The sequence below is a fragment of the Rutidosis leptorrhynchoides genome, chromosome 2 (assembly GCF_046630445.1).
Source record: "Rutidosis leptorrhynchoides isolate AG116_Rl617_1_P2 chromosome 2, CSIRO_AGI_Rlap_v1, whole genome shotgun sequence".
In the NCBI taxonomy this organism is placed as follows: Eukaryota; Viridiplantae; Streptophyta; class Magnoliopsida; order Asterales; family Asteraceae; genus Rutidosis; species Rutidosis leptorrhynchoides.
Window position 1 is genome coordinate 685,119,524 of NC_092334.1, and position 72,089 is coordinate 685,191,612.

The 72,089-nt window shown below is 34.1% G+C and overlaps 3 protein-coding genes across 3 annotated transcripts; 1 reads left to right on the top strand and 2 right to left on the bottom strand.

The window, feature by feature from the left end:
* Positions 1-22,637: 22,637 nt before the first annotated feature.
* On the top strand, positions 22,638-24,806 carry LOC139894013 (uncharacterized). The gene is made up of 3 exons (XM_071877220.1): positions 22,638-23,131; positions 23,466-23,726; positions 24,547-24,806. The coding sequence occupies exons 1-3, from the start codon at positions 22,754-22,756 to the stop codon at positions 24,733-24,735; spliced, it is 828 nt and encodes a 275-aa protein (XP_071733321.1). The 5' UTR covers positions 22,638-22,753; the 3' UTR covers positions 24,736-24,806.
* A 463-nt stretch (positions 24,807-25,269) lies between these two features.
* LOC139890327 (11-beta-hydroxysteroid dehydrogenase B) lies at positions 25,270-42,990 on the bottom strand. Its single transcript, XM_071873216.1, has 6 exons — positions 42,796-42,990; positions 27,145-27,337; positions 26,751-26,836; positions 26,510-26,641; positions 26,273-26,437; positions 25,270-25,575 (listed from the first exon to the last, which is right to left on the bottom strand). Exons 1-6 carry the CDS (start codon positions 42,988-42,990, stop codon positions 25,270-25,272), a joined length of 1,077 nt encoding a protein of 358 aa, XP_071729317.1.
* Positions 42,991-44,429: 1,439 nt separating this feature from the next.
* LOC139894014 (uncharacterized) lies at positions 44,430-48,005 on the bottom strand. Its single transcript, XM_071877221.1, has 3 exons — positions 47,638-48,005; positions 45,468-45,610; positions 44,430-45,305 (listed from the first exon to the last, which is right to left on the bottom strand). Exons 1-3 carry the CDS (start codon positions 47,861-47,863, stop codon positions 44,649-44,651), a joined length of 1,026 nt encoding a protein of 341 aa, XP_071733322.1. The 5' UTR covers positions 47,864-48,005; the 3' UTR covers positions 44,430-44,648.
* Between the last annotated feature and the right edge of the window lie 24,084 nt (positions 48,006-72,089).

Below are 72,089 nucleotides of genomic sequence, written 5' to 3' on the forward strand. Positions count from 1 at the left end.
TAAAAGGGGCATATTCGATTTAATAATCCAGCCATAGAATGTAGTTTCGATTACTTGTGTCTATTTTTTAAAACATTTATAAAAGCAGCGCATGTATTCTCAGTCCCAAAAATATATATTGCAAAAGCATTTAAAAAGGGAGCAAATGAAACTCACAATAATGTATTTTGTAATAAAAATACATATGATGACATTGAACAACTGAACAATGCAGGGTTGGCCTAGGATTCACGAACCTATATCAGTTATATACATTAAAATATATAATAATATCTAAACAAGTTTATTTATTAAAAATATTACTATATCTTGTTATATTAGTACTTTATATGTTACAAATATATTAATTATAACTATTATATATATTTTCAGTAAATAATTAATATTTATATATCAATTTCTTTTTAATATATTTTATTTAGAATATATATATATATATATATATATATATATATATATATATATATATATATATATATATATATATATATATATATATATATATATATATATATATATATATAATATATGTTATTTATTATATTAAAAATTATATTTATATATATGATTATATTAAAATATGTTTTTATTTCACTAATACATTACTTGGTAAAATAATATTAATAATTGGAAGTTGTAATATTTTTATAATACTAATACTAATACTAATAATAAATGATAATAAAAATAATGAAAATAATATATAAAAACCTTGATAATGATAATAGTATAAATAAAAATAAGTTATTTTTTATAATAAAAATAATAATAATTATAATAATAATTATAATGATAATCATAATAAAATAATATTAATTATCTGTTTATCATAATTATAACTATATAATATATTTTTACCATTATCAAAATAAAAAGATTGAATTTTAGTTTATACCCTTCGAGAGAACGAGAGATCGAATGATCGAGTGTGATCGTGGTGTAATCGAACAGAGAACAAACAAGGTTATCATCATAATTCGTCATCACCTATATCATCATCGTACCATGTATCATTATCATAATTTAATTCTAACCCTATATCTCATCATCATCATCATATTAACGTTCATTATCCCATTATCATCATATGTATCATCACAATCATCTTATGATCATCATCATCATTTCACTCTTATCATCATCTTTTCGCTAACATGCATCGGATCTATCATCATCATCATTTACGTACTTCATTATTATCATGGATCATTATTATCATGACACGCTCATCATTTTAACCTTCATCATTATCATTCAATCACGGCACCATCATTTTTATTAATAACACTACATCATCTTGACATCATAACCATCTAACATCATCATCTATTATCTTAACCTAATCATATTTTACAAATAGTTGTTCGTGAATCGTCAGGGATAGTCAAAGTCAAATGAATATATAAATACATTTCGCAGTTTTTGAGACTTAAACACTACAGACTTTACTTATCGTGTCGAAATTATATAAAGACTAAGTTTAAATTTGGTCGAAAATTTCCGGGTCGTCACAGTTATTATTTATAACTTACCATTGTCTACTTTTATTTGTCAGTGTTGTCGATTAAAAAAATGCTTGTCACATTTATCGTATACAATATTTATACGTTCTATATCTATGATCTTAATATGATACTATGATTATTCGAATGAACGCATAGGGTCGTGGATTTTTTTGTCGCCCATTTTTCTTTTAACTAAACAATTTAAAAATATATTTAAATTTGGGTTCGAGTTTATTTAAGCTTGGTTCAAATCTAACTTTTAATAAGTTAATAAGTTAAGTTCGAGTGGCTAACGAATAACTTCAACTAAAAGCGTTCTATTTCAACTCTAAGCTAAGGAAGGTAAAGGCTCGAATATGGATTAGATTTAACCATATCCATATCCACTTATTTTTTTTAAACCTATATCGATATTCATATCCATTTAATTTCATGTTCATCCATCCATATCCATATCCGTGAATTCAGCGAGTTAATGGATATCATCAATATCAACAGCAAACGTCGATTTACTTTCCACATCCTCCACTTTTGTGAAATTAATTTTTTTTGTTGTTGTATCAATATCCATAAAGAGTTTACAAAAGTACATGCATACTTGTAAATTCATAAAAAAATGATATTACACAAAAAGCTATTAACAAGAGTGAGATCTCCCATTCTATTGGCTAAAAATTTTAAACTTCCCTTCTCATTCGTTCCATTACTGTTCACTCATACTTTCTTCTTTAATTTGTTAAAGCTATGTACAATCAATAGTCGGTATGTTTTGTACAACTAAAACTCTACTTTGTGCGATCAAAAGTCCTAAAAGTTGTAGTACAATCATTAAAATTTAAAAGTATAGTATAATATAAAACATATACTGAATTGGATGCGTGATCGGGAATGTTTATTTCAAAAAGAAAAGACACAAAACGAGATGATAAAGCAAAAATCAAGCTACAAATGGTCACTAGAAGGTGACGAAAATAGTAAGTTTTTCCACTCCGTCATTCGTAATAGGCCACATAAAAATAGTATTCATGGTGTTAATGTGGCAGGAATTTGGTCAACCAACCCCTCGGATATTTAAAAGGAAGCCCATGACTTTAAAAAAAAAAAAAGAAAATAACAATTTTGAACTAAATGATTGGAATGGTCCAAAACTTGAATGATGCAAAGTAGAAGGACTTAGAAGCAATGTTTAGTGAGAATGAGGTACTTGAGGCTATAAAGGGTTGTGGAAAAAATAAAGTACCGGGTCCGGATGACTTTAATTTTTTATTTTATTCAAAATTTTGGGACATTATCAAGGACGACCTCTTAAAGGCCATTAATTGGTTTTGGGATTCAGGCTCAATTTCAAACGGATGTAATGCATCTTTTATTACCCTTATCCCAAAAATTCATGACCCGCTAAATTTTTCGAATTATCGACCCATTAGTTTAATCAGAAGCTATTACAAAATCCTTTCCAAAATACTTGCAAATAGAATTAAAAAGAAATTGTCCCATGGCTCATAGGTGATGAACAAAGTGCCTTTATTAGTGATAGATACATCCTTGATGGCGTCCTTGTTGCATTAGAAACTACTGACGATTTAAAAGCAAAAAAACAAAAAAGTTTTATCTTTAAAGTCGACTTTAGCGTTTGATTGTATTGATTGGGATTTTCTCGCAAAAATCATGGGTTTTATGGGTTTCGGGGCTAAATGGATAAAATGGATCAATGCTTTTCTTAATTCCACCTCTATTTTCAAGAGGTGTAAGGCAAGGAGACCCACTCTCTCTTTTCCTTTTTAATATTGCAAGTGAAGGTCTAAACTATCTACTAAATATGGCAATAAAAAAGTGCTTAATAAGTGGTGTTAAAGTCGGTAAATATAAGGTTGTCGTTTCCCATTTACAATATGCCGATGACACAATTATTTTTGGCAAATGGAATAAAGTGCATGTTAGAAACACTCTAAAAATTATTAAATGTTTTGAGGATCTCTCGAGCCTAAAAATAACTCTAAGCAAAAGTCATTCTTACGGGATTGGTGTGATGACCCGAAAATTTCTGACCAAATTTAAACTTAATCTTTAACGTTTCCGACACGATAAGCAAAGTCTATGAAGTTGAATCTCAAAATTTTAAATTATTCAAATACCCTTCGATTTTTTCAACGATTCGCGAACAATTATATGTAAATAGATACATATATATACTATAACTTGAAAACGTAACAAAGTGTTATGAAAATGATACTGTGCATTAACCTTATTGGTTTGATTATCTGATTGATATTTAGATAAGTTAACTAAAACGTTTAAGATGAACCAGTAAAACACTAATTTGCTACAGTATTTTCGAATTGCTACAGTACCCGAAAAGCTAAAGTGTTTATATATATTTAATCAAATTGATATTTACATGATTAAGTGTTTCCAACATGTTAAGTAATCAAACTTTTTAAGACGTGATTAATTGAAATAGGTTTCATATAGACAATTGACCACCCAAGTTGACCGGTGATTCACGAACGTTAAAACTTGTAAAAACTATATGATGACATATATATGATTATATATATAGTTAACATGATATTATTATAAGTAAGTATCTCATTAGGTATTTTAACAATGAGTTATATACATAAAATTGAGACTATTGAATTAAGAAACACGAAAACGATATATATAACGATTATCGTTATAACAACGTCTTACTAAGTACATATGAATCATATTAAGATATTGATACACTTGGTTAATTATGTTAAATGATAAGTAAATATATCATTAAGTGTATTAACAATGAACTACATATATAAAAATAAGACTACTAACTTAAGGATTTCGAAACGAGACATATATGTAACGATTATCGTTGTAACGACATTTAAATGTATATATATCATATTAAGATATATTAATATATCATAATATCATGATAATATAATAATTTAACATCTCATTAGATATAATAAACATTGGGTTAACAACATTTAACAAGATCGTTAACTTAAAGGTTTCAAATCAACATTTACATGTAACGACTAACGATGACTTAACGACTCAGTTAAAATGTATATATATGTAGTGTTTTAATATGTATTCATGCACTTTTGAAAGACTTCAAGACACTTATCAAAATACTTCTACTTAACAAAAATGCTTACAATTACATCCTCGTTCAGTTTCATCAACAATTCTACTCGTATGCACCCGTATTCGTACTCGTACAATACACAGCTTTTAGATGTATGTACTATTGGTATATATACTCCAATTATCAGCTCTTAGCAGCCCATGTGAGTCACCTAACACATGTGGGAACTATCATTTGGCAACTAGCATGAAATATCTCATAAAATTACAAAAATATTAGTAATCATTCATGACTTATTTACATGTAAACAAAATTACACATCCTTTATATCTAATCCATATACCAATGACCAAAAACACCTACAAACACTTTCATTCTTCAATTTTCTTCATCTAATTGATCTCTCTCAAGTTATATCTTCAAGTTCTAAGTGTTCTTCATAAATTCTATAAGTTCTAGTTTCATAAAATCAAGAATACTTTCAAGTTTGCTAGCTTACTTCCAATCTTGTAAAGTGATCATCCAACCTCAAGAAATCTTTCTTATTTACAGTAAGATATATTTCTAATACAAGGTAATACTCATATTCAAACTTTGGTTCAATTTCTATAACTATAACAATCTTATTTCGAGTGATGATCTTACTTGAACTTGTTTTCGTGTCATGATTCTGCTTCAAGAACTTTCAAGCCATCCAAGGATCCTTTGAAGCTAGATCCATTTGTCTCTTTTCCAGTAGGTTTATCCACAAAACTTGAGGTAGTAATTATGTTCATAACATCATTCAATTCATACATATAAAGCTATCTTATTCGAAGGTTTAAACTTGAAATCACTAGAACATAGTTTAGTTAATTCTAAACTTGTTCGCAAACAACAGTTAATCCTTCTAACTTGATTTTTAAAATCAACTAAACACATTTTCTATATCTATATGATATGCTAACTTAATGATTTAAAACCGGAAAACACGAAAAACACCGTAAAACCGGATATACGCTGTCGTAGTAACACCGCGGGCTGTTCTGGGTTAGTTAATTAAAAACTATGATAAACTTTGATTTAAAAGTTTCTCTTCTGGGAAAATGATTTTTCTTATGAACATGAAATTATATCCAAAAATCATGATTAAACTCAAAGTGAAAGTATGTTTTCCAAAATGGTCATCTAGACGTCGTTCTTTCGACTAAAATGACTACCTTTACAAAAATGACTTGTAACCTGTATTTCCGACTATAAACTTATACTTTTTCTGTTTAGATTCATAAACTTAAGTTCAATATGAAACCATAGCAACTTGAAACACTCAAAACGGATTTAAAATAAAGAAGTTATGGGTAAAACAAGATTGGATATTTTTGCTTGTTGTAGCTACGTGAAAATTGGTGACAAATTTATATTAATCATATCCTAGCTAATTTATATTGTATTATACATGTATTCTAATATATTATGTAATCTTGGGATACCATAGACACGTATGTAAATGTTTTGACATATCATATCAACCCATCTATATATATTATTTGGAACAACCATAGACACTCTATATGCAGTAATGTTGGAGTTAGCTATACAGGGTTGAGGTTGATTCTAAAAATATATATACTTTGAGTTGTGATCTAGCCTGAGACGTGTATACACTGGGTCGTGGATTGATTCAAGATAATATATATCGATTTATTTCTGTACATCTAATTGTGGACAACTAGTTGTAGGTTACTAACGAGGACAGCTGACTTAATAAACTTAAAACATTAAAATGTATTAAAAATGTTGTAAATATATTTTGAACATACTTTGATATATATGTACATATTTGTTATAGGTTCGTGAATCGACCAGTGGCCAAGTCTTACTTCCCGACGAAGTAAAAATCTGTGAAAGTGAGTAATAGTCCCACTTTTAAAATCTAATATTTTGGGATGAGAATACATGCAGTTTTATAAATGTTTTACGAAATAGACACAAGTAAATGAAACTATATTATATGGGTGAATGATCGAAGCCGAATAAACCCCTTTTGCTTGGTAGCCTAAGAATTAGTAAACCGATCTACTAATTGACGTGAATCCTAAAGATAGATCTATTGGGCCTAACGAACCCCATCCAAAGTACCGGATGCTTTAGTACTTCGAATTCGTTTTTATCATGTCCGAAGGATTTCCCGGAATGATAGGGGATATTCTTATATGCATCTTGTTAATGTCGGTTACCAGGTGTTCACCATATGAATGAATTTTATCTCTATGTATGGGATGTATATTGAAATATGAAATCTTGTGGTCTATTATTATGATTTGATAATATATAGGTTAAACCTATAACTCACCAACATTTTTGTTGACGTTTTAAGCATGTTTATTCTCAGGTGATTATTAAGAGCTTCCGTTGTTGCATACTAAAATAAGGACAAGATTTGGAGTCCATGCTTGTATGATATTATGTAAAAACTGCATTCAAGAAACTTATTTTTGATGTAATATATTCTTATTGTAAACCATTATGTAATGGTCGTGTGTAAACGGTATATTTTAGATTATCATTATTTGATAATTGTGACGATCGCTCCAAATCCATATGGACGAACACGTCATTCATTGATTTCATTGCGAGGTATTTGACCTCTATGTGATACGTTTTGTAACATTGCATTCGTTTGAAAAGGTATTTCATAAATGAATATATAAATTCCAGGTTTTTTTTACATCTGATGATTCCTACGTATAGACATTCACCATTTAAATGGTTTACAATAATACATCTGTTGACAATACAGTCAAAATAAGATACATGGTAATGGTTTGATGAATGCAAGTTTCTTGTATATAGCATGTATGACTCCAAGCACATAACTTGTATCACGTATGAGCAAACAGCGGAAGACTTCTAGAAACCTGAGAATAAACATGCTAACAAGTGTCAACACAAAGGTTGGTGAGTTCATAGTTTTAATATTACACATAATCCGTATATCAATGTGGATTACAAAAGTTCAGTTGTTTTATTCAAAACGTTTATCAATAGGTTTTACATAAAAGGTGGATCACAAGATTTCAGTTGTTTCATTCGAAACGTTTATCAATCGGTTCTACAAAATTGAGCACCCTGGTAACTAAACTTTAATGTTTATATAATTTGTACCCTTTGTATAATCATCTTAATAATACACGCAAACCAACGTGTACGCTTCTCAAATAACATACGTCCGTTAAAAGGCTAGCGCTCTAGCTCGGACGGGGATATCAAGCCCTATGGATCCATATACTACTACTCGCGCCCACCAGTTCTTATAACTGGCAGTTAACAGTTACCAAAGCTAAGGGATTTTCGGTTCAAACTCAGTGTAGAATTTAGTATGTACTTGTATCCATTGCGTTTAAAATAAAGTGCATGTATTCTCAGCCCAAAAATATAGATTGCAAAAGCAATTAAAAAGGGAGCAATGAAACTCACGCATATAAATATTGTATATCGGTTAATAAAGCATTTGCATGTATTCTCAGCCCAAAAATGTAGAGAGTAAAAGGGATCTTATGAAACTCACGCATATAAATATTGTATATCGGTTAATAAAGCATTTGCATGTATTCGCAGTTAAAAATATATTTCAAAAGCATTTAATAAAGCAGTTGTAAAAATAGCGCATGTATTCTCAGTCCCAAAAATATAAAGAGTAAAAGGGAATCAAATGAACTCACAGTTTAATATTGATATACAATATTGCAGGAAAGCACGTAGACGCATCGGAGATGATAAACACGAGGTTTGATTCACAAAAATACCCCCGAACATTACCCATAATTTCCTTGGCAATAACTCATATTTTCCTTAGCTCTTTCCCGCTCGAAAACATATTTTGAAAATTACTTGGACAGCACTCCGTCGAAATATTTTTTTGTACATTATTATTTTTGTATCGCAAAAATAATAACACTAATAATAATAAAAAATAATAAGATTAATAATAATCTTATTAATAATAATAATAATAATAATAATAATAATAATAATAATAAATAATAAATAATATTACGGAGTATATATATATTTGTGTATGTGTGTGATTTAAATCGAGCGAAAACACTGAAATTTATAGATGTGGTCTGAAATCTGGAGTCATGCGACTCGCATGGAAATGGCCTTCTGGCCATGCGACTCGCATGAGGACCAGGGACAGCTCACATTGTTTTGGCTCCTAGCTTGTCGACATAATTAAATATTAATATAATATATATAATTTAAATAATTAATTATATATTATATTAAATTCACGTGCATAGTTGACTTGTAATTTTTGTTCCGATAAGTCGTACGTCATCACTCGACTTATGTCCCGGTTCTGGTTTTTCGAATGTCCTTTCGTACGCTGAGAAAACTTGCATTTTACGTTTCGTGACACGTACCTTTGTCAAGATATAGCCTTAAGTTATCCATAAACTATACCACTCATAGTATATCTTAAACTTTCAAGTATTTTGGTCATTTACTTCTATAAATCATCGTCTCGTTATTTGTTAAAAATACATTTTAAAATAGTGTTTTACTGTAGCAAATTTTACTGTAGCAATTCACTGTAGCAAAGTCAATTTCACTGTAGCAAATAGTGATTTTCGAAAACACTGTAGCATTTTGAGTAATGTGGCAATTTGAAAACACTGTAGAATTTTACTGTAGCAATTCACTGTAGCAAAGTCAATTTCACTGTAGCAAATAGTGATTTTCGAAAACACTGTAGCATTTTGAGTAATGTGGCAATTTGAAAACACTGTAGCAAATTAGTGTTTAACTGGTTCATCTTAAACGCTTTAGTTAACTTATCTAAATATCAATTGAATCAATAAACGAATGTTACTATCGTTTATTATATATATGTATATATCTTTTTAATATACATAAATCAGTTTTTAAATACACATTGGACGTTATTTATAAATAAATTTTAATAATAAATATTTCAACTTATCATATACATTCAAATAGATATTTAAACCAATAAGTTTAATGTACGGTATCAAACAATTAATACATTGTTACCTTTTCATGTTATAGTATATATGTATCTTTTTACATATAATTGTTCGCGAATCGTCGAAAACAACCGAAGGTATTTAAATATATAAAAGTAATTCAAAAATTTTGAGATTCAGTTTTACAGACTTTGCTTATCGTGTCGGAAATGTTAATCATACAAAGATTAAGTTTAAATTTAGTCGAAATTTCTGGGTCATTACAATAATCTACGTAATGCTTTTTATACCTTTATAGATAAAATAAAGGTTATGGTTGTTTTAAAAATGAATGCAGTCTTTGAAAAACGTATCATATAGAGGTCAAAACCTCGCGACGAAATCAATTAATATGGAACGTTTATAATCAATATGAACGGGACATTTCAGTTGGTATCCAAGTGTTGGTCTTAGAGAACCAGAAATTTGCATTAGTGTATCTTATCGAGTTTGTTAGGATACATTAGTGAGTCTGGACTTCGACCGTGTTTTCTTTAAAAACGATTGCTTAACACTTTTGTTAGAAACTATATATTATTAACATGTAAATATTATGTGATATATTAATCTCTTAACGTGTTTGATATTGTGTGATAGATGTCTACCTCTAGTACAAATTCCATTGATTCACCTAATAATAATGAAGAGTCGAATATATTTTGGGAAGATTCACAAATTCCCGAAGAGGAACCAGAAGAGGAGGAATCGGAAGAGGAGGAACCGGAAGAAGAGGAACCAGAAGAGGAGGAATCGGAAGAGGAGGAACCAGAAGAAGAGGTTCCGGAGGAAGAAATATTGATACCTATAGTAAATCGATTAAATAAAATAAAATCCTCAACCAACGGACCAAAGTTAATAATGGTCAATGGTGTTTCCGCCGAAGAAGCAAAATATTGGGAAGATTACCAATTTTCCGATGAATCGGATCCCGATGAGGATTTCGATGATGTTATAGAAATTACCTCGACCCAATTTAATAAAGCGAAAGAAAATAATAAGGGAAAAGGTATAAAAATAGAAAAACCCGATTCCAACCCCGATAAACTTTATATGTATCGACAACATCCGTATTTCTTAAAATGTAACAATGACACGGGAACCTCTAAACCACCAGATTTCTCTAAACCATTATGGAAAACGACGGCTCGTATTAGAGGAACACCATATATTCCTAGAAAATTAGGAAAACGAACCAAGTAGTAAGAAGAAGAAACCAGTGATTCAGATTAGAGGGTTGTAATCATGTTGTGTATTATATGTATTGTAGTGTGCTTGTACTTTTATGTTATATGTAAAAATTGCTTGTATTGTTTGTTAATTATCTTTTACGAATCTAATCCTTGTCTATATTACAGTATAAAAACAAAATGGACGTTAAGGATAGACAACCGAATATTTTAGAAGACCTACCAGAGGATATGATTGAGGAAATTTTGTCTAGAGTCGGTCAGAATTCATCAGCACATTTAGTTATGGCGAAATTAACTTGTCAAACATTTGAAAGACTTTTCAGAAATACCTTAGTTTATAAAAGGCTTTCCTTTGATAGGTGGGGTATATCACATTGGGGAGACCGTAAGTTACGCCGTGTTTTCTTTAAAGCGTTAAATGTGGGGAACCCAAATGCAATTTTACGCTATGGGTTAAGAACCTATTTTGACTCAACATATCCCAACATAGGATTTCGTGAGTTAGAAAAAGCTTCTAACATGCAACATAAAGAAGCATGTTATGCTTACGGGTTAATAATGTTCACTTCTCATCAAATTGAGAAAAAGAATATTGGGTTGCAACTTTTAAATAAAACGTTCCCACAAGTGACGGACTCGGTAGTTGAGATGAGAAACAAGGTTTTTAGATTTTTACGGGGCTATTGGGCATTACGAAACCCTCGTCCTTTTGACGACATTACAACATGCTGCCTAGCCAATGGTCATAATGGTTACTTTCCACAAAACCAAGGATGGAAAGTCGTCTTAGTAAAACCAGAATGCATGACTTGTTTCTGGACTTATAAATTACGTGTCTTTATTTCTTTTGCTGAATAACTTGCGTATTAACTAGGTTTATCTTCAAAACTGTCCTGTATCAAAGTGTACTATATTTCATGTTATATGTAATATAGCGAAGTTGTAAGTTTGAAGAATATTTGTATGTGATATATTATTATAATCAGTTTTTCATATGGAATTGTAGTAGTTGAATTGTATATTAGCTACTAAGTATAAACTTAACGGGTAGGTAGTACCCGAATTTAAACTTATAAAACGCTAATATGAAGAAAAAGCTTTTATAAATGAGTTCATATTATGCTACGAAATACTATTGACTACTCTTAATATTCTGTATGATTAACTCGATTCAGTTGGCTATTTTGAAGGAAATGGCACCGACTACTCTACACACCATGAATATGAGCGAAGAGGAATTTCGTACTTTTCTTGCTGCAAACATAGCCGCGGTACAGGCTGCGCTACATACCAACAATAACTCTGAATCTAGCAATGCAGCTAACGGCGCAAGAAATCGTGTAGGATGCTCCTACAAAGAATTCACTGTCTGCAAACCTTTGGAATTTGATGGAACTGAAGGACCAATAGGATTGAAACGGTGGACCGAGAAAGTCGAATCGGTGTTTGCCATAAGTAAGTATACTGAAGAGGACAAAGTTAAGTACGCTACGCATACCTTCACAGGTACTGCGTTAACGTGGTGGAACACCTATCTTGAACAGGTAGGACAAAATGCTGCTTACGCACTACCATGGTCGGCATTCAAGCAATTGATGAACGAGCAGTACCGTCCTAGAAACGAAGTCAATAAACTCAAGGCAGAACTTAGAGAGTTACGAACATAAGGGTTCGACGTTACCACATATGAACGACGATTCACAGAGTTGTGCCTATTATGTCTTGGAGCATTCGAAGATGAAGAAGAGAAGATCAACGCGTTTGTAAAAGGGTTACCAGTAAGGATTCAAGAAGATGTGAGTTCACACGAGCCCGCTTCTATACAGAAGGTAAGTCGAATGGCTCATAAACTCATAAATTAGATTGAGGGAAGAATTAAAGAGCAGGCGACTGAAGAAGCCAACACGAAACAACTCAAGAGGAAGTGGGAGAAAAACGGTGAAAAGAGTCACCAGTACAACAACAACAACAACAACAACAACAATTACAACCACAATCGCAATAACTATCCCAATAACCGCAACAACAATCGCAACAATAACCGCAATCCTAACAATAACTACAACAAACATCCCAACAACAACAACTACTACAACAACCATTTCAACAACAATAACAATCCCAACAACAACCTCAATAACAACAACGGCAACAAAAACCAAAAACAGTCATGTCATAGGTGTGAAGAAAATCATCAGGGGTTTTGCACGACATTTTACAATAGGTGTAAAAGAAATGGTCATAGCGCGACAAAGTGTGAGCTCTACAGACCAAAGTTTAACAGAACTAAAGGAACAAATAATGTCAGAACAAGTAACGCCGAAATGAATAGTGTCGGAGCAAGTAATACCAACGTTGTTTGTTATAAATGTGGAAAACCGGGCCACATTATTAGAAATTGCCCGAATCAGGGGAATACTAATGGGCAGGGCCGTGGAAGAGTTTTCAATATTAATGCGGCAGAAGCACAGGAGGACCCGGAGCTTGTTACGGGTACGTTTCTTATTGACGATAAATCTGCTTATGTTTTATTTGATTCGGGTGCGGATAGAAGCAATATGAGTAGAGAATTTTATGCTAAATTAAGTTGCCCATTGACGCCTTTGGATAGTAAATTTTTACTCGAATTAGCAAACGGTAAATTAATTTCAGCAGATAATATATGTCGGGAGAGAGAAATTAAACTGGGGGATGAATCGTTTAAAATTGATTTAATACCAGTCGAGTTAGGGAGTTTTGATGTAATAATTGGCATGGACTGGTTGAAAAAGGTGAGAGCAGAGGTCATTTGTTACAAAAATGCGATTCGCATTATGCGTGAAAAAGGAAAACCTTTAATGGTGTACGGAGAAAAGAACAACGTGAAATTAAATCTTATTAGTAGTTTGAAGGCGCAAAAACTAATAAGAAAAGGTTGTTACGTCATTCTAGCACACATTGAGGAAGTTAAACCTGAAGAAAAGAACATCAGTGATGTTCCCGTAGCAAAAGAATTTCCCGATGTATTTTCGAAAGAATTACCGGGATTACCCCCACATCGATCCGTTGAATTTCAAATAGACCTTGTACCAGGAGCTGCACCAATAGCTCGTGCTCCAAACAGACTCACACCCAGCGAAATGAAAGAATTACAAAGTCAGTTACAGGAACTTTTAGAGCGTGGTTTCATTCGACCAAGCACATCACCATGGGGAGCTCCTGTTTTGTTTGTCAAGAAGAAAGATGGTAAATTCAGGTTGTGTATCGACTACCGAGAGTTGAACAAACTTACCATCAAGAATCGCTACCCACTACCGAGAATCGACGACTTATTTGATCAACTACAAGGCTCGTCTGTTTATATGAAGATCGATTTACGTTCTGGATATCATCAAATGCGGGTGAAGGAGGATGATATTCCAAAGACTGCTTTTAGGACGCGTTACGGTCATTACGAGTTTATGGTTATGCCATTTGGATTGACTAACGCACTAGCTGTTTTCATGGACCTCATGAACCGAGTGTATGGGCCATATCTTGACAAGTTTGTCATTGTTTTCATCGATGACATACTTATTTACTCGAAGAATGATCAAGAGCACGAAGAATATTTGAGAAAAGTGCTAGAGTTACTGAGAAAAGAAAAACTGTACGCTAAGTTTTCAAAGTGTGCATTTTGATTGGAAGAAGTTCAATTCCTCGGTCACATAGTGAACAAAGAAGGTATTCAGATGGATCCAGCAAAGATTGAAACCGTTGAAAAGTGAGAAACCCCGAAAACTCCGAAACACATATGCCAGTTTTTAAGACTAGCTGGTTACTACAGAAGGTTCATCCAAGACTTTTCCAGAATAGCAAAACCCTTGACTGCATTAACGCATAAAGGGAAGAAATTTGAATGGAAGGATGAACAAGAAAATGCGTTTCAGTTATTGAAGAAAAAGTTAACTACGGCACCTATATTGTCATTACCTGAAGGTAATGATGATTTTGTGATATATTGTGACGCCTCAAAGCAAGGTCTCGATTGTGTATTAATGCAACGAACGAAAGTAATTGCTTATGCGTCTAGACAATTGAAGATTCACGAACAGAATTATACGACGCATGATTTGGAATTAGGCGCGGTTGTTTTTGCATTAAAGACTTGGAGGCACTACTTATATAGGGTCAAAATTATTATATATACCGACCACAAAAGTCTTCAACACATATTTAATCAGAAACAACTGAATATGAGGCAGCGTAGGTGGATTGAATTGTTGAATGATTACGACTTTGAGATTCGTTACCACCAGGGGAAGGCAAATGTGGTAGCCGACGCCTTGAGCAGAAAGGACAGAGAACCCATTCGTGTAAAATCTATGAATATAATGATTCACACTAACCTTACTACTCAAATAAAGGAGGCGCAACAAGGAGTTTTAAAAGAGGAAAATTTAAAGGATGAAATACCCAAAGGATCGGAGAAGCATCTTAATATTCGGGAAGAAGGAACCCGGTATAGGGCTAAAAGAATTTGGGTACCAAAATTTGGAGATATGAGAGAAATGGTACTTTGAGAAGCTCATAAAACCAGATACTCAATACATCCTGGAACGGGAAAGATGTACAAGGATCTTAAGAAACATTTTTGGTGGTCGGGTATGAAAGCCGATGTTGCTAAATATGTAGGAGAATGTTTGATGTGTTCTAAGGTCAAAGCTGAGCATCAGAAATCATCAGGTCTACTTCAGCAACCTGAAATTCCGGAATGGAAATGGGAAAACATTACCATGGATTTCATCACTAAATTGCCAAGGACTGCAAGTGGTTTTGATACTATTTGGGTAATAGTTGATCGTCTCACCAAATCAGCACACTTCCTGCCAATAAGAGAAGATGACAAGATGGAGAAGTTAGCACGACTGTATTTGAAGGAAGTCGTCTCCAGACATGGAATACCAATCTCTATTATCTCTGATAGGGATGGCAGATTTATTTCAAGATTCTGGCAGACATTACAGCAAGCATTAGGAACTCGTCTAGACATGAGTACTGCCTATCATCCACAAACTGATGGACAGAGCGAAAGGACGATACAAATGCTTGAAGACATGCTACGAGCATGTGTTATTGATTTCGGAAACAGTTGGGATCGACATCTACCGTTAGCAAAATTTTCCTACAACAACAGCTACCATTCAAGCATTGAAATGGCTCCGTTTGAAGCACTTTATGGTAGAAAGTGCAGGTCTCTGATTTGTTGGAGTGAAGTGGGGGATAGACAGATTACGGGTCCAGAGATAATACAAGAAACTACCAAGAAGATCATCCAAATTCAACAACGGTTGAAAACCGCCCAAAGTCGACAAAAGAGCTACGCCGACATTAAAAGAAAAGATATAGAATTTGAAATTGGAGAGATGGTCATGCTTAAGGTTGCACCTTGGAAAGGTGTTGTTCGATTTGGTAAACGAGGGAAATTAAATCCAAGGTATATTGGACCATTCAAGATTATTGATCGTGTCGGACCAGTAGTTTACCGACTTGAGTTACCTCAACAACTCACGGATGTACATAACACTTTCCACGTCTCGAATTTGAAGAAATGTTTTGCTAAAGAAGATCTCACTATTCCGTTAGACGAAATCCAAATCAACGAAAAACTTCAATTCATCGAAGAACCCGTCGAAATAATGGATCGTGAGATTAAAAGACTTAAGAAAAACAAGATACCAATTGTTAAGGTTCACTATTTGCTACAGTAACTTTGCTACAGTAAAACACTGTTTAAAAATGAAAATGTATATATGTATATGTATATAACGAGACGATGATTTATAGAAGTAAATGACCAAAATACTCGAAAGTTTAAGATATACTTTGAGTGGTATAGTTTATGGATAATTTAAGACTATATATTGACAAGAGTACGAGTCACGAAACGTAAAATGCAAGTTTTCTAAGTGTACGAAAGGACATTCGAAAAACCGGAACCGGGACATAAGTCGCGTGATGACGTACGACTTATCGGAACAAAAATTACAAATCAACTATACACGGGAATAAAATATAATATATAATTAATTAATTTAAATTATATATTATATATATACTATTTAATTATGTCGACAAGCATTAGGACAAAACATTGTGAGCTGGAATCCCTAGCCATGCGATCGCATGGCCACAAAGGGTTAACCCCATGCGATCGCATGGGGTACTATTTCAGGCCAAAGTACTATAAAAGCTCGATCTGGTTCTTTGTTTCCTCAATCATTTTACTCCGTATATATTTAAATTATATTATTATTATTATTATTATTATTATTATTATTATTATTATTATTAATATTAAGATTAATATTATATTATTATTAATCTTATCATTATTAGTAGTATTAGTATTATTATTATTTATACATAAAATACTACGACGAGGTCATGAGCGTGTCACTTTCAAAATGGGTTTTCAAATGGGATAGAGCTAAGGAAATTATGGGTTATAACTATGAAAGTTATGGGTAATATTCATGGGTATTGTTTGCAAATCAAACCTAGTGTTTATCTTCTCTGTTACGTCTACGTACTTTCCTGCAATATTGAATCACAATATTGATACGTGAGTATTCATATCTTATCTTTTATATATTAATTGTGTATCCATGTCTAGTGCTCGAGTATTTATATTTATGCATGCTTGTATGCTAAATTTTGTCGTTAAACAGTTTATAATGAATCTCGAATTAAATACATATATTACTGGTAAAAGGTATATGATATACATGTTTTTGGAAAGCTGGCGAAAAATCAATGACTTTTCATTTAGATATCGAATAGTTTCGATGAACGGATTAAAATATATGATCAACTGAATTATGATTGACGTTAATTGAAATTGCTTTTGAATCTTTAAGATTTAAAAAACTTGTTTACGAGATTGATAAATTGGATTTTTGAATATTACCAACCGAGTAAATGAATCCTTATATAAGGTACGTCTCGTTTTGTTAAACAACTGTCAAAATTGACTTTTTGAAACGACTTTGGATAACTTTTGTATGTCGATCTCGAGCATTAGGATTGTGATACACTATGACCTGACCTAGCTTGATAGACATTTATTGACCAACATATGTTCTCTAGGTTGAGATCTAATATTATTTGGTAATTCGAGTTTCGGTCACATTACGATGAACAACTTTATGTGCTGCTAAGGTGAGTTTCATTGCTCCCTTTTTAATTGCTTTTGCAATCTATATTTTTGGGCTGAGAATACATGCACTTTATTTTAAACGCAATGGATACAAGTACATACTAAATTCTACACTGAGTTTGAACCGAAAATCCCTTAGCTTTGGTAACTGTTAACTGCCAGTTATAAGAACTGGTGGGCGCGAGTAGTAGTATATGGATCCATAGGGCTTGACATCCCCGTCTGTTCCAGGTATAGAAACCTTAGCCTGAACTATAAAACAGACGTATGCTATTTGAGTGTATTGTACATGTTGGTTACATGTTAAACACAGGGGTACTTATTATATAGACGTTAAAGCTTAGTTACCAGGGTGCTCAATCTTATAGAATAATTTGACAAACGTTTCTGGATGAAACAACTGAAATCTTGTGATCCACCTTTACATACAGATTATACGAAACAATAAAACTATGAACTCACCAACCTTTGTGTTGACACTTGTTAGCATGTTTATTCTCAGGTTTCCTAGAAGTCTTCCGCTGTTTGCTTATATGTTAGACAAGCTATGTGCATGGAGTCTTACATGACATATTTTTCAAGGAAACGTTGCATTCACCAAATCATCACCATGTATCTTATTTTGACTGCATTGTCAACGGAAGTATCATTGTAAACTATTATATTACGGTGATTGTCTATATGTAGAAATCATCAGATGTCGAAAACCTTTGATTTAAATATTCATTTATGGTGTGCCTTTTCAAAAGAATACAATGTTTACAAAACATATCATATAGAGGTCAAATACCTCGCAATGAAATCGATGAATGACGTGTTCGTCCATATGGATTTGGAGCGATCGTCACAATTGGCCTTTCAAAAAATGAATCAATTTTATTAGCTTCATGGTTCGGATGTAAAGAGGGATCCTTCCCTTTTAACTATCTCTGACTACCAATTGGTGAAAACATTAAACTACAAAAAGTTGGAATCCCGTATATGAAAAATTCAAAAATCGATTAACGGATTGGAAAGCAAAATCAATTTCTTTTTGAGGTAGACTTACTTTAATCAAATCGGTTTTAAGTAGTCTCCCTTTATATTATTTTTCAATTTTCAAAGCCCCGGTTTGCGTTATCAACGATTTAGAAGGTTTTCGTCGAGATTTCTTTTGGGATGGGTCCCTTGAACAAAGGAAAATGGCTTGGGTTAAATGGAATCAAATCTTACTCCCTTATGAATATGGTGGCTTGAATGTTGGATCGTTAAAATAAAAAAACCTAGCCTTACTCACGAAGTGGTGGTGGCGTTTTCTTAACTTTAATAACTCATTTTGGGCCCGAATCATAAAAAGTATTTACAGAAATAACGGGGGTTTGGGTTACTTTTCTTACATCTCAAATACACAACTAAAAAAATTTTCGGAGCGAACGTGGTCTAACATTATTAATGTAGAACACACCCTAACCAAGTTAGGGTGTGACATATCTAACGCGTTTGTTAAAGTTATAGGTCAAGGATTTGAAACAAGCTTTTGGGATGATACTTGATGTGGCGAGAGCTAGCTTAGTACTGTTTTCCCACGCCTTTATAGACTCGAATCACAGAAGGATTGCTCAGTTGTTGATCAGGCTACATGGTTTGAAGGAGTTGTTGTTTTCTACTGGAATTGGTCGAACGTTCCTAAATGGGGGGCTGAATATGATCTAACTATTCTGTCAGAAAAATTAAACGCGTACACCCCCTGTAATAAAACGAATGATTACTGGATGTGGAAGTTTCAAACGATGGCAAATACTCTTCGAAATCACTTACAAACATCCTTGATGAACTTGCTGTCGTCTCACGAATTACTCCTGAACCGACCTGCACTAACCCTTTGATTCCCCAAAAAGTAGGTATTTTCATCTGGCGCGCTACCAAAAACAAACTACATGTCCGTACCGAGCTCGACAAAAGGGGCATTGATCTTCACTCAACTAGATGCCCGGTTTATGACGAGGATATCGAGACCTTACATCACACGATTCTCAAGTGCAAAATAGCCTCGAAAGTTTAGGAAAAGGTTCGTAAATGGTGGAAAATTGACCATCTTCGGATCGAAAATCTCCCCGACTTAGCAAAGGCCCTTAATCCATCTTTCTCTTCGCCTATAGACATTTCAATTTGGCAAGAGGTAATTTGGGTTTCGAGCTACTTTATTTGGGAAAACCGAAACGAACACGTTTTCGAAAACAACCCCAATAGTTCTCCAAAGATTATATCGGATATACAATTCAAATGGATTAATTGTCGTGGAAAGAAAATTCATCTCGAATGGCTACCTTGGCTAACCGACCCGAAATCATGCATACGCAATGCAATTACGAAAGATGGAATCGGCTAACTTTGTAGGTTTTTTTTGCTCGTCCCTCTTTATCCCCGTAACCATGGAACTAAGTGGGTGGGAACAACTTGCTTTGTAGCCGTATTTTCGGCACTGTTGGTTTGTATCCTTACCCGGCTTGAATTAAAAACTCAAGTGTTTTCTAATTATGGTGCGTTTCAAAGTATGGTACGTGTATTTTCCTACAACAAGCAAATCGTGTCTCGTCTATATAGCATTTTAAAGATTATACTCATGTAAATGGTTTGTCTCAATGTAAAATGTATTGTGTCCATAGCTAGCTAGTAATGTTCGGGTTCCTTGTTAGCTTACCCTTTTCGGGTTCCATTGTATATGTGCTCTCCTTTTATTATTATTAATAAAAGTTTGGCTTTTCAAAAAAAAAAAAAAAAAATGAAAGGAAAGAAAATATAAAACACATACTATAAGAACTTATGCAACCTATTCTTGTAATGGTAAATTGTAATAGTAAAGTAGTTCAAACATGTATGTATGTAGTTTAAATTAGAAAAATGTTCTTTATTTAAACTTTGTATTATAGCTCATGTGGTAGTGTCATGTCTCTTTTAGCGAGAGGTCAGGAGTTTGACTCCCGTAGGGTGCAACATTGAACAAAAGGTTGCTTCTTTACCCTTGAATTCCACCCAAGAGTGTCTTCTGCACATCGTTTTACGGGCAGTGAAGGGGAGTTTACCGCTCATGCCCTCGGATTGGGCCGAGTTTCCTCCTGAGCAGCAGTTGAGGGGCGAATTATGCAACTCTAGTTGATGAACCCATGAGTGATTAAGTCCTCCTAAGTGATTCCGTACTCCTGTTAAAAAAACAGTTTCATTTAAAACACTTTCATTTAGTTATCAACTAGTGGAGGAGCCCTCGCTCCGCGTCAGGACTCCGTTTCGAATATAATTTGTTGTGTTTTGTTCGTAAAATTATTTCGTGTTTACGGTTATGTCGGTTAAACCTATCCCAAGTCGTACAAAAAGTTAAAGGCGGTTAAAAATGTAGGTGGATTTGTTGGAGAGTTTTATGGAAAATAAAGAAGTTACGATTTGGCCCTTGAACTTTAACTTAGACCCCTATGGGGTTTAAATTTTGTACCCTAGGAATTTACATTTGGCGCCCTAAAGTTTATAATGATTCTCAATGTTTAGTGTTTTGTGGGTACAACCTTTTTGCACGAAGTATAAACGATTAAAGCACGTGGAAGAACTATTCATAAAGTCTTTGTTTTTTAGAGATGTATCGAATAATATATATATATATATATATATATATATATATATATATATATATATATATATATATATATATATATATATATATATATATATATATATATATATATATATATATATATATATATAATGAGTTACGTAGTTAATTTATAATAAGAAAAAAAAGTTAAACAATAATAAAGTGAAAAAATATGTGGTTGATTTAATAATAATAATAATAATAATAATAATAATAATAATAATAATAATAATAATAATAATAATAATAATAATAATAATAATAATAATAATGAATAGTTGTTAGTTAGTAAAAATTATGGGATCGATTTATAATAAATGAGAAGTGTAGTGGTTAAAGTATAAAATGTGAAAACTATGTGGTAAGTTTGTAAAAGCTATAAAGTTAAGTGTTATAAAGAGCGGGATTGAATTGCGAAAATATAAAAATTTTGAGGAGTGTTTGTGAAACTATTGAGGACTACTATTCATTTGGTCTATATCATTTAGATATGTAGAGTAATGTGCTAGCAAACATTTCCATAATCATATTTTAAACATGAATTCTAAATAAAATATGACTTGAACTATAGTATATCTTTTATAAAAATTATAATGCATTTGTAATTTTATATATTTATATATTTATATAAATAAATATTTCAAGTGTAAATGAGTATATCTATATCTATGAATTATAAATATCATTCATATTTGATCGACTAATTTTCACACTATCGATATTAATATATGTTTACCGTTTAGATAATTTATATCCATTTTAATAAATCGAATCGGGTTAACATCCGTCGGACATCTCATCCCTACAGTAAGCTAATTTTTCAAACAAGCCTATTAACCTCTAACCCGACACCAATCTTCAATACGAGTTTAGAAATCATTAGACGGAGATGATGATGAGGAGAAAATTAAGAAAATCAACGATTCGTACGTAGTAAAGAATTGACATTTGATTTGATGAAAAACAAAGGTCAATTAAAAAGTCAACGAATCACTGAAATTAAAATAAAATAAAATAAAAAATACTCTGTAAATAGTTATCCATTTTATGTGGACATGAAGTCTGTACGTATAGCAACCATGATCATCACTTCACTTTCTTCATTTCTGGATAACCCCCGCACAACTTTACACATTTCATTCATTCAAATTCTCATTTCCATTTTCAACCACTCATGGCCGCCGCAACGGCCGCCACCAAGCTTACCTCCGGCCTCTTCTCCGCCCCGTACATCCGCCGGAAACCACCAACACCATCATCGTCACACCATCACAATGCTCAACATGTAAAACCTATAACCTTATCCATCAGAAGAATAACGTGCAAAGCAGCAGATGTTTCGTCATCGTCGTCTGGTGTGTCGGAAGATAGACGGAACTGGATTCCGGTAGTGCCGTTGTCGGCGTTACCGAAAGGTGAACGGCGAGTGATAATACAAGACGGTGAAACGATATTGTTGTTATGGTATAAAGATGAAGTGTTTGCTATTGAAAATAGATCACCTGCTGAAGGTGCTTATAGTGAAGGATTGATTAATGCTAAACTCACTCAGGTCCTTTTAGTTCTTTACTATATTTTGGATTAATTTGAATTTACTCTATCTATGTTTAGTTGTGGTTAAAAGTTTAATTAAGTCTTGATAGAACTAGGGTTTTCAATTTAGTACAGTACTAGATAAGGAGTTGAAGGATCATAGAAGAATCGATAATGTAGTCGTAAGAGAAGTTGTTATCATCTAGATTAATGCTTAATTGTTAGGTATAAATGTATAATCAACATATTATTAGATTAGGATATGATTACTACATTCAGGATAATCGATTTCAGATAATTTACTGAAAATTTGCAGAATAATGACTGATTTTAAGAATTTTTTATTATTGCAGGATGGCTGTATAATGTGTCCATCAACTGATAGCACATTTGATTTGAGAAACGGGTCGATAAAAGAATGGTTTCCAAAAAATCCTGTTTTGAGAGTGCTTACACCTGCATTGAGGGATTTATTTGTTTATCCTGTTAAAATTGATGGTGAAAACATTTACATAAGCATCGGTGGATCTGCACCGCCTGATGCATCTGCAGAACTTGTGTTTAGTGGGATGTCGAAACCTGGTATAACTGCATCAGATGTTAACGTGGATGAGGTAATTAGTTCTTTAGAATTAAACTTTTTTTTTTTTTTTTTTTAACTCTGAAACTTGTATGTATATGGTTTCTGCCAGTTTGAAAAAAGGTGAGCAAAGGCAACTATTGCCAATTGGCAGTTCACAGTAATAAGTTACAATGATTTGACTAGTAACAAGCTAATTGGTAGTAATGTGAGAAAGTGGGCAGGTTGAAGATCAGAATGGGTTTGGGTCCAAATGGGCCATTTGATTTTGTGGGTCACAGCGGTGGGTGTTAAAGCGACTGTGATCACCTTTTGTCTTTGCGTTTCTTGAACTGCATGTACGATTATTCTTCAACATATGAATTAAAAAACTGTATAATTCAATAACAATCTGCTTTTTTTTGACAGAAAACGATTTAGGAGGTTGTATGCATTTTGAAAACAATTTGGCTGACCATCAAACTGCTACCATTTTAACTTTGTTAAATTTATTCTTTTGGCTTGTCACTTGCAAAGTGTGTAGCACATATTAATCTAGTTTTACTTAAATGGGTCACAATTGTCACACATACTACATGCTTATTTTTTCTTTTCAACGAGGGCCAATAATGCATAATATAATCAGCAAACATGATTTCAGGTTATGTCTGTGTTAGGGAGCGCACTTACATAGTGATTTTGTCCATTTTCGTACCAATTTTTTTCTAGTGAATCCATTAAGTATAATCATTTGAATTATCGAGCTTTATAGTAATAGATTGCTTGAAATAGACTAAATGTATATGAAAATCGGCATTCTTAAAAGTAACTGTTATCTTCTCTGCTATATTTTTTATTTTTTTTTTATTTTAAAGGTAAGAATGGTGGTTGATGAAGGCTCGGGAGGATTTGGTTTCACGAAAAAGAACGAACTGATAAACGGAAAAGCAGCTATAATTGGGTTCCTGTTGCTGTTAGATTTTGAACTTTTGACCGGTAAAGGCATCCTTAAAGGCACAGGCTTCTTAGACTTTCTTTATGCTGTTAACAACACTTTTAACTAAGAATTGTTTTCTTCTTCTGAGTTGATTGGTAAGACACACATTCTTTGTTTAAAAGTTCCATTTTCATGTCATCTTTTTGTTCCTCTTTGTAACAAGTTTAAAGAAATCAAATAAGACTGATGAATATATACATGTAAGAATGATTGTATATGTCATATATAAATTTGTTTAAATTACAATGATCAGTAGACAGCTATATATATAACATGCCTGAAAAACAAATGTGACTGTGCCTATTTTAGTCGCTGAATGTAACCCTGTTTTAGTAGCTGAACAATGATATAAATGATAATTATTTCATGATATAGGATGAGTCTTATGACTTATGAGTTACATGCCATTTATTTATAAAACAGCTTAATGCCAATATCAATACTTGCAGACTATGTAATAGAACATTGCTCAAGCAAACACACTATGTCCAATCATTACAAACAACTCTGAAACACCAATTATTCAAACAATCCATAAAAACAACATTAACATACACAAATTGAAGATATTATAGGTTTAAAATACAAACTTCCCACTTTCCTATTCGTTTAGTAACTGGAGTCGAGGAGATGCGTGTGGATCCCTTGGTGGGCTTCTGATAACAAGTCGTTTTATTTGAGCGGGACCCTCTAAAAGAGGTTTTCCTGTACCGATAAAAGAAGTTGCCCTCACACCTTGAGGTGACAAAAGCAAGCGGAACGTCCATGTCAATATGTCAGGCGCAAACACCCTATACAGAAGAAATACGTCGTACCAGCTTGGGAATTTTACGTTTGCACTCCCCCTTACAGCTGCCGATACTATCAACTTTGCAAATTCTTCCACCGGACTACCTGAAGCTTGTAGCTGTAACCCAAAAGGAACAAACATAATGTAAGCATATCTGCCCACGTTATCATCTTGAGTTACATTTTTAGGCCTAAAAATTCCTTTTTAATGACGTACGAACACTTATTTAGAAGTCACAAATTGTTACTAATATCTTAGCATTTTTTAACTTAGCAAAAACATTAATGTAGCTCATGTGGTTAACGGCAACCCTCATTAAACGAAAAAGGTTGTGGCTTCAAACTCATGGAGCCACATTTTTTCTTATTTACAGGGTAGAACTCTTTACAAAAAATAAAAAATAAAAAAAAGATAGTAATAATAAAAAAAACCTTAGCATTTTTTAACTGAACTTCTACATACAATATACATATACATATCAGTGTCACATCAACACCAACTCATTTCACTTTCTTTTAAGTAAACCATCTTTATCTTCAGTGAATATAACCCACAAACATATTGATTATTAATAAACATAATATGTACAAGTAATAAAACACAATGTACAAATTAAAAATTACAATTGGTCACGCAGTTGAACGTCAACCAAAGCTAACCCTTTGATTGGCGCTTGGTTTAACTTGGCCTTGCCTACTTATATTAAAAGTTCGACATTTGCCAAACTATGAGTTTGGTGCACACAGGGATTTGCCTAATGGAGTATATTACTAGCATAACGGAAAGAGAAAAAGGAGAATGACGACAAACTTACTTCTCTTTCTTCCTTCCACTGCATCTCGGCCCCTTCTTCTAGCATGAACTTGCCACGGGTCATCTCGGCACCAATCCAACCGTGTGTAGCAATTGTGATTCCCACATCACCATTCAGTTCTAACCTCAACGTCTCATAGAAGTTGACTAGAGCCGCTTTGGCCGCCTGTTAAGTTAAACATCGTGATAAAAACTCGAACTCAACATGAACTCAAACAAATAAAATAAATCTACTCACAGAATATATGCTCATCCTAGGGAGAGGTAACCAGTTCTCGACTGCGGCGTTAACTACAATCCTTCCGTGAGTTTGTCTAAGGTAAGGAAGAGCCACGTATGTTGGATACACGTTTCCCCAAAAATTAATATCCTGAAATTCAACAAAAGCAGTACAACTCATCAAATAAAGTTTAAATGATTTTTAATCGAAATATTTTTACTTAAATTGCCAATGTGGCCTTTCGAGTTTATAGTTATACCATCAGAATAGGGAACACTGACGCATCATTTGCTTCCTCGAAATAGAAGGTATGACCTAAGCTTGCCGTGTTTACTAGATGATCAACTGCAGAAAATGTAACGTTTAATATTGATACAAAAATCAACAAACTGGATGTGACAATACTGGTTCATTTTCATATACATAAGTAGATATCATATGGGTAGTTTCATATCTAATGGGTCAAACTAGTTGAAACTCCATTTTTAACGCGCAAACCTTTAAAATCCGTTCGGAATAATTGTTTATTGACAATGCAATATAGGTTGGGATAAAAAAAGGTTACAAGCAACCCAACCCTTATATAAGCTACTAATTTTGACCCGTTACCCAACCTACCCATTTTGACACCTCTAAAATGGGGATCTAATTACCTTGCCCAAAGTAATTTACAGTCTCGTTGATAAACCTCCTGCAATCCTCTTCTTTGACGACATCTGCAGCCATAATTAAGACGTTCAGTGCACCCAATCGTTTAGCGTTCTCACTTATCCCGTGCAGTCTGTGATCTCTCCGGGCAACCAATACGAGATTTGCTCTCTTCTTTGCATATTCATATGCAATTTGCTGATAACATTAACACGCCATTTATATACTATGCAACTTATCATAAGAAATGTCTTCACCCATGATCAAATTTATGTTTTTAGAAAATGATTAGAGAACATACACTCACTAGCTATCTAATGGCCGCAAATACGTTTAAGCATAACTTTCAAATTAAACCATGGGGAAGGTACTTAGATATACAAATAAAGATAAATACTTAACAAATTCTCATCCTAAAACCTAAATTTCAGCATGATTGGCAAAAAGAGGAATTCATAAGGTCAATTTCGCGAAATATAGTACCACTCAGTCCCAAAAAACTATCTACCTTACTATTTTTTACTATTTTGTTTGTCCAAAAAATTATACTCCGTACCAATCTGTCACAATCCAACAATTTTATGGCCCAACCCACTAAGTTTATGGCCCAATATGTGAAAATCAAAGAAGGCCCAAGAACCTCATGGAAGTTCACTAGAACTTTCCCATGAGTTCTTCCATGAAATGGTATAGAATGTCCATGGAAATATCTAGATACATGAAGCTTCTAGTTCTTAGATCTTAGCCATCCATTGTATTTAATCCTAGCCATCCATTTTGTGATATGAGTAGTATAAATAGGGGTGGTCTCATTTGGCACACCACACCTCAAATCTCAAACATTCTCTCTTGTAAAGCATTCTCAAGCAATATAAGTATTTTCTTCAATTCCACTTGTTCTATAATATTTTCTCTTTTGGTTACTTGAATCGTTATAAGGTCCGAGTAAGGCTGACTTAGTAGACACTAAGTGCCGCACGTGAGCTTATCGAGATAAGTCCGTGACATTTGGTATCAAGAGCAAGGTCGATTCAAGGAGATGGCAACCGAGACCGAGAAGAATGTGAGCGCAACAAGTGGTGTGATGGGTGATGAGACTCGTGGTCGGGTAGAGACTCGCCAAGGAGCCAAGAAGAACCGAGGTACGTCCAAAGACTTTGTCGCAAACTTGGATAAGAGGATCATGGATGTAGAGACATCCATGGACGGCGTGAAAGCAAAGGTCGAAGACGTCCACCAACGTTTGGATGGTTTGGACGGGGACTTTGACGAATTGAAAGATGATTGCAAGAGTGCAATCAACGTGCTAGACGTTGACATGCGACGTGAGATCCATGACTTAAGGGGTGTGCTCATGGGTGAGATTACGAAGTTGCGAGGCGAAATGGAGGGGGAGGTCTCCACTATTCACCAACGCCTCGTGGATTTACAAACCAACATGAACTCTTGTTTGAGATTCATGGCTAGTGGGGGTGGCAACACTGGATGCAATGCTCTGAAGGTGGACATTCCCAAGCCGTCACCGTTCGTGGGGAAGCGGGAAGCCCGAGCGGTTGATGATTTTATATGGGAGATGGAACAATACTTGGAGGGAGTCAACATAGTGGATGATGCAATGAAGATCAAGACGGCAACTCGTTACCTGAAGGATACCGCAGCATTATGGTGGCGTCGTCGATATGGAGATATCGAGAAAGGTATGGTTACTATTGATACTTGGGATGATTTTCTTACTGAACTTAAGAATCAATTCTACCCCAAGAATGCTCAAAAGGATGCGATGAGTCGTCTACGTAAATTACATCATTCCGGGACGATTCGGGAGTATATTAAAGAATTCACGAACCTTAGCCTGGAGGTCCCAGATATTCCCGATGATATTCTACTCTTCTATTTTCTCGATGGTTTGCAACCTTGGGCTAAAACGGAGTTGGAGAGACGAGGAGTCCAAGACCTTGCCACCGCAATTGCTCAAGCGGAGGCACTAGTCGACCATGCTAATAGGAAAGATTCGTTCAAGTCAAAAGATAAGAAGGTGAGCCATGAGAAAGGTGGGGGAGATAAGCCCGCCCAATCAAGGAATGATAATACACGTAAGCCACCAACCGAGAATAACAAGAGCATAAAAACTTCTTACAAGAATGATGGATGTTTCATATGTGATGGACCGCATAGAGCCCGAGATTGTCCGAAGAAAGCTAGCCTTCATGCTATGGAAGCTCAAAAGGCGGGTTGTCAGGATGAGGAGCGGTGCATAGGATCAATGCATATCCTCAACGCAATCAAGGCCAAGACGGAGATACCCAAGTGTGATGACCCGAAAAATTTCGACTAATTTAAACCAATTCTCTTTATGATTTAATATTATGTAAATATACATATATGTATGTATATATATATATATATATATATATATATATATATATATATATATATATATATATATATATATATATATATATATATATATATATATATATATATTATAAGATGTACAAGTAAAAAAACGACTTTCCTACAGTAAAACATTAATTGCTACAGTAAAAATGACTTTGCTACAGTAAAACACTTTTTGCTACAGTGAAACCGTATTTTGCTACAGTGCTACAGTGAAAACGACTTTGCTACAGTGATTTGCTACAGTAAAACACTATTTGCTACAGCAAACACTATTTGCTACAGTAAAACACTATTTGCTACAGTAAAACACTATTTGCTACAGTAAAATACTATTTGATGTCGACGAACTAGCAAACAAAAACAGAAAAGGCGGCCATGCGATCGCATGGCAAAAACACTGAAAACTCATGCGATCGCATGAGCTACAGTAAATCGAAAAGTACTATAAAATGTCAGTTTTGCTCGACGAAATTCTTCATAATTATTTATGTACGTAAATTTTAATTTATAATTATAATTATAATTTTAATTTAAGTTAATAATAATAAAGTATATTCGAGGGTGTTTTAATTCGGGTTTCAAACCGCTTTAAGCTAAGGAAATATTGGGTATTGTTTGGGGTATTGTTCTTGAATCCAAGGCCAACCAGACAGTCGTCTACCGTCATTACGTCTACGCAATTTGCCTACAATATTGAGTCTCAATATTGAATGTGAGTTTATAGTCTCCCTTTTTAAATACTTTAAATATTTTTGGGCTGAGAATACATGCAATTTATTTTAAACGCAATAAGACACAAGTACATACTAAATTCTACACTGAGTTAAACCGGAAATCCCTTAGCTTTGGTAACTAGTAGCTGCCAGTACATAGGATATGGACTGGTGGGCGCGAATAATTGTATATGGATCCATAGGGCTTGACATCCCCGTCCGAGCTAGAGCGCTAGCCTTTTAACGGACGTATGTTATTTGAGTTTAAGACACGTTGGTTTGCGTGTATTAAAACGAATGGGGTAATTATCACTATAGCGTTAAGTTTAGTTACCAGGGTGCTCTGTTACGTAGAATCTATTGATAAACTTTTGATGAAATCTTGTGGTCTATCTTTATACATGTTTATGACTCGAGCAATTAAACCTATAACTCACCAACATTCGTGTTGACTTTTTTTAGCATGTTTTATTCTCAGGTCCTTAGAATGCTTCCGCTGTGATGTGCTTGTTGCCTGCATGGAGTCTCTCATGCTTTGTACAAAGTTTATTGCATTCAAAATAAAACTGCGTTGTGTAATAAATAATTGGACTGTGATGTCAACCTGTAAATTAAAGACTTATGTATTTCGGGGTTTTGCTTATACCTAAGCACTCGCCCACATGTTTATAACTTTCTATGTTTAGAAAGTCACTTATTTTAATGAATGCAATATTTTATCAAAACATATCATATAGAGGTCGAAACCTCACTGTGGAATCAATGATTAACGTGCCGCGTCAATAGCGATTTTGACGGGTCGTTACAGTTGGTATCAGAGCTTGAGGTCATAGGGAACCAGAAATTACATTATTGTGTTTAACTGATATTTGTTAGGATGCATTAGTGAGTCTGGACTATGACCATATCTGTTTTTACTGATTTTTGCTTATTATTTGGTCAAAAACATTATATGTGATATATTTATATGCTAACGTAATTGTTGTTTCAATTATGTGATAGATGACTTCTTCTAATCCTATCATTTTGTACGACTCGGAATCGGACACTGAATCTATTCTATCCACAACTGAAAAGGGCGTTCCAATACCTATTAAAGAAGAAATTGTGTTAGCCGGGGAATCTCAACTCCCGGTAAACCCAGAGGAGGTTCCAGCTCCACCCAGCTTTAGTTTTCCGGAGCCACAGTATCGTTGGCATGGACCCATGATCCCTGGAGTAAAAGAGGATCGTCCATTTCTAAACAAATATGGACATTGGTCCAGATATACCGCCGACGGGCGGGTTGTGCCGATTACGCCTGGCAGATTTCGGTTCATGACCACCGGTACATATTCTTGCAGTTCGTCATCATATTCTCCTACACATGACTCAGACAGTTCGTCATCAGACGAGATCAGTAAGGAGGAGGATTTCGCTAATGAAATAAAAGAGATCACTAAGGAGAAATTCCAACTTGCTATAGATAATAAAAACAACCACAATAATAAAATGTCCTTAATTATTAAAAAAGAACAGGACCATTCGATCCGTAACCACCCTTATTGTATTAAACCCACTGAGGTAACGGGTACCTCAAAACCCCAACTAAAAATAAAATACACTGCCAGAATGTCTGTCGGACCATGTGCACACAAACAATTGGCAGAGAGAACCAAATGGGAAGAAGTTTCTGATAGTTCTGAATAAACGACCTCGCAACCATAAATCTTCCATGCGCTATTTTATTGCTTATGTGTGCTACTCTATCTTGTTATGTAAAATAAGCATATGTAAAATATCAGTATTGTATGGTATTGTATTATTTTGGTTTATTAATAATAAATGCATGGAATGATTATTTGTATTATTACTACTTCTTATTATTATTATTACATAATAATGTAGTAACTCGCTATAATTTTTCATAGTGGAATATTATTAGGATTTTAGTAGTTAATTCCTTGTACTAGCTATTATGTATGAACTTAACGGGTAGGTAATACCCTAGAAATAATTATAAAATGCTAATAAGAAGAAAAGGCTTTTATAATAATCGGTTCATATTATTAATATGCTACGATTAACTATTGACAACTCATTTTACCTATAATATTCTATATGATTAAATTATATCTGTTGTGTTTATTGAAGAAACATGTCTCAAATGTCGGATGCTGAGTTTGAGCAACTAGTCGAGAAACGTGTGAATGAAAGAATTGCTGCAACCGAAGCAGCAAAAGCAACAGCCGAAGCAGCAGCCAAAGCAGCAGCCGTAAACACAAACTCACGAAACGGATGCTCATACAAAACTTTTCAAGGATGCAAACCACAGACGTTTAGTGGAACCGAGGGACCAGTCGGTCTAACCCGATGGTTTGAAAAGATGGAGTCCGTTTTCAAAATCAGTAATTGTGCGAACGGAGACAAGTCAAAGTATGCTTCGTGCACGTTGCAAGATGGTGCACTTACTTGGTGGAACAATTATGCTAAAGCAGAAGGAATAGATACGGCATATGATATCTCTTGGGAAGAACTGAAAAAGATGCTAATCGAGGAGTACTGTCCTCGAAACGAGATCAGAAAAATGGAATCTGAGTTACGTAATCTGAAGGTTATCGGCGCGAATCTCAATAACTATGAAAAGCGTTTCATGGAACTAGCCTTGTTGTGTCCCGAATTGGTGCCAAACGAGAAACGAAAGATAGAAATGTATATTGACGGTTTATCGATCAATATCAAAGGAAATGTTACATCGTCCAAACCAAATACGATGCAGGAAGCCATGACAATGGCACACCAACTCATGGACCAGATCACAGAGAGTTCGATTAAGGCACCAATTACCGAAGTCAAGACAACTGAAGGAAAGAGGAAATGGGAAGACTATAAGGGCAAAAGTACTCATCTGAAGAAACAAGAAACTTTTAAAGGTAAACAAGATGGGGCAACTGCAAGTCCAAACTATAAGGGACCTCATCCGTTCTGCAAAAGATGTTACACACATCATGCAGGCTATTGCCAAGTGGTCTGTGATAAGTGCAACAAGAAAGGACATGTGGCGAAAGATTGTTATGCCACCGTTTCTGAAGTAAAGATAAAATCGACCGATGTCAAGAAATGTTATGGATGCGGGAAGTCTGGTCACTTTATAAATCAATGCCCTGATAAGGAGAAGAACAAACAACCCACACGTGGGAGGGCATTTAATGTTAGTGCCAGTAAAGCACGTGAGGATCCTAATCTTGTCACGGGTACGTTTACCGTTAATAATCAACTAGCTTCTATTATGTTTGATACGGGTGCTGATAGAAGTTATATGTGTAAAGACTTTAGTTTTAAACTAAAATGTGCATCATTACCTCTAGACGATAAATATACTATTGAATTAGCTAATGGTAAACTGATAAAAGCCGATAAAATTTGCCATGGTTGCGAAATGAATCTCGCTGGTGAAACCTTCAAAATTGATTTGATACCCGTAGAATTAGGAAGTTTTGATGTAATCGTTGGCATGGACTAGATGTCCAAAACAAGAGCGGAAGTTGTTTGCGCTGAGAAAGCAATCCGCATCCCTCGTAAGGATGAAACGTCATTAATGATTTATGGGGAGAAGAACAACTCAAAACTGAACTTTATCAGCTGCATGAAGGCCCAGAAACTAATAAGAAAAGGTTGTTATGCTATTTTGGCACATGTAAAGAAGATCGATACAGAAGAAAGAAGCATTAATGACATGCCGGTTGTAAGAGAATATCCCGGAGTATTTCCAGAAGAATTACCGGGGCTACCTCCACACAGATGTGTAGAATTCCAGATTGATCTCATACCAGGAGCTGCACCTGTAGCCCGATCTCCATATAGACTTGCACCTTCAGAAATGCAAGAATTACAAGACCAGTTGCAAGAATTATCGGACTGTGGATTTATTCGTCCTAGTTTTTCACCTTGGGGTGCTCCTATTCTGTTCGTCAAGAAGAAGGATGGATCTATGAGAATGTGCATAGATTACCGAGAATTAAACAAATTAACGATCAAGAATCGGTACCCATTACCGAGGATTGATGATTTGTTTGATCAATTGCAAGGATCAAGTGTTTATTCCAAGATTGATCTACGCTCCGGATATCATCAGCTGAGAGTGAAGGAAGAAGATGTTCCTAAAACCGCGTTCAGAACCCGTTACGGTCACTATGAATTTCTAGTCATGCCTTTTGGATTGACTAATGCTCCAGCAGTATTCATGGATCTAATGAATCGCATCTGTAGACCGTATTTAGACAAATTTGTCATTGTTTTTATCGACGACATATTGATTTACTCGAAGAACAAGGAAGAACATGAGCAACACTTAAGACTGGTACTAGAGATACTCAAGAAAGAAGAATTGTACGCAAAATTTTCGAAGTGTGATTTCTGGTTACAAGAAGTACAATTTTTGGGACATGTTGTCAGTGAACATGGAATTAAAGTTGACCCTGCCAAGATCGAAGCCATTAGTAAATGGGAAACCCCGAAGACTCCAACACAAATTCGCCAATTCTTAGGTCTTGCTGGTTACTACCGAAGATTCATTCAAGATTTCTCTAGAATCGCCAAACCCTTAACTGCATTGACTCAAAAGGGAAAGAAGTATGATTGGTCCACGGAACAGGAATCCTCATTCCAGTTATTAAAGAAGAAGTTAACGTCTGCACCCATTTTGTCATTACCGGAAGGAAATGATGATTTCGTGATCTATTGTGACGCTTCGCGCCAAGGTTTAGGATGTGTATTAATGCAATGCACAAAAGTGATCGCATATGCCTCACGACAACTAAAAATTCATGAAAAGAACTATACGACGCACGATTTAGAACTTGGAGCAGTAGTTTTTGCACTCAAAATATGGAGACACTATCTATATGGCACCAAGTGTACAGTGTACACCGACCATAAGAGTCTTCAGCATATTTTTGATCAAAAACAACTCAATATGAGGCAACGTCGCTGGGTAGAGTTGTTAAACGATTACGATTGTGAAATCCGTTACCACCCCGGAAAGGCTAATGTTGTAGCTGATGCCCTAAGTCGAAAAGAAAGAGTAAAACCTCTTAGGGTCCGAGCTTTGAATATTACAATTCGTACTGATCTCACAAAGCAAATTCAAGCAGCACAGTTAGAGGCTTTAAAAGAAGAAAACGAAAAAGGCGAAATAAGCAAAGGGTTAGAAAAACAACTTGAAGAAAAAGCCGATGGAACCCTGTATTTTGCTGGTAGGATATGGGTACCAAAACATGGTAACCTAAGGCAACTAGTACTGGATGAAGCACACAAAACGAGGTACTCAATTCACCCAGGAAACGGAAAAATGTACCACGATCTCAAGAAGTTTTATTGGTGGCCTAATATGAAAACAGAAATTGCTACTTATGTAAGCAAATGTTTAACGTGTGCAAAGGTCAAAGCTGAGCACCAAAAGCCGTCAGGATTACTGCAACAACCAGAAATTCCGCAGTGGAAATGGGAAAGAATAACCATGGATTTCATTACGAAATTGCCAAGGACTGCAAGTAGTCATGATACTATTTGGGTGATAGTTGATCGTCTAACTAAATCAGCTCACTTTCTACCAATAAAGGAGACAGACAGTATGGAGAAATTAGCACGCCTATATTTGAAGGAAGTAGTTTCCAGGCATGGTGTACCCATCTCTATCATATCTGATCGCGACACCCGATTCACATCACGTTTCTGGCAGTCATTACAAAAAGCATTGGGAACTCGATTAGATATGAGCACCGCTTATCACCCACAGACAGATGGTCAAAGTGAAAGAACAATACAAACATTGGAAGACATGTTACGGGCATGCGTGATTGACTTTGGAACCAGTTGGGATGGACACTTACCGTTGGCAGAATTTTCATACAATAACAGCTATCATACGAGCATCAACGCAGCGCCATTTGAAGCACTTTACGGTAGAAAGTGCAGATCTCCTATCTGTTGGAGTGAAGTAGGAGAAAGACAACTTACTGGACCAGAAATTATTCATGAAACCACCGAAAAGATCATTCAAATACAACAGCGATTGAAAACGGCCATGAGTCGCCAAAAGAGTTATGCTGATGTAAGAAGAAAACCGCTAGAATTTCAAGTGGGCGACAAAGTCATGTTGAAAGTGTCACCCTGGAAAGGCGTTGTACGATTCGGTAAACGAGGAAAGCTAAGTCCTAGGTACGTAGGACCCTTTGAAATCACCGAAAGAATTGGAACAGTTGCTTATCGATTAAAGCTACCGCAAGAACTTAGTAGTGTTCACAACACATTTCACGTGTCAAATTTGAAGAAATGTTTAGCTGAAGAGGATGTCGTAATTCCTCTTGACGAAATACGAATCAATGATAAACTCCATTTTATCGAAGAACCTGTTGAAATCATGGACCGTGAGGTCAAACAATTAAAACAAAGCAAAATACCGATAGTTAGAGTTCGTTGGAACGCAAGACGAGGACCCGAGTTTACTTGGGAACGTGAAGATCAAATGAAGCAAAAGTATCCACATTTGTTCACTGATATCGCTCATGAAACAGGTACTACTCAAAATTTCGGGACGAAATTTTCTTTAACGGGGAGGTACTGTGATGACCCGAAAAATTTCGACTAATTTAAACCAATTCTCTTTATGATTTAATATTATGTAAATATACATATATGTATGTATATATATATATATATATATATATATTATAAGATGTACAAGTAAAAAAACGACTTTCCTACAGTAAAACATTAATTGCTACAGTAAAAATGACTTTGCTACAGTAAAACACTTTTTGCTACAGTGAAACCGTATTTTGCTACAGTGCTACAGTGAAAACGACTTTGCTACAGTGATTTGCTACAGTAAAACACTATTTGCTACAGTAAACACTATTTGCTACAGTAAAACACTATTTGCTACAGTAAAATACTATTTGCTACAGTAAAATACTATTTGATGTCGACGAACTAGCAAACAAAAACAGAAAAGGCGGCCATGCGATCGCATGACAAAAACACTGAAAACTCATGCGATCGCATGAGCTACAGTAAATCGAAAAGTACTATAAAATGTCAGTTTTGCTCGACGAAATTCTTCATAATTATTTATGTACGTAAATTTTAATTTATAATTATAATTATAATTTTAATTTAAGTTAATAATAATAAAGTATATTCGAGGGTGTTTTAATTCGGGTTTCAAACCGCTTTAAGCTAAGGAAATATTGGGTATTGTTTGGGGTATTGTTCTTGAATCCAAGGCCAACCAGACAGTCGTCTACCGTCATTACGTCTACGCAATTTGCCTACAATATTGAGTCTCAATATTGAATGTGAGTTTATAGTCTCCCTTTTTAAATACTTTAAATATTTTTGGGCTGAGAATACATGCAATTTATTTTAAACGCAATAAGACACAAGTACATACTAAATTCTACACTGAGTTAAACCGGAAATCCCTTAGCTTTGATAACTAGTAGCTGCCAGTACATAGGATATGGACTGGTGGGCGCGAATAATTGTATATGGATCCATAGGGCTTGACATCCCCGTCCGAGCTAGAGCGCTAGCCTTTTAACGGACGTATGTTATTTGAGTTTAAGACACGCTGGTTTGCGTGTATTAAAACGAATGGGGTAATTATCACTATAGCGTTAAGTTTAGTTACCAGGGTGCTCTGTTACGTAGAATCTATTGATAAACTTTTGATGAAATCTTGTGGTCTATCTTTATACATGTTTATGACTCGAGCAATTAAACCTATAACTCACCAACATTCGTGTTGACTTTTTTTAGCATGTTTTATTCTCAGGTCCTTAGAATGCTTCCGCTGTGATGTGCTTGTTGCCTGCATGGAGTCTCTCATGCTTTGTACAAAGTTTATTGCATTCAAAATAAAACTGCGTTGTGTAATAAATAATTGGACTGTGATGTCAACCTGTAAATTAAAGACTTATGTATTTCGGGGTTTTGCTTATACCTAAGCACTCGCCCACATGTTTATAACTTTCTATGTTTAGAAAGTCACTTATTTTAATGAATGCAATATTTTATCAAAACATATCATATAGAGGTCGAAACCTCACTGTGGAATCAATGATTAACGTGCCGCGTCAATAGCGATTTTGACGGGTCGTTACACCAAGGTAGTGGCTAAAGGACTCCAATTCGTAGATATTAACATTTGTGGAGATCGGGTACGAGCTTTGGTGGATACGGGAGCAACTCATAACTTTATCTCCACCGATGAAGCCAAAAGGCTAGGACTTAAGGAAACAAAAGAGAGTGGCATGATGAAGACGGTGAACACGAGTGCCAGGCCGATTAGTGGGGTGGCTAAAGACGTATATGTGAAGATTGGAGAATGGGAAGGAATGATTGATCTCTCAGTCGTGCCTATGGACGACTTCAAGTTGGTACTTGGGATGGAGTTCCTAGATAAGGTACGCGGTTTCCCTATACCGTTCGCTAACTCACTGTGTATCTTGGATGGTGAGAAGACTTGTATGGTGTCAACCGAACGTGGAAGCAAGAGTGCATCCAAGTCACTTTCGGCCATGCAATTCAAGAAGGGGTACAACAAGAATGAGACATGCTATTTAGCAGTAGCAAAGCAAGAGACGGTCGAAGATAAGGGAAAACTAGAGGTACCCAAGGAAATTGAGAAGGTCCTTGATGAGTTCAAGGATGTCATGCCCAAGGAGTTACCAAAGAAGTTACCACCTAGGAGGGAGGTTGACCATGTGATCGAGTTGGAGCCGGGATCAAAACCACCTTCCAAAGCCCCATACCGAATGCCACCACCCGAGTTGGAGGAGTTGCGAAGACAACTTAAGGAGTTGCTGGATGCGGGATACATCCGACCGTCAAAATCCCCGTATGGTGCTCCGGTGCTATTTCAAAGAAAGAAGGATGGGTCCTTGCGGATGTGTATAGATTACCGAGCACTCAACAAGGTAACTATCAAGAACAAATACCCAATCCCACTTATTGCTGATTTGTTCGATCAACTTGGGAAGGCGAGATACTTCTCCAAGTTAGACTTGAGATCGGGATATTATCAAGTCCGAATTGCCGAAGGAGATGAGGCTAAGACCACATGCGTGACGAGGTATGGCGCTTATGAATTCCTAGTCATGCCCTTTGGTTTAACCAATGCCCCTGCCACATTTTGTACTTTGATGAACAAATTATTCCACCCGTTCCTCGACAAGTTCGTCGTGGTGTACTTGGATGACATAGTCGTGTATAGCGACACCATGGAAGATCATGTGAGGCACTTGAAGCAAGTATTTCAAGTACTAAGGGACAACGAGTTGTATGTGAAGCTAGAGAAATGTTCATTCGGATTAGAGGAGGTGGATTTTCTTGGACATAGAATTAAAAATGGGAAGTTACTCATGGATGGGGCTAAGGTCAAGGCAATTCAAGAGTGGGAGGCACCAACGAAGGTGACTGATTTACGATCTTTCCTTGGTTTAGTAAACTACTATCGTCGTTTTATCAAGGGATACTCGGCGAAAGCGGCTCCATTGACAGAATTGTTAAAGAAGAATAAAGCTTGGTTGTGGGATGAGAAATGTCAAGCAGCATTCGAGGAGTTAAAAGGAGCTGTCATGGAAGAACCGGTGTTGAGACTTCCGGATGTGACCATTCCGTTCGAGTTACACACAGACGCATCGGACTTTGCTATTGGAGGAGTTCTAATGCAAGAAGGTCACCCAATCGCGTTCGAAAGCCGAAAACTTAACGAGGCGGAAAGGAAGTACACTGTGCAAGAGAAAGAGATGACAGCGATTATTCATTGTTTGAGGACATGGAGGCATTATCTTTTGGGATCAAGGTTCGTGATCAAGACGGATAATGTGGCAACGAGTTATTTTCAAACCCAAAAGAAGTTGAGTCCCAAACAAGCTCGTTGGCAAGACTTCTTAGCCGAATTTGACTATGTGTTGGAGTATAAGCCTGGGAAAGCCAATGTGGTAGCTGATGCCCTAAGTCGTAAGGCGGAGTTTGCAGCGATCACAAAACCAAAATTCTTCCTTCAAGATCGTATAAAGGAGGGATTAGAGCATGATTCTATAGCCAAAAACCTTGTTGGATTGGCTCGAGATGGGAAAACGCGAAGGTTTTGGCTCAAGGGTGATCTATTATTCACCAAAGGAGACCGGTTATATGTGCCTAGGTGGGGTGATCTTAGACGGACAATCTTGAAGGAGTGTCATGATTCAAAGTGGGCTGGTCATCCAGGTATCAAGAGGACGCTGGCATTAGTAGAAGGCACTTATTATTGGCCAAGGATGGAAGACGACGTAGAGACGTACGTGCGGACATGCCTAATATGCCAACAAGACAAGATAGAGCAACGCCAACCAGGAGGACTATTACAGCCGCTACCTACACCGAAAGGACCATGGGAGAGTGTTTCCATGAACTTCATTACTTGCTTACCCAAGTCGGAAGGGTGTGGGAGTATTATAGTCGTGGTAGACCGGTTTTCTAAGTATGGTACCTTCATAGCCGCATCATCCGAAGTTACCGCGGATGAAACCGCAAAACTATTTTTCAAGAATGTGGTGAAGTATTGGGGGATACCGCATGTGATAGTAAGTGATCGAGATCCGAGGTTCACAGGGCGTTTTTGGACGGAGTTGTTCAAGATCATGGGGACAGACTTGAATTTCTCCACGAGTTTTCATCCCCAAACAGACGGACAGACGGAAAGGGTGAATGCACTATTGGAGCTCTATCTTCGACACTATGTAAGTGCAAATCAACATGATTGGGCTAAGCTCCTTGATATTGCTCAGTTCTCTTATAACATGCAAAGGAGTGAGTCCACGGGGAAGAGTCCTTTTGAGTTGGTGACAGGACGCCAACCTTTGACCCCGAATGCTTTGGCCGCTTCATATGATGGAAGCAGCCCAGCCGCTTATAGAACGATGAAGGAGTGGCATGAACAAGCCGACTTGGCTCGAGCATCACTAGATAAGGCGGCCAAGAAAATGAAGAAATGGGCGGATGAGAAAAGACGACATGTTGAGTTCAAAGTTGGGGACCAAGTGATGGTGAAGCTTTTACCTCAACAATTCAAAACATTTAGGAAGGTGCACAAAGGATTGATCCGGAGATATGAAGGCCCATTCCCAGTAATTGGACGTGTTGGGAACGTATCTTATCGAGTCCAACTACCGCCCAAATTAAAGATTCATCCAGTCTTCCACGTAAGTTTTCTAAAACCTTATCATGGGGACGAGGAAGAACCAGAACGAGGAGTTTCCAAACGAGCACCAATGGCAGTTGCGACTTCGTTTGATCGTGAGGTGGAAGATATCTTGTTACATCGAACGGTACGAAGACGAGGTGTGCCGAGCTATAGAGAATACCTAGTTAAGTGGCGTAACTTACCCGATAGTGAAGCAAGCTGGGAGGCCGAAGACTTATTGTGGCAGTTCACAGACAAAATCAAGAAGTATCACGAGGATCACACGACGAGGACGTCGTGAGTTTAGGTGGGGGAGAATGTCACAATCCAACAATTTTATGGCCCAACCCACTAAGTTTATGGCCCAATATGTGAAAATCAAAGAAGGCCCAAGAACCTCATGGAAGTTCACTAGAACTTTCCCATGAGTTCTTCCATGGAATGGTATAGAATGTCCATGGAAATATCTAGATACATGAAGCTTCTAGTTCTTAGATCTTAGCCATCCATTGTATTTAATCCTAGCCATCCATTTTGTGATATGAGTAGTATAAATAGGGGTGGTCTCATTTGGCACACCACACCTCAAATCTCAAACATTCTCTCTTGTAAAGCATTCTCAAGCAATATAAGTATTTTCTTCAATTCCACTTGTTCTATAATATTTTCTCTTTTGGTTACTTGAATCGTTATAAGGTCCGAGTAAGGCTGACTTAGTAGAGACTAAGTGCCGCACGTGAGCTTATCGAGATAAGTCCGTGACAAATCAGTTACTTTAAATAACAATAAAAAAAATCATTAAATCATTAAAGTTCCAATTTATGTCCTTTATTATTAAAAATCTAACATTAAATACAACAATTACTTTATTAGTCAACCTTTATAACAAAATTAAATTAGAGGCATTAAACAATTCATTAATATATCTTGAATCCAATAAAAAAAAGTCAAATAAAGAAATTTATTTGGGACGGAGGGAAAATATATTGGCCCTACACTCACCAGCTATCTAATGCCAAGAGATATAATTAAGCGTAACACTTGACGATTTTAAATGATGGACAAATTACTTAGATATACATATGAACACTTTAACAGATTAGTAACCTACAAGTCTAAAGCTAAACTTCATCATATTTTGTACCATTTCGTGTGAATCAGGGTGAAATTGCAACGTTTTAATAAATCAGGAGCATATTTCGAAGCAGAGGAGTTCACAAGATCAATTCTTTACGAAATAGAGAGGTATACAGTGAAATTTTTTAATATATCATATATCATACGGAGTACATATTATATGTAGTAATTAGCAAATAAACTTAAACGGATTGTACCTCGCCAATTCCAGATGAAGCACCAGTGATGACAACAACTTTGTTAAACAAATCTTGATTAACAAAGAAATTGTAGTAAAGACGTTCACATGTGTTGATAAAAGTAAGTGCTGGCCATGAAAATGCTAGCATCACCAGACTTGCAGGTGGTACAACCCAATTCAGCACTGAATTTAATGAATCCATCATTGACATAAGATTTATCATCTTCTTAATATATATATTACAAACAATATTGTTGTAATACTACAAGAGACTGAATGTGAGTTCGGAAAATAAAATGTGTTATATATATTGGGTGGGATATGATTAAAATGATATGGACAGGAACGGACAAAATTACAAATGAAACATGATAGAGCTGCTGCTGCTGTTTTTGTTGTAGAAGGTGGTGGCGACGAGTACATATGTAGGTATGCATGTGAACGACACGTGTTTGGTTTTTATGACGGATGGTATGCTTTGAGTACATGCACCGCCTCATTCCAGGAGAATACGGATAAAGGTTATTTTAGAGGATTTTTTTTACTTCAAAATCAAACGGTCTAAGACTGTAAGTTATTACATATGAAATGATAATTATTATTTTGACTTTTTTCCCCGATCATTTTAATATACGAATGGGATGGGATTTTAATCTAAACGTTTAGTCAAGTCGGATTACTTCCAAACACGACTACTCGTGACCGTTAACCTACTTTTACAACCAGTGGCGAAACTAAATTTTTTTTCCACCGGAAAAAAAAAAAATATTAAAACCGTAGCAATTTTTTGGAGATAATATGTAGGTTTTGGGGGGGAAAATTGAGGTTTTTAGGCAAATTATGAAGGTTTTTGGGCAAAAGTTGAAAGTTTTTTGGCAAAATTTGAAGGTTTTTAAGCAAAAGTTGGAGAATTTATGGCAAAATTAGAAGGTTTTTGGGCCAAAACATGTAGGTTTTGGGCACAAAAAAAAAAACAAATCCACCGGGAGCAAAGTCGAAAAACTCAAATTTTTTACACTGAAAAAAATCCACTGGGGGCGGGCGCCCCCCCTGCCCCCATGTAGTTTCGCCTCTGTTTACAACACTGCTCACATATCGAACTACTACCAAACACGACTACTTTTGATCAAAGGGCCTTTAGACTAGCGATATCGAGGAGGTCGAGGAGCCTTCTGACCTTGATGTCATGGGTTATAGTCCTGTTTAAAACATATTTATGTAAAATTTTGTAGAGTGTGTGAGTTTGCCGTTCAAAAACACTACTTGTGACTATCGGCATACTTTTACCAACAGTGCAACATTTCTGTTTATCTGTAGATATATAATTTTGTTACATTACACTGAAAAATATTATTAATAAGAGTTTTTTAACAATAGCTATTGTTAACACACGAATAAAACATTGTATAAATAAATAACTGTCATCACAAAATTATAACTAACTACCTACAATTAATTTAACCTTGTGTTGCTAAGGGTTTTCATTAGAAAAATTAATAGTGATCAAAACATATTGAAATGTTAACTCAGTAACATATGATCATATAATAAAGTTAGATTATAAAATGTAAGGGCGGGGTGAGGTGAAAACTTTATAATGAGAACACAAAGCTACATGATGCAACAAACTCGACTCTATAAACTATCAGCTGACTACACAAAGGTAATATATTCAGGGTTAATTGCACATTTCATAATTATAACTTAATTGGTTATAACTACATAGTAGTGTAGCATCGTGTTCATATATAAGTTAAAAAAACAAAATTCTACTTTGACCATCCTGTACAATTTGAGACTATATTCATATGATAGTAGCTCAGCAACTTTTTCCATTTTATTTCAGCTCAGATCACTTCAAATTATAACTTATAAATCCTGTTTCGGCTTGCGGCTAAGTTCCGAGTAGGTCCCACCCATAAGTTGCAAAATCTCTCCCCACAAATTCTCATTCTGTGTGCCACCAAATATCAAATTAGAACTACAAGCTGCCACGTGCCATAAACCGGCATCAATTTCTTCCTTGAGCTGATCAAGCTGCCAGCCCGCATACCCCACAAAAAATTTAAAATCTTGAGGTCGAAAAACCCCGGTTTTCACTAAAGCAGAAGCTTCATCCAAACTGTTTCGGGAACCAAAGCATAAAGAAGGAACAACTTCTTCAAAGTCAAGAACAGGTTTCTTCCCGCCAGATTGTAACAGGAATATGCTGGCCTCGAGGGGCCCACCGAAATGTAATAAACAATCGGAAAACGTTGTGGCAAGATGGAGATTTGTCGGTTTCATGTTTTTAATCTTTTTGTGTAAGGGTCGGTTTATGATCACTCCAAATGGACCTTCTTGAGGGTGTCGAGTTCCAGATCCGAGTAGGAAGACAACTGATCTTTCAAAGGTTTGAACCCCATCAAGTTTTTCGGTTGCAATTAGGACACAACCGGTTTCAGGAGAGGTAAGTGGGTGCGCCCATTTTGACCCAAGGCGTTTAGATTCTTGGATGGCCCCTTCATCTTGTTTGTTAAGCATTAGCTGCATAGTATATCCAACAAATTACTTGTATATAATTTAACAAATTATATCATATCATAACCACATAACAACCGTTTTTGATGGTGTTAGTGTGTGACAGATTTTGATTATCCAAGGGAATCTAAGAAATTTTACACTAATCTTAATAGTCAAAAATATTACCTGCTGATTGAGATAGAGAATGGCTCTAAACTCTCTCCAGTCGGTGGGTTTATGCTGGGGCTTTGGAGTACCCGATTTCTTGCTGTCAGCCGGATGATTACCTTGGTGGCCCTCTCCTTCTGGAACGGAATGATCACCCTTGCCTATAATTTATAGGAAAACCCACAAAAATCAACATATATATAAAACATACATCTCTGCACGTAAAGACACGGAGAACTGAAGTTTGGCACGCCTCACATCATCAACTGGGAATTACTAGGCAAGTACTCGGTTTTCCAACTCAGGGATTACTCGGTCAAACTCGGAAAAATGGTCAAAATTCGGTTAACTCGGCCTAAACTCAGAATTATTCGGAAAATCGGTCACTCGGTCAAAATCAAACTTGGTCAACATCCCAGTAGCCCGGAGTACTCCCCGAATTGCGGTTGCCGAGTACTCCCTTGACGGAGTATTCCCCGATTTTTTGCAACCTTGATCATCAGGCTCTTTTTGACTATCATCTCACTTTAACATGTTACACATGCCAAAACTAACAACAGTTGATGGTCATATATGGAGTGGGACCCCACAAAAGATTAAGCAATGACTAAATGATAACAAGTGACAGATAGATTATAATCAGAAATCTCCCCTCTTTCATAAATCTGTTGTAATTTACCAAATGTCCCCTGTAAACTGCAAAGCTACTTACTTTCCAATTGTCCTCTTAGATAAAAGTAAGGACCTTAACCTGTATCCATGAGGTCCCTAGTTTGTCACCATAACAGGGTATTAAAACATATGACTATAAGTCAAAAGAGCGTATTAAACTTGGACCCACAAGTTCCAAGTCAAACGCCTGACTGTCACTTGATAAATATTAGTTGAATATGTCTTCATAGCCTCATACCTCATACTGTGAAAGTCAATGTGTACATCATTTTTTTATTTCGCGAAAATGGTCAGGTCAACTTAGTGAATCTCAATTGTTGACTCGTTGCATGTGTTAGGGTACGAGAAGCCCATGACTCATAGCGCTAGAGGTTTGCTAACCTTAAGTTGGAGATAGGTCATAAGCTCATGATTATGTATGTAAATCGTGTATGAAACTCCTGGATGCAAGTATGTGACCATTTAACATCACAAGACAATTTAGAAAATATAGGACTTTCGAGTATTTGTTGACAAAAGCACATGCATATTTACTAATAACCTATAATATCCTAGGCGTTTACAAACTTTAATAGAGTGACAGGCATATTAAGCACGTGTAAATACTGATTTTTTTTAGTTGATGTGAGCATATGCATATTTACTAATAACATTTGTTATCCTAGGCGTTTACAAACATTTAAAAAATGAAGGGCATATTGCCATGGACATCTAACTTCCAAAAGTAGGAGAAAAAGGCACATAAGAGGTTGTTTTTCATTGATCTTCAACACCAAGACTTCATTTTCTCCCTTTAAGATATCTTGTATACAAATAATAAAGGAATAATAGGCTTGGAACTTTGTAATTCTTGACTTAATTTCATGGCTCAGCCTAAATCAACCATTTAATATAAAAACATTTAAAGAATTTCTTTCATCTGTTCATCCAAAACATATTTGGAACTTCGTTTTGCCAAAAAAAAAAAAAAAAAAAAAAAAAAAAAAAAAAAAAAAAAAAAAAACCAATTCTAGCAATTAGCAAGATAGTTTTTTTTTTTTTTAATTCAAATGAGACATACGGATAGGTTCATATATGAGTATACCACACATCATCCAATAAGTTAGCATTTGATCATATACCAAACATTTATTTCAACAGTATTTTGTTATTACCCAGTTTCACATTGTAATTACAGATGTTTAAAATAGATTATTATTAGATTATTATATATCTGTAATCCAAAAATAAAACTTAACAATTTTTTCTGAAGAGGCAAGCTTCGTCTGAACCTAATTTAAAGAACTTCCGTACAATCATATTGCATTAACATACAAAAACTAGGAGCCCTAAAAACTAAAAAAGTTAAATAATTCACTACTCAAAAACCAAATTAACTCATATAACAGATGCATTTACATCAACAATTAGAAACCCCAAACTAATTTCACCACAAATAAACTAAATAACAAATATATATATTTAAAAAAAAAACCCTAATTTAGTGAATACATGTATGTTTAAACAGAAATTGCACCTGAATTCGAGGGAGAATCAGAGTTATTATTCGAATTCTTCTTTCCAATAGCTCGAACAACAAATGATTGACGATGACAAACAGTTGACATCAATTTCGTTGATTTCGACGAAGAAAAATTAGGTTTTCCGTAAATTTGATTATCAAAATAATTGTGATTATTCTTCTTCGATATGATGCAAGGACATCGAGTTGCAGGTTTGATCTGTACAGGACACAGATCCATCAGAATTTATTAATTTTTTGGTCAACAATAGTTTTTTTGGAATGAAACTTTAAAAATTAATTAAAACATTTGAAAAAAAATTAGAAAGGTTAAGAGAGTAGTGAGTGTAAAGAAGGAAAGGAATTCAGTGGTAATTAATGAAGATGGTGTAGATATAATTCAGATTGAAAGAGCTGAAAAGGAAAGGGAACGTGATCGTTTGTTTGTTAGTTTGTATGTATATGTTGTATGTATATATGTGTGTGTGTGTGTGTGTGTGTGTGTGTGTGTGTGTGTGTGTGTGTGTGAGAGAGAGAGAAGGGAATATGCCAAGATGTGAACCGTTTTTTATGGTGAAAAGCGACATTAGAGTCTTTGTGGGGTTTGTTTGTATCCGAATTTGTAAACGGGTGGGTCGATCGGGGATTTTGCTTGAAATGGGTCGGATAAATCAAGTCTTTCACTTGCTCTCCTCTAGGATGGAAGTTTGATTATCTCAAAATACATCCTAATTTTTGTCTTACTTCTTCGTATGATCAAAATTCAACCTCTAATAAAAAAAAATGTATGCCTGCATAGATTTCATCTCTTCGACAAGCTTACTAAATTTTGGGAGTATGTTTTGCTTGGTTGTTATATGTTTAACGATTTTGTTTGCTTATGTTTTGGGTTTTGTTTCTCGTTTGCTCGTTGTTGTTTAAGTTGGTTGTAGATAGCTCGTGCCTGTAGTTTAGAGTTTTGTATTCTAATCATGAGTCTAGCCGTCTCGTTTTGGTTATATTCTTGTTTGGATATTTCATTTTTTGATTAAAGAGTCTTTTAGTATATACTATTCGTTATTTTTTGAAAAATAAAAATAATAATACGAGTAACTAAATTGAATAACTCATAGATTATATAAACGCATGTCAGAGTAACATACATGAAAATGTATAATCATGAGTGCATGTATGAGTATCAAATCTATTAATAATATGAACAAGAACGATGTAGCGATTGTTTAATACGTAATTATTTTTTTGTAATTTATAAATTGCTCTAAGTTTTAAGTTTTATTTTTTATCAAACTCTAAAACCGCATTTGTTGCAATGGACTACAATGATCATGCCAACCAACTGTCTTAATTTTATGAATTTTGCTAACAAGAACACGGTTTAAGATATTGTACATTTCAATAACTACCATAATAAAAATGACTAGTAACCGCAATATACAATGACTTTAATACATGGAAACAACATCCCTAATAGCTTTTCTCAGTAAAATTCTAAATTTATTCATGTAGATTATATTTGTAGTCATGTTTTCTGTAAAAATAATCGTATACCTGATGGTCATAGCCAACCACTCACATGTACTATAAAGAAAAATAATAAAAAAATAATATAATAAAAAAATCGCCACAATGTCCACAACTCACGTTAAGATTCTAGAAAACATAATGGCTTTTTCTAAAATAATTAATTAATGCCCTATATAAACACATTATTATACTCCGTATTACTTTATAATTGGGAAATTGACAAATTGATGGATATATAATGACAGTTGTCAAATAAGCAACTCACACATTACTGCATATAGAGTGTCTATGGTTGTTCCTGAAACAACCCGTCCTAATCCATCTGGACGAAGTCTTCAACAGTTGATCCCATTGCGAGGTTTTGACTTCTATATGCCATGAACGACTCCATGTAATATGAGCAAATGCACAGCGGAAGATTTCTTTCGTACCTGAGAATAAACATGCTTTAAAGTGTCAACCAAAAGGTTGGTGAGTTCATAAGTTTATCATAAAACAATAAAATTCATCATTTTGATAGATCACAAGATTTAAATGTTGTATGGTATAAATGGGCCCGAATCCTATACCCACCTGTAATGTACATGCGATATATTTTAAATACCGTACACCTTTCTCGTGTACGAAACCATTTTAACAAATATTTGTAACCGTACACATATCTCGTGTACAAAATATCATACACATAACCTGTGTATAAAATCATTCTCTCGATATATAACATTCACTTCAATTGGTGGCAATTATCATGTCCACATAATTCAATGGTGGCAATTATCATGTCCACATAATTCAATAGTGGCAATTATCATGTCCACGTAATTCAATAATAATCCGCAGAACTTCTGTCTGCATAATAATTCATTCGATGAATGTTTTGCTTGTGTCTATCTCGTCAAACATTTGTAAAATCATTTCATGTATTCACAGTTCAAAATATATTTCAAAGGCATTTAATAAAGCAGTTGTAAAAACAGCGCATGTATTCTCAGTCCCAAAAATGTAAAGAGTAAAAGGGAATCAAATGAACTCACTTATACTGTATTTTGTAGTAAAAATAGTATGATGTTAATGAACAAGCGTATGGTTGACCTTGGATTCACGAACCTATATCAAGTATATATATATATTAACACATCGTAATATTAACCAATTTATTTTATATGTTTTATAATATATATAGATTAATATCCATATATATATATAATATAATTAATCCTTGTAATTTGGTAAAATACTTATATGATATATATTCTTTAATAAATGTTATATTAATATAAATTATATTAGTCAATATATTAACAATCTAATATTAGTATACTTATGATATGTATAATAAATATATATTTTTATATAAATGTTGTAAAAATAATAATTATAATACTAATAAAATAATGATAATAATAATAATAATAATAATAATTAGATTTGAAAATAATAATTATAATAATTATAATAATAATAATAATAATATTTATTAATACCTAATATATATATATATATATATATATATATATATATATATATATATATATATATATATATATATATATATATAAACACGCGTTTTTATTTAGGGTTCCAAAACAGATCGAGTTAGATCAAAATGGCAGAAACAATTCGCAGAGAGATGTGTCGTCCTTGAATCGATCCATCGGCAATCATCATCGTTATTATCGATCTTCTTCATCATCGCTTCCCAATTATAACAGGAACAAAAAGAAAATGCTGTAGTCTTTCGGTGGCTTTTAGGGTTGAAAACGAATAAGAACAGAACAAAATCGATCTTGTGGATTCTGGTTATCAGCTTAATCAATATCAGGTAATTGATTTCGTTATTATTCTTTTAATTTCTTCATCCTCCTATGAATTTATTCTATATTTTATTTATTTACAAAATAAGAAAGGAGAGAAAGAGATGTGATCAATTAAGCACAGTGAATCTCAATTATGTACAGTGTCGAAATAGTAATCTTTAATTAATTGATGGAATTGAGAGTTGGTTTCATTGATCATATGCTCTACCCGAATGTATACATATATATAAGACAAAGGTATCATAATAATTAAAGTTATGATATGAATATAATAAGAATCTTAAACAGTGTGCTACAGAGGGCATCGGATATTTCGAATTTTTAATCTACCGACAGTTTCCAGGGACTATTATTTCGTACTCCGTTGTTAAATTAGTGATGATTAAAAGTCTTCGAAAAGAAATTCTTAAATTTTTACAATAATTATATTTATTTATTTTTTATAATGATATCATATTTTATTTTTACTTTATATAGTTAATTTTAACAACATATAATATCTTAAGTTATACTTCAAATTATTATTTATATCTATCTATATATTTAAACATATATGAACCCATTTACAAATAGTTGTTCATGAATCGTTGGGGACAGTCGGAGGTCAATTGAGTATATGAAACAGTTCAAAAATTGTTGAGACTCAAACTATCAGAATTTGCTTATCGTGTCGAATTCATATAAAGATTAAATTTAAATTGTATCGGAAATTTCCGGGTCGTCACAGTACCTACCCGTTAAAGAAATTTCATCCTGAAATTTGATCGTGGTCGTCATGGCTAAACATAAAAATATTTTCATGATGAATATGAGTTGATAAATAGAGTTTTATCATCATTGAGTAATACGGATAAAATGATTCGATTAATCGAATCGTATGAATGAAGTTATCACAAAAGATCGAGATGAAGAAATGGAGATTTTCCATAACTTTTGACGTAGTCGCGATTGAATTCCGGAATTCAAGGGATTTAAAGAAAATCTTCGAAATCTAAGAGATTTAATTCTTCGGCGAATAAGGAGATTAAGATCTCTATAAATAAATATGGCGATCTGCCTCGATTACTATGTCTGATATTTCCATTATAAATTAAACTCCTCCGTTCCATTATTCTCACCATTCCTATATTTTCTTTCTTAGTTCATACATACAAAAGATTGTGAAAATGCTTAGTCCATTTCTGATCCTTGTCCTTATCCTGACTATCGCAACAATCATTCTCCTTTTCCAACTTCCACCAGAGGAATCTGTTTACTTCTACTTCGCCTTTAGGGTCATAGTATTTTTAATTCTCCTGCATCTTCATGTTGCGATAAACATTGATATACACGGTTTGTAATTTATGTGTTGTTATCGGGCTTTATATTCTCCCTTATACTTCAAAGTCCCTGCTTCTGTCTTCTATAATCATTGTCATCCACAGTTAATACTCCCTCCTAATTGCTGTGATTTATACCCCAATTTCTATTTTGGAGCTTTATCCTTTCGTTTCTTCTTCTTGCGATTAAGCATCGCTTGTAATGGTCCAGAATTTGCAGATATAAATTTCGGAATGAACATTGTTAATGTTCTAAGAATGAAATGGTAATGGTACGGTCTTGATTTGTTAAATTACTAGAATACCCTGGAAAAGACCGAATCATCAAGAAATATTTTCTTGATATTTTAGAGGTTAAATAGAATACAGGAGTCGTGTAACATGGCACATGATGACGTTATGATCCTGTGAATCATCACGTAGCTAAAACTAGCAAATGTATCCAATTTTGTTTTACCCGTCATTTCTTCGTTTCAAATCCGTTTTGAGTGATTCAAGTTGCTATGGTCTCATATTAAACTTAAGTTTATGAATCTAAACAGAAAAAGTATAATTTTATAGTCGGAAATACAGGTCACAAGTCAATATTATAAGAGGTAGTCATTTCAGTCGAAAGAACGACGTCTTGATGACCATTTTGGAAAACATACTTCCACTTTGAGTTTAACCATGATTTTTGGATATAGTTTCATATTCATAATAAAAATCATTTTCCCAGAACAACAACTTTTAAATCAAAGTTTATCATAGTTTTTAATTAACTAACCCAAAACAGCCCGCGGTGTTACTACGATGGCGTATGTCCGATTTTACGGTGTTCTTCGTGTTTCCAGGTTTTAAATCATTAAGTTAGCATATCATATAGATATAGAACATGTGTTTAGTTTATTTTAAAAGTCAAGTTAGAAGGATTAACTTTATTTGCGAACAAGTTTAGAATTAACTAAACTATGTTCTAGTGATTACAAGTTTAAATCTTCGAATAAGATAGCTTTATATGTATGAATCGAATGATGTTATGAACATCATTACTACCTTAAGTTTAGTAGGTAAACCTACTGGAAGTGACAAGAAATGATATAGCTTCAAAAGATTCTTGGATGGCTTGAAAGTTCTTGAAGTAGAATCATGACACGAAAACAAGTTCAAGTAAGATTTCTGCTCGAATTAAGATTGTTATAGTTATAGAAATTGAATCAAATTTGAATATGAGTATTACCTTGAATTAGAGAGATAACCTACTGTAAGTAACAAAGGTTTCTTGATCTTGGATGATTACTTGGAATAGATTAGAAAACTTGGAAGTAATCTTGCAAACTTGAAAGTGTTCTTGGTTTTATGAAACTAGAACTTATAGAATATATGAAGAACACTTAGAACTTGAAGATAGAACTTGAGAGAGATTAATTAGATGAAGAAAATTGAAGAATGAAAGTGTTTGTAGGTGTTTTTGATCGTTGGTATATGGATTAGATATAAAGGATGTGTAAGTTTATTTTCATGTAAATAATTCATGAATGATTTATAATATTTTTTGTAATTTTGTGAGATATTTCATGCTAGTTGCCAAATGATGGTTCCTACATGTTTAATGACTCACATGGGCTGCTAAGAAGCTAATCATTGAAGTGTATATACCAATAGTATATACATCTAGAAGCTGTGTATTGTACGAGTACGAATACGGGTGCATACGAGTAGAATTGTTGATGAAAATGAATGAGGATGTAATTGTAAGCATTTTTGTTAAGTAGAAGTACTTTGATATGTGTCTTGAACCCTTTCAAAAGTGTACTAATACATATTAATACACTACATGTATATACATTTTAACTGAGTCGTTAAGTCACCGTTAGTCGTTACATGAAAGTGTTGTTTTGAAACCTTAAAGTTAACGATCTTGTTAAATGTAACTAATCCATTGTTATAATACTTAAATAAGATGTTAAATTGTTATGTTATCATAATAACATGGTGTATAAATATATCTTAACATCATATATATATATGTTAAAATACTATTACAACGATAATCGTTACGTATATATATTGTTTCGAAATTCTTAAGTTAGTAGTCTTGTTTTACATATGTAGTTCATTGTTAATATACTTAATGATATATATAATTATCATTTTATCATGTTAAATATAGTGTAACAATATCTTAATATGATACATATGTATTTAGTAAGACGTTGTTATAACGATAATCGTTATATATATCGTTTCGAGTTTCATAATTCAATATTCTCATTTTTATGTATATCACACATTGTTAATATACCTAGTGAGATTCTTACATAATATAATCTCATGTTAACCATATATATATATCCATATATATAACATCATGTCGTTTTTACAATTTTTAACGTTCGTGAATCGCCGGTCAACTTGGGTGGTCAATTGTCTACATGAAACTCATAACAAATAAGCAAGTCTTAACAAGTTTGATTGCTTAACATGTTGGAAACATTTAATCATGTTAATATTAAATATCATTTAATATATATAATTATGGAAAAGTTCGGGTCACTACAGTACCTACCCGTTAAATAAATTTCGTCCCGAAATTTTAAGCTGTAGAATGTGTTGACGAATCTTCTGGAAATAGGTGCGGGTATTTCTTATTCATCTGATCTTCACGCTCCTAGGTAAACTCGGGTCCTCTACGAGCATTTCATCGAACCTTAACAATTGGTATCTTGTTTTGCTTAAGTCTTTTATCCTCACGATCCATTATTTCGACGGGTTCTTCAATGAATTGAAGTTTTTCGTTGATTTGAATTTCGTCTAATGGAATAGTGAAATCTTCTTTAGCAAAACATTTCTTCAAATTCAAGACGTGGAAAGTGTTATGTACAGCCGCGAGTTGTTGAGATAACTCAAGTTGGTAAGCTACTGGTCCGACACGATCTATAATCTTGAATGGTCCAATGTACCTTGAATTTAGTTTCCCCCGTTTACCAAATCGAACAACGCCTTTCCAAGGTGAAACCTTAATCATGACCATCTCTCCAATCTCAAATTCTATATCTTTTCTTTTACTTTCCGAGTAGCTCTTTTGTCGACTCTGGGCGGTTTTCAATCGTTGTTGAATTTGGATGATTTTCTCGGTAGTTTCTTGTATTATCTCCGGACCCGTAATCTGTCTATCCCCCACTTCACTCCAACAAATCAGAGACCTGCACTTTCTACCATAAAGTGCTTCAAACGGCGCCATTTCAATACTCGAATGGTAACAGTTGTTGTAGGAAAATTCTGCTAACGGTAGGTGTCGATCCCAACTGTTACCGAAATCGATAACACATGCTCGTAGCATGTCTTCAAGGGTCTGTATCATCCTTTCACTTTGTCTATCTATTTGTGGATGATAAGCAGTACTCATGTCTAGACGAGTCCCCAATGATTGTTGCAGTGTCTGCCAAAACCTTGAAACAAATCTGCCATCCCTATCAGAGATAATAGAGATTGGTATTCCATATCTGGAGACAACTTCATTTAAATATAATTGCGCCAACATCTCCATTTTATCATCTTCTCTTATTGGCAGAAAGTGTGCTGATTTGGTAAGACGATCGACTATTACCCAAATAGTATCATAACCACTTGCAGTTCTTGGCAATTTAGTAATGAAATCCATGGTAATATTTTCCCATTTCCATTCTGGGATTTCAGGTTGTTGAAGTAGACCTGATGGTTTTTGATGTTCAGCTTTGACCTTAGAACACGTCAAACATTCTCCTACATATATCGCAATATCGGCTTTCATACCCGGCCACCAAAAATGTTTCTTGAGGTCCTTGTACATCTTTCCCGCTCCGGGATGTATTGAGTATTTGGTTTTATGTGCTTCCCCAAGTACCATTTTTCTCACATCTCCAAACTTTGGTACCCAAATTCTTTCAGTTCTATACCGGGTTTCGTCTTCTCGAATATTAAGGTGTTTCTCCGATCCTTTGGGTATTTCATTCTTCAAATTCTCTTCTTTTACGACACCCTGCTGCGCCTCCTTTATTTGAGTAGTAAGGTTAGTACGAATAACTATATTCATAGCTTTTACCCGCATAGGTTCTCTGTCCTTTCTACTCAAAGCGTCTGCTACCACATTCGCCTTCCCCGGATGGTAACGAATCTCGAAATCGTAATCATTCAATAACTCAATCCACCTACGATGCCTCATGTTTAGTTGTTTCTGATTAAATATGTGTTGGAGACTTTTGTGATCGGTATATATAATACTTTTGACCCCATATAAGTAGTGCCTCCAAGTCTTTAATGCAAAAACAACCGCGCCTAATTCCAAATCATGCGTCGTATAAGTCTGCTCGTGAATCTTCAATTGTCTAGACGCATAAGCAATTACCTTCATTCGTTGCATTAATACACAACCAAGGCCTTGCTTTGAGGCGTCACAATATATCACAAAATCATCATTCCCTTCAGGCAATGACAATATAGGTGCCGTAGTTAACTTTTTCTTCAACAATTGAAACGCTTTCTCCTGCTCATCCTTCCATTCAAATTTCTTCCCTTTATACGTTAATGCAGTCAAGGGTTTTGCTATTTTGGAAAAATCTTGGATGAATCTTCTGTAGTAACCAGCTAGTCCTAAAAATTGGCGTATATGCTTCGGAGTTTTCGGGGTTTTCCATTTTTCAACGGTTTCAATCTTTGCCGGATCCACCTGAATACTGTGACAACCCGGAAATTCCAACCAAATTTAAACTTTAATCTTTATATGTTTTCGACACGATAAGCAATATTTGTTAAGTTAAATTTTAAGAATTTTAAACTATGTTCATACATTCATTCAACCTCGACCAAGTTCCAACGATTCACGAACCATTAAACGAATATGATTATATATGTATATGTGTATATATATTATAACTTGAAACGTAAACAAAATATTAGATTAAATACTTTATATGATTGTATCTGTTTCAAAATGTTTATCAATGGAATTAGAAGATAAGATCAAATGATTGAATTATCAGATATATTGAATTATGATTACAAGTCTCTGTTGAAAGGCCCACGTTGATTTGAGAAATCTTTCCATTTTAACAATATTCGGAAAATGGTAAAGTGATTTATAAATAAGAACAAATTGTCAATCATTGAGAACTAGACAAAGGATAGTGGAAGATTGAATCTCATAAAGACTCGATTGATCTATTTAGTTTCAAACGTACAAAAACGTTTTCAGTTTAAAAAGAACTTTATTATTAAAACGTATATAACTTTTATAAATATCTAGAACTACTTTTGATAACTCATTACTTAACTAGTATGATAAAGATAACGATATTTATATTTTATTTTATTAAATATATATAATAATTTAAATTAATATTATATATATTTATACGCGTATTATACGTACATAGTTTTATACTTTTACTATACTTAAACTTTACCTTTACTTTATTTTTACTTTACTTTAACTTTAATAATTCACTTTAATAATTCATACTTTAATAATTCACTTTAATAATTCACTTTAATAATTCATACTTTAATAATTCACTTTAATAATTTATACTTTAATAATTCACTTTAATAATTCATACTTTAATAATTCACTTTAATAATTCATACTTTAATAATTCTCTTTAATAATTCAAAAATCTATTATAAATAGAATTCAATAGGTTTCATTATTTCATAGAAACTTGAAAATATTTTTCTCTAAACTCTCTCAATCGATTTACATATATATATTTACTCCGTATTATTTCAAGATATTATTAGTATACATAAAATATTACGTCGGAGTGCTGTCCGAGTGATTTCGAAATTGTTTTTCGAGTAGGATAGGATTAAGGAAATTATGGGTTATAGCTATGGAGGTGATTGAGTATGGTTCATGGGTATGCTCGTGAGGTCAATATAGTGTTTATCATTTTCGTTGCGTCTACGTACCTTTCCTGCAATATTGAATCTTAATATTGATACGTGAGTACTCATAATTTAACTTTTACATACTAATAGTGTATCCCTGACTAGTGCTCGAGTATTTAGGATTATGCATGCTTGTACTTTTGATATTGCCCTTAGACAGGTTAGGTTGAATCTTGAATTAGTTACACTTACGGTTGAGATAAGGTATATGATATGCATGTCCTTGGAAAGCTAGCGAAAAATTAAGAACTTTTCCTTTAGATATCGAATGGTTTTGATGAACGGATTAGAAGTTATAATCAATTGAATTTTCGATATTTTTATGATAAATGATTATTATTATCGTCGTTTTTTATCGTCGTTCTAGTTTTATCTTATTATTATCATTATTATTATCTTTATCAATAAAAGAGATTTATCATTAAAAATTATTATTTTTTTATTATTATTACTATCGTTATTATCGTTAAAGTTATAATTAGTATTATTATTATTATCCAATTATTATTATTATTATTATTATTATTATTATTATTATTATTATTATTATTATTATTATTATTATTATTATTAGTATTATTATTATCATTATTAATATATATATCATTATTTAAAAATGGTTATTGTTATTGTTATTATTATTATTACTATATTATCATTAAGATAATTATTAGTATTATCGTTAATAATGTTATAGTAACTATCATTATTAATATTAGTGTAATTAAAACAAATATTTGTAACACCTAATTATTTTGATTACTATTATTATCATTATTATGAACACGATATAAAAGACGATTAAAAGCTATTAAACAAAACGATTAGGAAATAATGAGTAAGAGTATCATGATGAAATTAAAATATTATAAGATATTGATTTAGATAAAATTATCGTTCTTATTATTTTTATCATTACTATTATTATTAAAAGTATCGTTAGTATTAAAACTATCATTTTAACAAAAATTATCATTTTAATAGAAATGTCATTGTTACTATAAAATATCATTATTATTATTATTTTAAATAGAATTATTATTTTAAAGATAATATTAAAAATTATCGTAAATATTAAAGTTATCATAATTAGAATTATCGTTTTATCATAATGTCATCTTAGTAATTATAAAGATTGATATTTTTATAATAATAATTATTATTACAAAATAATACAACTTTTACTTACTATCATTATAGATATTATTTTATCAAATAAATATGTGATACAAACATATTTTACTACGTATAATAACTTACTTTAATAATACCTATCATATTATCTTTATGATATTAAATTAACCCTATAAATTATATTACTTAATATATATAAAAGTATATTTTATTATATAAATTTAATATAAAATTTTATTTATTAATAAATAAATTATATTATTTACTCTAATAAATCTTTTAAAAATATTTAAAAATATAAAACGACGATATTTAAACTATATATTAATCATGTCTAGATTTTTGGAAATTATTTTGAGTCAAATTTACTTTTGTTGACTTTTGCATATTAGTCTCGAGCATTAGGATTGTGGTACACTATGACTTGACCTAATTTGTTAGACAAATATTGACCAACACATAAATATATATAATTAATTTAGGTTCGTGAATCCGAGGCCAACCTTGCACTTGTTCAATGACGTTATATGTATTTTTACTACGAAATACAGTATGGTGAGTTTCATTTGCCTTTTTACCCTTTATATTTTTGGGACTGAGAATACATGCGCTTTTATAAATGTTTGACGAAATAGACACAAGTAATTGAAACTACATTCTATGGTTGAATTATCGAAATCGAATATGCCCCTTTTTATTAAAGTCTGGTAATCTAAGAATTAGGGAACAGACACCCTAATTGACACGAATCCTAAAGATAGATCTATTGGGCCTAACAAACCCCATTCAAAGTACCGGATGCTTTAGTACTTCGAAATTTATATCATGTCCGAAGGAGGATCCCGGAATGATAGGGGATATTCTTATATGTATCTAGTTAATGTCGGTTACCAGGTGTTCACCATATGAATGATTATTTTTGTCTCTATGCATGGGACGTATATTTATGAGAACTGGAAATGAAATTCTTGTGGTCTATTAAAATGATGGAAATAAATGATTATGATAAACTAATGAACTCACCAACCTTTTGGTTGACAATTTAAAGCATGTTTATTCTCAGGTGTTAAAGAAATCTTCCGCTGTGCATTTGCTCATTTTAAAGATATTACTTGGAGTCTTTCATAGCATATTTCGAAGAACGTTGCATTCGAGTCATTGAGTTCATCAAAGATTATTATTAAATCAATTTATAGTTGGATAGTGGATATTATGAAATGGTATGCATGCCTGTCAATTTTCGATGTAAAGAAAGTTTGTCTTTTAAAAACGAATACAATGTTTGTAAAATGTATCATATAGAGGTCAAATACCTCGCAATGTAATCAACTATTGTGAATCGTTTATAATGTATATGAACAGGTCCTTTCAGTGGGTATCAGAGCTGGTATAACGCCGTCCATGTGTGGCGGGTTAGTCGTAAAGGAGGTTCTCACAGTGTTACCTGTGACGAAGCATTGGCTCTTACTCCTTGGGATCCCATACGAGGATTGGCAGTAGCCGAGAGGTAGGCCCTAAAATCAGTAACTGAGGTACACTCAGTGGTCACGAGGCGGTTAGCTGGGAAGGCACTGGGTGGGACGGTGGTTGTCCCTAACTGTTCTACAGTTGGTATCAGAGCGGTGGTCTTAGCGAACCAGGTCTGCATTAGTGTGTCTAACTGATAAGTCGATAGGATGCATTAGTGAGTCTGGACTTCGACCGTGTCTGCATGTCAAAAGTTTTGCTTATCATTTTGTGTCGAAAATTAACTACTTATCATCCTCAGGAAATTACCTGCTTATCATTTTTAGTCTAAGACACGTCTTGCTGCATTGATTGCATGAATAGTGTATAGACAAAAATTCATATCTTAGCATATCTGCTAAATCATATCTTATCGTATCTGTTACTTTAAACTTTGCCTAACATATCCCGCAAAGTCCTCCGTAATCTACGAAATCTTTTGATCTATATATATATATATATATATATATATATATATATATATATATATATATATATATATATATATATATATATATATATATATATATATATATATATATATATATATATATATATATATTCTATGTAATTAGAATACCATCCGTTAGCCAAAATCATTTCATATCGAAAAAAAAAAATCCTTTATCCAATCGTACGAAATGGAATTCGTCATCAGTTCAAGTCACTCAGATTCCGAAATGGAATCTCATTCAAGCTCCGAAAGCAGTGTGACCGGAATAGATCAACCAATCAGTCATCACCTATTCTGGATGAATTGGGGATGGGTTCGTAGCCTCCTCAATCATTGGAGACAAGAAGAAGGTGATCCCTTCCATCCACCACATTGCCCTCTTGACGAAGAACCTGAAGCACTTACCGGCGAACCTGTCCGAAACACCATTTTCTCGCTCATTTCTAGAGTATCTCGTCACGATTATATATTACATCAAATTTTAGATTTTATTTATCCGCTCGTCCGAACTGACAATCACCCCGGTGTAATAGAAGAAGTCAACGAGCTTCGCGCTCGGGTAGTGGCTTTGGAGAATATGGTGCAGAGATTACAAACACCAGCAGCAGCATCAGCAGCATAACCAGTACCACCATCATCAACGCCAACAGTACCATTACCACCTCCAACCACAACGGCGTCGTAAACCTCAACTTCACAATCTGTCCCACGAGCATCAATGTCATAGGCACCATAGATACCAAGGAGTACCAACAACAATAACTGACGAAGTATTAATTCATAACTTCATTGGAGAAGCATTCCGCGGCGATTATGTAATCTCTAAAGTCTTAGAGATTATCTAATCTAGCCCTAACCATAAATCAGTTAAGCGAACCAAAATGATAGAAGGAAGAGTAGAAACCCTGAAAAAAATGGTGTGTGATTAACAAGCTAAACTTGCTTTACCAACAACATCAACAGTACCGTCAGCGTTACCAGCATCATCAGTACAGTCAACATTCGAATCAACAACACCAATAACATCACAAACTCCGTCAGTTTAAGAATCACTGTGGACATCATTACGAATCAATAACGTGTATATTGTATCAACGAGTTATGAAGAATTAACTCATTCCCTCTGAAGAAATTATATGTATATTATATATATATATATATATATATATATATATATATATATATATATATATATATATATATATATATATATATATATATATATATATATTGAAATAAATCTTTCCGTGCTAAGCTATTGTGTGTGAATCTTAACTACTCGGTCAATTCATATTACAAATATGCAATAATGTACGTCCTTCGGCCGCAACTTAACCAGCGTTAACTACAATCTCTGTCGCAATTCAACAAATTCCAATTCATAATAAATCAAGTATATATTTGATTTTACACTTTCATCATCGATGTACCCGAAACTTTTCAGATAACATCATTCGTACTTTGCGAAATTTACAAGAATTCCACGAACCGAACATCATACATCAACAAATAATGAAGTATTGATTCATAATTTCAATGTCATTAAAGAAATACTGCGTAAAAGTTATGTACTTTTTAAAGCCTTTAGGGATTATTCAATTCTAGTTTCAATCGTAAATCAAATGAGTTTAATTTAACATTAACTCATTAAATCTATGTTACATCTGAAGAAAATATACATATATATATTTTCATAAAGACTGTAATAAAATTCTTTTGTACAAAATATTAATTGTGAAATTTTTTTTAACGGGTAGGTAATACCCGAGAGATATATAAATTCAAAATTAATTTGTTACATTTTTCGAATCTGATTAAGCAAATCATCCATTATACTCCCTACTTTCACAACAATATACATTCTTTTATAGAAATCAAAACAACTATACTCATTCAAAATTTAATTACATATTCTGATTTTGAAATCTCAAAATTCAACTTGAGATATGACCAAAATCATCACTCTTAGATCCTTACATCTTTCACAAGCTATATTTTAACTTCAAAACTTGTTAGAACATCAAATGTATGTTAACGATTACAATCTGTGTTCAAACCCTTCGAAAATTTCTGAAGACACTTCGAATGATGAGCAATTGAGATGATGATCCAACCACATGTTACCCACAGTTATGTACCTGAAAAACTCTTGAAACCAAAGTAAAAGTTTAAACAATGTATCCGCGTCAGATTCTTTGGCATTTATTAGCAAAAATAACTTTGCGACTCCTATTCAAAGTAGCCACAGCTCCAGCAAGTCAACTTCGACTTTTCAGTCAGACTAACCTTATTATAACCTTGAGATATACACCATCATTACCAGGGAACCTTTTACATTCCACCACATTATTAACAGATGTACCAACAACTTCATTACCCTTTGACTTTAGCCTCTCCAAAAAGTCATTATAATTATTCATTGAAACCCCATCATTTACTCATTCGCATCTTGTAATGAGAATTGCCATACGAATCATTGGGAATTAGCAATCAGTATTTTGAAATCTCGCAGCATGTCTACGCCAACAGTTATATGTGTATATATAACGTCTATCTTCTGGACTTAATTTGAATGTGAAGTTTCTGAAAAACACTCCGAACTACGAATTGGTTATCCGAAAATGGAAAAAATGCTGATGAAGCAGCAAAAACTATAAACGACTTTAAACGGTAAAAGCTGGATGATAATGATGAAGTGTGCTGGCAAAGCGCAGAAAAAGAGAAGTTTTGGAACTGGAAAATGGATTGAGCAAAGTAGGAAGGAGGCTGTGGACAAATTACAAAGACTGAACCTGACTTTAAAGGATCCAAATGATTCAGTACCTGCTGAAGTCATTAACGAATACCTTGCTCCTGACTCTAAACCCATGCGGACAATATTCTTCATCATCCTCTGATATTAGAAATTCTAAAATATCATCATATCTTTCATTATAAATATCCTCCATATTTCTGAAGATATTTTCTTAATTTTTCTTATTTGAAATCATTTACTACTTCGCGCTATCTGTATTACATCATAAAAGAAACTATTTTAGTTTCTAAATTCTGAAACATTCAAGTTTAAAATAGGAATATTTTGAAGTAGTGTTGGGAACTGAAGCATGAATTAGTATAATATAATGACACTTGATCAATGTGATTATATTACAGTAAGTCATGCTGAGTTTCTAAATGGAACGTGATGATTCACAGATCATAACATCATCATGTGCCATGTTATATGACTCTTGTATTCTATTTAACCTCTAAAATATCAAGAAAATATTTCTTGATGATTCGGCCTTTTCCAAGGTATTCTAGTAATTTGACAAGTCAAGATCGTGCCATCATAATTTCCTTCCTAGAACATTAACAATGTTCATTCCGAAATTCATATCTGTGAATTCTGGACCATTACAAGAGGTGCTTAATCGCAAGAAGAAGAAACGAAAGGACAAAACTCCGAAATAGAAATTGGGGTATAAATTGCAGCAAATAAAAGAGAGCATTAACTGTGAATGATAATGATTATAGAAGACAGAAGCAGAGACTTTGAAATATAAGGAAACATATAAAGCCCAACGCCAAACCAGAAATTATAAACCATATATATCGATGCATATAGCAATATAAAGACACGGGAGAACTAGAAACACTATAAACCCAAGAGTATAGTAGAAGTAAATAGATTCTTCCGGCGGTAGATGAAAAAGAAGAATGACCGATATGAAAGTTAGAAGTATATCGAGAATTTGAACTGGATGGAGCATATTGATGAATACTTTAAAATATGAGTTGAGGGGGAAAGAATAGAAGGTGATGAAACATGACTAGGAACTTAGAAATCAACAGATTTAACTCACACAATGGCGGAATAAGTGAATCAAACCCTCTAGTGAATAGGTTAAGTTTTTTTTTTGGTTAATTTAGTCAAACCACAACTAAATCAAGTGTGATTAGATCAACACCTAGAGCTATTATTCACCACCTGGGTGATTTGGACAGAGAGATAATCGGAGGAGCTCACTAGATCTGAGTGTGTGTAACAAATGAGAGGCGTAACCTAAAATGAAGAACATAAGACTTTATATACCCCTGCTGTTGACTCACCCATATGATTCATTCATCACACGTACGAGTTGGCTTCATCAGTCGTACGGGTGATCACTCACTCGTGTCTTCTCATTTAGGTTGTAACTGTGACTTAGCTCAGCATCAACCGTGCGTATGAGCCTGTCAGCAGTACTAGTGAGGCTTCACTCGTACGTCTGACTAAGTCTAACATAGTTAAACATCTAAATCTCGTTCTTGCAGTTCCTGTAACCACATACAAACACGGATAGGATAATAACGAGCAATCATAGTGGCCTGTAAACTGTTGTACCTGCAATGGATGTGGGTAGATGTCTAGGGACTTGCATAAAATGCATCAACAGAAGGTGTGAGTTGTAAGGAAACGAAGGAGGTGAATTTATAAGAAAATCTCCTACAGAACAATTAAAATGGACGATCGCATTTAAAGCGGATCCTAATTCCCTTGATTACCGGAGAGTCAAATCTTATTAAGAAGATTTTCTTTAAATCCCTTGAAATCTGGGAATCAATCATATCTACGTCAAATGATAAGATGAATCTACACTTACTCATTTCACTCTTCTATGTTAGCTTCATTCGTACTCTTCATATAAATGGATTGTTTATCCAAATTATTCGCTGATGATAAAACTCTAATTTTCAGCCCGTATGCATCATGAAAACATACTTATTATCATTCACGACCTTTCCACTCAAATTTCAGGACGAAATTTCTTTAACGGGTAGGTACTGTGACAACCCGGAAATTTCCAACCAAATTTAAACTTTAATCTTTATATGTTTCCGACACGATAAGCAATATTTGTTAAGTTAAATTTTAAGAATTTTAAACTATGTTCATACATTCATTCAACCTCGACCAAGTTCCAACGATTCATGAACCATTAAACGAATATGATTATATATGTATATGTGTATATATATTATAACTTGAAATGTAAACAAAATATTAGATTAAATACTTTATATGATTGTATATGTTTCAAAATGTTTATCAATGGAATTAGAAGATAAGATCAAATGATTGAATTATCAGATATATTGAATTATGATTACAAGTCTCTGTTGAAAGGCCCACGTTGATTTGAGAAATCTTTCCATTTGAACAATATTCGGAAAATGGTAAAGTGATTTATAAATAAGAACAAATTGTCAATCATTGAGAACTAGACAAAGGATAGTGGAAGATTGAATCTCATAAAGACTCGATATATCTATTTAGTTTCAAACGTACAAAAACGTTTTCAGTTTAAAAAGAACTTTATTATTAAAACGTATATAACTTTTATAAATATCTAGAACTTCTTTTGACAACTCATTACTTAACTAGTATGATAAAGATAATGATATTTATATTTTATTTTATTAAATATATATAACGATTTAAATTAATATTATATATATTTATACGCGTATTATACGTACATAGTTTTATACTTTTACTATACTTAAACTTTACCTTTACTTTATTTTTACTTTACTTTAACTTTAATAATTCACTTTAATAATTCATAATTTAATAATTCACTTTAATAATTCATACTTTAATAATTCACTTTAATAATTCATACTTTAATAATTCACTTTAAAGCATGTTTATTCTCAGGTGTTAAAGAAATCTTCCGCTGTGCATTTGCTCATTTTAAAGATATTACTTGGAGTCTTTCATAGCATATTTCGAAAAACGTTGTATTCGAGTCATTGAGTTCATCAAAGATTATTATTAAATCAATTTATAGTTGGATAGTGGATATTATGAAATGGTATGCATGCCTGTCAATTTTCGATGTAAAGAAAGTTTGTGTTTTAAAAATGAATGCAATGTTTGTAAAATGTATCATATAGAGGTCAAATACCTCTCAATGTAATCAACTATTGTGAATCGTTTATAATGTATATGAACGGGTCCTTTCAAATACCTTCTTTGTTCACTATGTGACCGAGAAATTGTACTTCATCCAACCAAAATGCACACTTTGAAAACTTAGCGTACAATTTTTCTTTCCTCAACAACTCTAGTACTTTTCTCATATGTTCTTCGTGCTCTTGATCATTCTTTGAGTAGATAAGTATGTCATCGATGAAAACAATGACAAACTTGTCAAGATATGGTCCACACACTCAATTCATAAGGTCCATGAACACAGCTGGTGCGTTAGTCAAACCAAATGGCATAACCATAAACTCGTAATGACCGTAACACGTCCTAAAAGCTGTTTTCAGAATATCATCCTCCTTCTCCCGCATTTGATGATATCCGGAACTTAAATCAATCTTCGAATAAACTGACGAACCTTGTAGTTTATCAAATAAGTCGTCGATTCTCGGTAGTGGGTAACGGTTCTTGATGGTAAGTTTGTTCAACTCTCAGTAGTCGATACACAACCTGAATGTACCATCTTTCTTCTTGACAAACAAAACAGGAGCTCCCCATGGTGATGTGCTTGGTCGAATGAAACCACGCTTTAAGAGTTCTTGTAATTGGCTTTAGAGTTCCTTCAATTCGCTAGGTGCGAGTCTGTATGGAGCACGAGCTATTGGTGCAGCTCCTGGTACGAGATCTATTTGAAATTCAACAGATCGGTGTGGAGGTAGTCCCGGTAATTCTTTCGGAAATACAGCGGGAAATTCTTTTGTGACGAGAACATCATTGATGTTCTTTTCTTCGGGTTTGACTTCTTCGATGTGTGCTAGAACATCATAGCAACCTTTTCTTATTAGTTTTTGCGCCTTCAAATTACTAATAAGATTTAGCTTCGCGTTGCTCTTTTCTCCGTACACCATTAAGGGTTTTCCTTTTTCTCTTACAATGTGAATCACATTTTTGTAACATACGATTTTCGCTCTTTTCTTTTTCAACCAGTCCATGCCGATTATCACATCAAAACTCCCTAACTCTACTGGTATCAAATCAATCTTAAACTTTTCGCTAACCAGTTTAATTTATCGATTCTGACATATCTTATCTGCTGTAATTAATTTACCGTTTGCTAATTCGAGTAAAAATTTATTATCCAAAGGCGTTAATGGACAACTTATTTTAGCACAGAAATCCTTACTCATATAGCTTCTATCCGCCCGAATTAAATAAAACATAAGCAGATGTATTGTCAATAAGAAACGTACTCGTAACAAGCTCCGGGTCTTCCTGCGCCTCAACCACATTAATGTTGAAGACTCTTCCTTGGCCTTGCCCATTATTACTCCCTGATTTGGACACGCATTTTTGTAATGGCCTTTCTTTCCGCAACCGAAACAGGTAATGTCGGCATAACTTGTTCCGACATTATTTGTTTCCTTAGCCATTAATCCGTAGATTTCGCACTTTGTCGCACCATGGCCCTTTCTTTTACACTTAGTACACACTGCCATACAGAGTCCAGTCGGATGGTATCCTTCACACCTCTGACATGGTTTCTGCCTCTTGGTGTTATTGTTGGGATTGTTGTTGTTGCGGTTGTTATTGTTGTTGAAACGGTTGTTGTAGTTGTTGCTGGGGTGGTTGTTGTTGTTGTGTTTGTTGTTGCGAAAATTGGTGCGATTGTAGTTGTGATTGTTGTGTTGATTGTTAAAATTATGACCCTTGTCACTGGTTTCTTCCCACTTTCTCTTGATTTGTTTCGTGTTGGCTTCTTCGGCTGTCTGCTCTTTAACTCTTTCCTCAATCTGATTTATGAGTTTATGAGCCATTCGACTCGCCTTTTGTATGGAAGCGAGCTCGTGTGAACTTATATCTTCTTGGATCCTTTCTGGTAACCCTTTTACAAATGCGTCAATTTTCTCCTCTTCATCTTCGAACGCTCTCGGGCACAATAAGCACAACTCCGTGAATCGTCGTTCGTATGTGGTAATATCGAATCTTTGTGTTCGTAATCCCTTAAGCTCTACTTTTAGCTTGTTGACCTCGCTTCTGGGACGATACTGCTCAGTCATCAGATGTTTGAATGCTGACCACGGTAGTGCGTACGCAACATCTTGTCCCACTTGTTCTAGATAGGTATTCCACCATGTTAACGTAGTACCTATGAAGGTATGCGTAGCGTACTTTACTTTGTCTTCTTCAGTACACTTACTTATGGCAAACACCGATTCAACGTTTTCGGTCCACCGTTTCAATCCGATTGGACCCTCGGTTCCATCGAATTCCGAGGTTTACAGGCAATGAATTCTTTGTAGGAGCATACTATACGATTTCTTGTGGCGTTATTTGCATTGCTAGATTCAGAGTTATTGTTGTTGTTTTGCATTGCAGCCTGTACTGCGGCTATGTTTCCTACAAGGAAAACACGGAAGTCTTCTTCGCTCATGTTCAAATTCTGACGAGTCGTCGGTGCCATTTCCTTCAAAAATGGCCCAAAAGAATTAAGTTAATCATATAGAATATTAAGAGTAGTCAATAATATTTCGTAGCATAATATGAACTCATTTATAAAAGCTTTTTCTTCATATTAGCGTTTTATAGTTTTAATTCGGGTAGTACCTACCCGTTAAGTTCATACTTAGTAGCTAATATACCATTCAACTACTACAATTCTATATGAAAAACTGATTATAATAATATTTCGCGTTCAAACTTTTATACAAAAATTTACAAACTTACAATACCGCTATTATACATATAGCATGAAGTATAGCACACAATCACTTTGATACAAAATAGTTGTGACAACAATCCTAGTTAATACGCAAGTTTTTCAGCAAAGGCAATAAAAATACGTAATTCATAAGTCCAGAAACAAGTCATGCATTCTGGTTTTACTAAGACTACTTCCCATCCTTGGTCTTGTGGAAAATAACCGTTATGACCGTTGGCTAGGCAGCATGTTGTAACGTCGTCAAAAGGACGAGGGTTTCGTAATGCCCAACAGCCCCGTAATAATCTAAAAACCTTGTTTCTCACCCCAACTACTAAATCCGTCACTTGTGGGAATGTTTTATTTAACAGTCGTAATCCGATGTTCTTTTTCTCACTTTGGTGAGAAGCGAACATCACTAACCCGTAAGCATAACATGCTTCTTTATGTTGCATGTTAGAAACTCTTTCTAACTCACGAAGTCCTAGGTTGGGATATGTTGAGTCAAAATAGGTTCTCAACCCGTAGCGAAAAATAGCATTTGGGTTCCCCGCATTTAACGGTTTTAAGAAAACACGGTGTAACTTGCGCTGTCCCCAATGTGATATACCCCATCTTTCAAATGAAAGCCTTTTATAAACTAAGGCATGCCTGGAACGTTCATCAAATGTTCTACACACTAATTCGCCGTAAATAATTGTGCCGACGAATTCTGACCGACTTTAGACAAGATTTCATCAATCATGTCCCCGGGTACGTCTTCTAAAATTTTTGGTTGTCTATCCTTAACATCCATTTTTGTTTTTATACTGTAAAATAGACGAGAGTTAGATTCGTAAAAGATAATTATCAAATAATACAAGCAATTTTCACATACAACAAGAAAAGTACAAGCACACTTATTTTACATATTTTACACCTCATGATTACAACTCTTTATTCCGACTCACTAGTTTCTTCCTCTTCGGACCTGTTTCGTTTTGCTAATTTTCTAGGGATATATGATGTTCCTCTAATACGAGCCGTTGTTTTCACAAATGGTTTAGAAAAACTTGGTGGCTTAGAGGTTCCCGGGTTATTGTTACAACTTAAGAAATACGGGTATTGACGATACATATAAAGTTCATCGGGGTTGGAATCAGGTTTCTCTATTTTGATGCCCTTTCCCTTATTATTTTCTTTTGCTTTTTCTAATTGGGTCGAGGTAATTTCTATAACATCATCGGAATCCTCATCGGGATCCGATTCATCGGAAAATTGGTAACCTTCCCAATATTTTGCTTCCTCGGCGGAAACGCCATTGACCATTATTAATTTTGGTCCATTAGTTGAGGGTTTTCTTTTATTTGTCTATTTTTCTGTGGTTCCTAATATTTCCTCCTCCGGAACCTCTTCTTTCGGTTCCTCTTCTTCCGGTTCCTCCTCTTCCGGTTCTTCTTCTTCCGGTTCCTCCTCTTCTGGTTCTTCTTCTTCCGGTTCCTCTTCTTCCGGTTCCTCTTTGGGAATTTGTGAATCTTCCCAAACTATATTCGACTCTTCATTATTATTAGGTGAGTCGATGGGATTTGTACTAGAGGTAAACATCTGACACACAATATCAAACACGTTAAGAGATTAATATATCACATAATATTTATATGTTAACAATATATAGTTTCCAACAAAAATGTTAAGCAATTGTTTTTCAAGTAAACACGGTCGAAGTCCAGACTCACTAATGCATCCTACATACTCGATAAAACATACTAATGTAAATTTCTGGTTCTCTAAGACCAACGCTCGGATATCAACTGAAATGTCCCGTTCATATTGATTATAAACTTTCCATATTAATTGATTTCGTCGCGAGGTTTTGACCTCTATATGAGACGTTTTTCAAAGACTGCATTCATTTTTAAAACAACCATAACCTTTATTTTATTGATAAAGGTTTAAAAAGCATTACGTAGGTTATCAAATAATGATAATCTAAAATATACCGTTTAAACACGACCATTACATAATGGTTTACAATAAGAATATATTACATCAAAAATAAGTTTCTTGAATGCAGTTTTTACACAATATCATACAAGCATGGACTCCAAATCTTGTCCTTATTTTAGTATGCAACAGCGGAAGCTCTTAATAATCACCTGAGAATAAACATGCTTAA

Bases quoted from the DNA above. Each gene is read 5' to 3' on its own strand.
- LOC139894014 (XM_071877221.1), bottom strand. From the start codon at position 47,863: ATGGATCTGTGTCCTGTACAGATCAAACCTGCAACTCGATGTCCTTGC. The intron at 45,611-47,637 runs GTGCAATTTCTG...TATAAATTATAG, and splicing joins TGATTCTCCCTCGAATTCAG to GCAAGGGTGATCATTCCGTT. The intron at 45,306-45,467 runs GTAATATTTTTG...TATACTATGCAG, and splicing joins TTCTCTATCTCAATCAGCAG to CTAATGCTTAACAAACAAGA.
- LOC139890327 (XM_071873216.1), bottom strand. From the start codon at position 42,990: ATGTCAATGATGGATTCATTAAATTCAGTGCTGAATTGGGTTGTACCA. The intron at 26,642-26,750 runs GTATAACTATAA...GTTGAATTTCAG, and splicing joins CAGTGTTCCCTATTCTGATG to GATATTAATTTTTGGGGAAA. The intron at 25,576-26,272 runs GTAAGTTTGTCG...TTTGGGTTACAG, and splicing joins AGTGGAAGGAAGAAAGAGAA to CTACAAGCTTCAGGTAGTCC.
- LOC139894013 (XM_071877220.1), top strand. From the start codon at position 22,754: ATGGCCGCCGCAACGGCCGCCACCAAGCTTACCTCCGGCCTCTTCTCC. The intron at 23,132-23,465 runs GTCCTTTTAGTT...TTATTATTGCAG, and splicing joins TTAATGCTAAACTCACTCAG to GATGGCTGTATAATGTGTCC. The intron at 23,727-24,546 runs GTAATTAGTTCT...TTTATTTTAAAG, and splicing joins CAGATGTTAACGTGGATGAG to GTAAGAATGGTGGTTGATGA.